The sequence below is a fragment of the Phoenix dactylifera genome, unplaced genomic scaffold, assembly GCF_009389715.1.
Source record: "Phoenix dactylifera cultivar Barhee BC4 unplaced genomic scaffold, palm_55x_up_171113_PBpolish2nd_filt_p 000274F, whole genome shotgun sequence".
Lineage (NCBI taxonomy): Eukaryota > Viridiplantae > Streptophyta > Magnoliopsida > Arecales > Arecaceae > Phoenix > Phoenix dactylifera.
In genome coordinates, this window is record NW_024067759.1 from 91,127 (window position 1) to 152,074 (window position 60,948).

At 41.3% G+C, this 60,948-nt stretch overlaps 2 protein-coding genes and 1 long non-coding RNA gene across 15 annotated transcripts in view; all 3 read left to right on the plus strand.

The window, feature by feature from the left end:
• Positions 1-776, plus strand: part of LOC103695723 (proline dehydrogenase 1, mitochondrial-like) — a 3,552-nt gene extending 2,776 nt beyond the window's left edge. For 2 of the 3 annotated variants that reach the window (XR_001880444.3, XR_001880445.3), the window contains one exon: positions 162-313. Coding sequence is in view for 1 of the 3 variants with exons in the window: in XM_008777114.4 (XP_008775336.1) it covers positions 162-402; positions 506-554 (290 nt within the window). In the remaining 2 variants the exon portion in view is untranslated. Of the gene's footprint in view, positions 1-161; positions 403-505 lie in introns of those variants that run through there. The other variant, XM_008777114.4, reaches the window with a different exon arrangement.
• A 34,174-nt stretch (positions 777-34,950) lies between these two features.
• On the plus strand, positions 34,951-56,947 carry LOC103705521. Of its 11 annotated transcripts, XR_005507746.1 has the most exons (10): positions 34,954-35,246; positions 36,725-36,901; positions 41,480-41,534; positions 44,113-44,308; positions 46,621-46,730; positions 46,872-47,090; positions 48,925-49,086; positions 49,259-49,566; positions 53,113-53,283; positions 56,313-56,947. It is a non-coding gene; the product is annotated as an uncharacterized LOC103705521 (long non-coding RNA). The 11 variants fall into 11 exon arrangements; XR_005507748.1 differs by lacking the exons at positions 46,621-46,730; positions 46,872-47,090 and adding an exon at positions 54,427-55,632 and having other exon boundaries at positions 34,951-35,246; positions 56,310-56,947; XR_003385355.2 differs by lacking the exon at positions 46,872-47,090 and having other exon boundaries at positions 34,956-35,246; positions 46,616-46,730.
• A 1,240-nt stretch (positions 56,948-58,187) lies between these two features.
• Positions 58,188-60,673, plus strand: LOC103705577 (pentatricopeptide repeat-containing protein At5g39350). The gene has a single exon (XM_008789339.4). The coding sequence runs from the start codon at positions 58,426-58,428 to the stop codon at positions 60,460-60,462; it is 2,037 nt and encodes a 678-aa protein (XP_008787561.1). The 5' UTR covers positions 58,188-58,425; the 3' UTR covers positions 60,463-60,673.
• The last annotated feature ends 275 nt before the right edge of the window (positions 60,674-60,948 follow it).

Here is a 60,948-nt window from a genome sequence, read left to right on the forward strand (position 1 = left end):
AAAGATTCTAAACTTTGATTTGCATGGATCATCTTTCCATAATGTTCGAGTAACATAGAGCAATCTTCATGCCAAGGAGTTCTGATTTTTCAAACATCATAACAAGTATGTTATTTTTCAATCTTTGAATTGTCAAAATGATGTTGATGTTGTTGTTCCAGCTAAAATAGCTGCAGGAATGGCAGAGGAGCTAGGGATCAGAAAGGGGAACCAGAACCTACACTTTGCTCAGCTAATGGGGATGGCAGATGGGCTCTCTCTGGGCCTCAGAAATGCAGGGTTCCAAGTGAGCAAGTACCTTCCCTTTGGACCTGTGAACCAAATTATTCCTTACCTTCTTAGGAGAGCAGAGGAGAACAGGGGATTCCTTTCTTCCTCTGCACCTGACAGACAACTCTTGAGGTATGTGGGACTCGGAACAAATCTCTTTTCCTTAATTTACTTAGCTATAACTACCAATTCAGGTTCTAATAGCAATGCATATGTATTCTAATATTTCTCTTAGGATGGAGCTAACAAGGAGATGTAAGACTGCACTAGTGGGAAGAGTTTAAAGGTGTTACGAGGGTGGGGTGGAGAGAAGAGGAAAATAAATGCTTATTTATATGATGATCTTTGGAGCTGTTGCAGACTTACAGGAGGGGAAAAAGGAAAGGAAAAAAAAAAATATTTGTATCAAGAACTTAGAAAAGAAAGATGTTTCTGCCGTTGCAATCATATGTGCATGCGGATATATTAAAATATGAAAAAGAATATATGATTGCAGGGCTTCTTTATTTCTTTGTTGTGTATCACATGCGCCGTCCGTATTTTTTTTATATTTCAGATTTGGGTGATGTATTATGGGCAGCTTTTCCTTGAAAGGGGATTTTATTATTGATACAACTGGACAAAATCGGTCTTGTCTTGAGGTAGGTTTGGCCAAAGGCCAAAATCGGTTCAAGACGTCTTGGCTACGTTGGCCGGGATGGGGAAGCATCATTTTGTTCTTCTCTTTTCCGCTCATTGTCTAGTGTTGGGGGAAAAAAGTTGTGTCCGAGCAGGAGGGGCGCTCGTCCGCTCATTGTCTAGTGTTGGGGGAAAAAAGTTGTGTCCGAGCAGGAGGCGGCCGAGCGCCCCTTCGAGCAAGGGGCGGCCGAATGGATCCTGACTTAGGGGCTTGAAAGTCCCCAAGCGGCTCCTCCAACTAGGAAGCATCCGAGCGGTAGACCGCCATTATCGTGTTCTCCCACGAATCGTGCCCTGTCCTTGCCAACAATCGTACGGCATCCCCAGACATTCAGCTTACGCAACAATTAAAGCGTATGGCCTCTCCAAACGCCTAATTCACTCAGCAATCGAAGCATGTGGCTCATGTGACTCACTCAACAATTAAGGCGCATGGCTCCTGCTGTCTACGAATGTTTAGCTCCACACGGCAAACCTGTTTGGCCATAAACGACAGCATAGTTACGTAGTAATTCAAAGACTTCGGCCTGATCTCCTACGAAGGCAGCATTGATTTACACGATCGAGCATTAACTCCCACTGTACGTCCAACCATACGGCAGTGCCTTCGTCCTGTCTCATCACAGGTAAACCCGTTCCCCCTATAAATTGGAAATTCTTGAAGGGGGAAAGGGAATTTTTCAGACCCTCTGACTCGAGCTCCGCTCTTGCATGTCTTTGGGCCATCTCTCTGACTTAAGCATCGGAGGGCCGGCGCCGGAAAAGCCCGGCCACCGGCTTCTTGCAGGTCTCCCGGAGGACGCCGCACATCACCGAATCGCCGCCGTTCGCCAAGCCCTCCCGGAGCTCCTCCTCCTCAGCCAACGGCCGCCCCCGGGTCTAATTTCCAGCAACAGTTGGCGCTAGAGGAAGGGACCGAGTCGCGACCATGAAACTGAGAAGCAAGGGAGCTTCTAATGCCTCTCGACGTCCTCCGCCTAGCCCTGGACACTCTGTCCAGAACTCACCCCCTTTGGCCGATTCGACTCCCCAAGTTCGGCCGGAACAGTTTGATGCTCTAGTGCAACAGGTTCAGGTCTTGGCCGCTGTTGTCCAAGGCCTGCAGCCTAGGGGCGTCCTGACAACGCCGTTCCCTCAGGCCCCAGTTCAGCCGGTGCCCCCTGTAAGTGGACCGCCCCTCCAAGGCCAAGATCTCCACGCCCAGGCATCCCCCTGGAGAGAACCTCCAGTGAGGGGTCCTGGTGACTGGCCGCAACTGTCAGAAGCCGAGTCAGTCCCAGGGCAACCTGCGCCGGAGCGGACCACCGCGGCGATCCCCCAGAGCGACGAGCTCGACAAGAAGGTCGAGAAGCTGGAGCGCCAGATCGAGGCGCTCCACGGCAGGAGGATGGGACGCGATGGCGACTTCGAGTTTACCACGAGGTCCCCCTTCTCCCAACAAATCGAGGATGAGCCGGTCCCGCCGAGGTTTAAGATGCCCCAGGTGGAGCCTTACAATGGCAGAACTGATCCCCTCGACCACCTGAAAAGCTATCGGGCCTTAATGGCCCTGCAGGGAGCCTCGGAGGCCATGCTTTGCAAAGCCTTCCCAGCAACACTCCGGGAAGCAGCTCGGCTTTGGTTTATCGGGCTGAAGCCTAGTACCGTCTCTTCTTTCGAATAGCTCGGCAGGCAATTCGCCAACAATTTCGCTGTCAGCCGACCCCAGCGGCGGACCTCAGACTCCCTCCTTGATATAAAACAAAAGGAGGGAGAGTCCCTCGGAGAATATTTGGACCGCTTCACCGCCGCAACATGGAAAGTCCGGGAGCTTGACGAGTCAATTGCCATGTCAGCACTGAAGACTGGGGCCCGGTCTTATAGATTTCTCTTCTCCATCGAGAAGAATTTCCCTACTGACCTCACTGAGATGCTGTGATGCAAACCTCAACGAACCTGCCGTGAGACCCAACAACAAAAGTTTGGAAAATCAATTCCCAGATCGTCCAAAAAGGTTAAAAGGAAAGGAATATAGACCCCGTTGCTATAAAGAGCAAGAAACCTATATTATCAAAGGATTAGGAATATTGACCCCGTGACTATAGAGAGTCAGAAACCAATATTATCAAGGGTTGGAGGTTCAAGTGGTTGTACTTGAAACTACCGTAAGTTCTACACAAGAACAATAGAGAGAAAATTCTCACAAAAAGATTATATTTCGGAATTGCTTGATTACAAGTGAAAACACCAAGTATTTATAGGCAAAACAAGCCTTGGGTGCATTGAACCAACTAGAAAAAACATTAAATGAAAGTTGGTGAAGATGAAAGGAATACTACTTAAAGTCTTGGCAGCAATTAATTAACCTTGGGAAGTTGCAGCAAAACTTCCAACCATTTTGACTAGGTTCATCCTTCATTTGCAAGCCTCAAAAATGTCCTTCAGCCTTCCAAAAGCCTATGATTAATGCACCATAAAGAGGAGTCCGAATTTGAAAGGATTAGACTCTTCTTTTCCATGTTTAAATAATTAATTGCGCTGGATATTGTCGAAATGGACTTGCCACATATTAACCATCTTCAAGTCCAAATCTTCATGTGGACTAGAACCTTCTCCTTGGGCTTGAGTTAATAAAGTTTGGACAGCTTCTTGAAGTTTCTTGGCCCGAGCTCTTGTGATTGGCCCAATTGGAATCTCCACATCATCTTGAGCATCTTCTTTGTCCTTGTCAAAGTCCTTGAGCTGGATCATATCATTCCCTCCTTCTTGAAAAGGATTCGTCCTCGAATCAAGATCTGCATAAAAGGGAGAAAGATCAGAAACATTAAAGGTAGAACTAATATCAAACTCACCTTTAAGATCAATCTTGTAAGCATTGTCATTGATCTTTTCCAGTACTTTATAAGGACCATTCCCACGTGGATTGAGCTTTGATTTTCGTTGGCTAGGGAATCTCTCTTTGCGAAAATGTACCCAAACCAAGTCTCCTGGTTGGAAAATGACTTCCTTTCTCCCTTTATTGGCATGGGCAGCAGCTTGCTCATTTCATTTAAGGATATGTTGGCGTGCTTCTTCATGGATTTTCTTCACCTTTTCAGCTTTCTTCTTCCCATCTAAACTGGTAATCTTGTTAACAGGTAAAGGAAGTAAATCCAATGGAGTTAATGGGTTAAAACCATAAACAACTTCAAATGGTGAATAAGAAGTAGAAGAATGCACAGTTCTATTATAAGCAAATTCAATAAAAGGAATGCAATTTTCCCAAGTCTTCAAATTCTTTTTAATTATAGCACGCAACAAAGTACCTAAAGTCCGATTCACAACCTCTGTTTGACCATCTGTTTGAGGGTGACAAGTAGTAGAAAATAACAAAGTTGTTCCCAATTTACCCCACAAAACTCGCCAGAAATGACTAAGGAACTTAACATCCCTATCACTAACAATTGTCTTAGGGAGACCATGAAGACGAACAACTTCCCTAAAAAATAATTCAGCAATATGAACGGCATCATCAGTTTTATGACAAGGGATAAAATGCGCCATTTTAGAAAATCGGTCTACAACAACAAAAATTGAATCTTTTCCCCTTCTAGTTCTAGGTAAACCTAAAACAAAATCCATAGAAACATCAGTCCAAGGGTGACTAGGAATAGGTAAAGCTTTATATAATCCATGAGGCTTCACTCTTGATTTGGCCTTTTTGCAAGTGACACATCTGTTGCAAATTCTGTCAACATCTCTTTTCATGTGAGGCCAAAAGAAATGTTCTTTCAAAATTTCCAGAGTTTTAAAAATACCAAAATGTCCCATTAATCCTCCCTCATGAGACTCCCTGACAAGAAGCTCACGTAAAGAACACTTCGGAACGCAAAGCTTATTTTCCCGAAATAAGTACCCATCTTGCTTGTAAAATTTTTCAAAAGGTTTTGTTTCACAAGCTTCAAAAACTGTTGAAAACTCAGAATCTTGTGGGTACAACTCCTTGATATGTTCAAACCCCAAAAACTTTGCTGAAAGAGTAGATAGAAGAATATACCTTCTTGATAACGCATCAGCAACAATATTATTTTTACCTTGCTTGTATTGGACAACATATGGGAACATCTCAATAAACTCAACCCAACGAGCATGCCTTCGATTAAGCTTACCTTGGCTCTTCAAATGCTTCAAAGATTCATGATCGGTGTGAATAACAAACTCCTTTGACCATAGGTAGTGTTGCCACGTCTCTAATGCTCTCACCAACGCATAGAGTTCTTTGTCATAGGTGGAGTAGTTCAAGGCAGCTCCGCTCAACTTCTCACTAAAGTAAGCCAAGGATCTCTTATCTTGTATTAGGACAGCACCTATACCAATACCAGAAGCATCACATTCGATTTCAAAAGTTTTAGAGAAATCTGGTAAAAGTAATAAAGGGGCAGAACTTAGCTTTTCTTTCAAGGTGTTGAATGCTTTCTCTTGTGCTTCACCCCATTTGAATTCAACACTTTTCTTGATGATTTCTGTCAATGGAGCAGCTATAGTGCTAAAGTTTGGAACAAACCTTCGGTAGAATCCCGCCAAGCCATGGAAGCTCCTAACTTCGGTGATGGTAGTTGGTGTAGGCCAGTCTTTGATTGCCTTTACCTTCTCTTCATCAACTTCTACACCTCTAGTACTTACAACAAAGCCAAGAAATACAACTTTGTCCAAACAAAATGTACACTTCTTAAGGTTAGCATACAATTGCTCTTTTCTTAGCTCAAATAAAACATTCTTTAAATGCCCTAAGTGTTCATGCAAGTTCTTACTGTAAATCAATATGTCATCAAAGTAGACAACCACAAATTTTCCAATAAACTTACGCAAGACATGATTCATTAAGCGCATAAAAGTGCTGGGTGCATTAGTTAATCCAAAGGGCATAACTAACCACTCATAAAGTCCATGTTTTGTTTTAAAAGCAGTTTTCCACTCATCTCCCTCTTTCATTCGAATTTGATGATATCCAGATTTCAAATCAATTTTAGAAAAGATAGTGGAACCATGGAGTTCATCAAGCATGTCATCAAGACGGGGAATAGGATAACGATACTTTACCGTTATTTTGTTGATAGTACGGCAGTCAATGCACATCCTCCAAGTTCCATCTTTCTTGGGAACTAGCAAAACTGGAACAGCACATGGGCTCATGCTCTCTCTAACATGACCTTTGTTCATCAACTCTTCAACTTGTCTTCGCAATTCTTTTGCTTCTTCGGGGCTGCATCTATAAGCTGGTCTATTTGGAATTTGGGCACCCGGAACTAGGTCAATTTGATGTTCAATGCCTCTAATTGGTGGCAATCCTGGTGGCATCTCTTCTGGAAAAACATCTTGAAATTCCTGTAAAAGAGATATGGCAGTACTAGGCAAAGAATCATCAAGGTTAGTTGTTGAGAGATAAGCTTCCTTATACAAGATCAACATCATTGGCTTCTGTGAAACCATAGCTCTCTTAATCTCTCTTTCTTTTGTATAGAAATTCACTTTTTTTTTCTCTTTCTTTTTCTCACTTTTCTTATCAGATTCTTTACTCACAATTTCTTTTGAACTCTCATTTTCATCCTTACTTTGTTTAGCACTGGTTGCTACAGATTTCTTGATTTGATTTTGCTCTTCAAGAACTTGATGAGGGGGTAAAGGAGCCAAAGTGATGTTTCTGCCATTCTTGGTAAAGCTGTACTTATTTTTGTAACCATCATGGAGGGTACGCCTATCAAATTGCCAAGGTCTTCCAAGCAATATGTGACTTGCTTGCATTGGAACCACATCACAGAGGACTTCATCAGAATATCTTCCAATGGAAAAAGATAGAAGTACCTGTTTTGTGACTTTTAATTCTCCACTATCATTAAGCCATTGAAGTCGATATGGATGAGGATGCTTTTGAGTCTTCAACCCTAGCTTGTCCACCATCAGCTTGCTTGCCACATTCACACAACTTCCACCATCATTATCAAACCACAAACTCTTTCTTTGACATGGCAGCGAGTGTAAAAGATATTCTCACGTTGTTGTTCATCATTGTCTGTTTGAGCTTGAACATGGAGGGCTCTAAGAACAACTAAGGCTTGACCAACAACAGCCTGCTCTATATCACTAGCATCTTCAAGTTGTGGCATAGACTCTTTATCATTTTCTTCTTCAGAAACAATATCCCCATTATCTAGCAAGATCATGGTTCTCTTGTTTGGGCATTGAGAAGAAATATGACCAAAGCCTTGACATCGGAAGCATTTAATATCACGATTTTTTTGAGTTTGGTTGGAAGAAGTACCTTTTTCAGATTGTTTGGTCATAGTTTTTTCTTCTTTAGGCCTAGAAGTAGGCTTTTCTTCTTGTTTTGGAGTAGGACTCCATTTGGACTTCCAATTAGATGAACCAGCGGCTTCATGCTTGGATGATGATCTTCCTCCTCTTTTAAGTTGCCTCTCAACTTTCATAGCCATGTGGACCACATCTTCAATTTCCACATAATGTTGTAGTTCCACAACATTCGCAATCTCACGGTTGAGACCACAAATGAATCTAGCCATTGTTGCCTCTCTATCTTCTTCAACATTGGCACGAATCATGGTTATTTCCATCTCCTTATGGTATTCTTCAATAGATTTTGTTCCCTGTTTAAGACTTTGCAACTTCAAATGTAAGTCTCTATAATAGTGTGAAGGAACAAACCTTCTCCTCATGGTAGCTTTCATGTCATCCCAATTATCAATTGGAATCTCTCGGTTTCTTTTTCGACTTAGAACCAATTGGTCCCACCAAACAATTGCATAGTCAGTAAAAGAAACAGCTGCAAGCTTAACTTTCTTTTCCTCCGAATAGTTATGACAATCGAAAACAAGTTCCACTTTTCTTTCCCATTCAATGTAAGCATCAGGATCATTTTTACCTTGAAAAGGTGGGAGAGAAAGTTTAATCGAACCTGTGTTGCGATCGACAACATCTCTATTTTGATGCATGTGCTGGCGATGTCGTCTTGGTCTATGATCTCTTTGTCTTCGTATGGAAGCTAGGGAGGTTTCATCATCAAATTCTTCATTTTCACCTTCATAAGTATCAACATGATCAGCTGGAGGAATGGAGGGACGTCTGTTTTGCCTTCTCCCTCGTGGCATAGTGCCTTGCTGTATTTGATTCACTTGTTGGTCATTATGATCTAATCGTTCTCGGATTTCTTCAAGTTGGGCATTCATCTGCTGGAATTGTTGTTGCAGAGCTTGAATGTTCAATTTGGTGTCTATTGGTGCTTCCTCACTTCCGCCTTGAGACATGTTGTAAAAATGGAAAGAACCTCACCACTCCCTCACGTGTTTCACTCAAATATATTTCACTCAATCACTCGTCTTTGCACACAATGATTTGGCTTTTTCCCTCTGATGATCTCACACACTCTTGCCTTTTACCACTCAATTTTCTCTTAAAAGTTCTTGAGAAAACTAAGGTAAATTTCAAAGCAAAGCAAATGAAAAACCAACACACTTAAAAATACAGATTTTTGAGGGGAGTCAATATGGAAGCAACAAGTGTGAAGAGTTTAGGAACATAAATGATGGGAAGAAATGGATATGAAAAGAAAAGCAAAGAATATGAAAAGAAAGCAAATGGACATGAAAAGTTGAATGATGGATATATAGAGATGAAATATGAGAAATAGATGATAATAAAAGGCAAACTTCTCCTTCTTCTTTTTTCTTTCAAAATATTTAACCTTCTAACTCCTTTTGATCTCCCTTTTTTTTGTCTTTTTTTTTTTCTTTTCTTCTTTTTTTTTTTACAACTTCAGTCTCCTCTTTTTATGTTTTCCTTTCAATAATAGAACCAACAGCAATATCAACAAAGATGAAGAACGAAAAGAAATGGTAGAGAATAGAAATGAAATGGTTATGGATGAAATGATATCAAACGATGCAAAAGGATGAAAAAAATATAAATGAGAGAATATAAAAGCAAATAAGGGATAGGTAACCTGATTGGAAACCTTGGCTCTGATACCAAATGATGCAAACCTCAACGAACCTGCCGTGAGACCCAACAACAAAAGTTTGGAAAATCAATTTCCAGATCGTCCAAAAAGGTTAAAAGGAAAGGAATATAGACCCCGTTGCTATAAAGAGCAAGAAACCTATATTATCAAAGGATTAAGAATATTGACCCCGTGACTATAGAGAGTCAGAAACCAATATTATCAAGGGTTGGAGGTTCAAGTGGTTGTACTTGAAACTACCGTAAGTTCTACACAAGAACAATAGAGAGAAAATTCTCACAAAAAGATTATATTTCGGAATTGCTTGATTACAAGTGAAAACAACAAGTATTTATAGGCAAAACAAGCCTTGGGTGCATTGAACCAACTAGAAAAAACATTAAATGAAAGTTGGTGAAGATGAAAGGAATACTACTTAAAGTCTTGGCAGCAATTAATTAACCTTGGGAAGTTGCAGCAAAACTTCCAACCATTTTGACTAGGTTCATCCTTCATTTGCAAGCCTCAAAAATGTCCTTCAGCCTTCCAAAAGCCTATGATTAATGCACCATAAAGAGGAGTCCGAATTTGAAAGGATTAGACTCTTCTTTTCCATGTTTAAATAATTAATTGCGCTGGATATTGTCGAAATGGACTTGCCACATATTAACCATCTTCAAGTCCAAATCTTCATGTGGACTAGAACCTTCTCCTTGGGCTTGAGTTAATAAAGTTTGGACAGCTTCTTGAAGTTTCTTGGCCCGAGCTCTTGTGATTGGCCCAATTGGAATCTCCACATCATCTTGAGCATCTTCTTTGTCCTTGTCAAAGTCCTTGAGCTGGATCATATCATGCTGGTCCGGGCGCGGAAGTATGCGAAAGCCGAGGAAGCCGTTGCTTCAAGACGGAGCGGGGCTGAGCAGACCTCCAAAAAGCAGAAAAGGCGTCATGAGGAGCGCGGCCGTCCCAAAAGCCCATCTCCGCGCCGTGCCAAGAACCCGCCCCGTCTGAAGAGTCCACCTCGGTTGCAGGGACCGCTTCGACCGAGGTCCCCGCCTCGGCCGAGATCTCCACCGCGGCCCCGCATACCCAACGGGAGGTACGAAAATTACACTCCCCTTACTGCTCCTCGGACTGAGATTCTCATGAAGATCGAGGGTCGGGACTATTTCCGGCCTCCGCCCCCGAGGCGAGATCCCGGAGCCTGGCGCAATCCTCGGAAGTACTGACTCTTTCACCGGGACCACGGCCATGATACGGAAGACTGCTTCCAGCTCCGGAACGAAATCGAGGCACTCATCCGCCGAGGAATGCTCGACCGGTTCGTACGGAACCGGCGTGAAGAAAAAAGGCCAGCGGAGAATACCGCGCAGCCAGAAGATCCAAATGCCAACAGACCCATCGCCGGCACCATTAACACCATCTGAGGCGGAACCTCGGTCGGAGGAGCTACAGAGGAAAGAACCACCCCGAAGCGCCAGCACGCCTCCGAAACTATCTCGTTCTCGGATGAGGACTTGGAGGGAGTTGAAACCCCCCATGACGATGTTGTGGTCATCTCTATGGTTGTAAACAAGTTTGATGTAAAACGTGTCCTGGTTGATAATGGAAGCTCGGCGAATGTTTTGTAGTTTGACACCTATTCTAGAATGGGGATGACAGAGAAGCAATTACCGAGGATGAACGCCCCGCTGGTCGGATTTACTGGGGACTCAGTTCCGGTGGAGGGCGAGATCGATCTCCTGGTCACGGTCGGGCTCGCTTCCCGAAAAAGTACCGTGAGGATGGATTTTCTTGTAGTGCGTTTGCCCTCGGCCTATAATGCCATCCTCGGACGACCAGGACTCAACGCTCTTCGAGCCGTGGTCTCAACCTGCCACCTGCTTATGCGGTTCCCCACCAGCCAAGGAGTCGGCGAAGTCCGTGGAGACTAGGCGGTAGCAAAGCGATGCTACATGGCGACCCACGAGGCAAAGCAACCAGCCAAAGTATCGGTTCCGACACCAGATGGCAAACTTTCGGCCGAAACTTTGGAGGCACGGGTCGGCCCTAAGAAGAAGCGGGTAGAGCCTGGTGAGCTGCTCATCCAAATCCCTTTACGAGAAAACTTTTCCGAGCTAACCGTGCAGGTCGGCTCCGGCCTTGATGCTCGCGAGAGAGATCGCCTTATCAGTTTCCTGCGGAACAACAGGGACGTCTTCGCCTGGTTGTCCGCCGATATGCCGAGGATAGATCCGGAGGTCGCGGTCCACCGACTCCAAGTGAAGCCAACCTGTAAGCCTGTGCGACAGAAGAAGCGAAGTGCTGCTCCAGAGCGACAACGAGCAGCGGCCGAGAAAGTCGACAAGCTCCTCGAGGCTGGCCTCATCCGGAAGATATCTTATCCGGAGTGGCTCGCCAATGTGGTCCTTGTCAGAAAGACTAGCGGAAAATGGCGCATGTGTGTGGACTACACCGACCTGAACAAGGCCTGCCCAAAAGATAGCTTCCCACTTCCTAGTATCGACCAGCTTGTGGATTCCACCTCGGGACACGAACTACTGTCTTTCATGGACGCATTCTCAGGGTACAACCATATCCGGATGGCGCCGGAGGATGAAGAGAAAACAGCCTTCATCACCGACGGGGGCACCTATTGCTACAGAGTTATGCCTTTCGGCCTAAAGAATGCTGGAGCGACTTATCAGCGGCTGGTCAGCCAAATTTTTAAAGATCAAATAGACCGAAACATGGAGGTCTATGTTGATGACATGTTGGTGAAAAGCCGAATGGTGCAAGATCATATGACCGACCTCAACGAGGCATTCTCTACACCCCGAAGGTACCGGATGAAGCTCAATCCTGCCAAATGTGCGTTCGGAGTTACCTCGGGCAAGTTCCTTGGCTTTGTAATTATACAGCGGGAAATCGAGGCCAACCCTGAGAAGATCCGAGCGCTCCAAGAAATGACGCCCACGAGAACAGTCAAAGAAGTGCAACGGTTTACAGGCCGAGTTGCAGCTCTCGGGAGATTCGTCTTTCGATCGACCGAGCGCTGCCTTCCATTCTTTGCGGCTCTCAAGAAGCCAAAGAATTTTTTGTGGTCGGCAGAAGGCCAGCAAGCCTTCGAAGAGCTCAAGTGCCTTCTCACTTCTCCTCCGCTGCTTACGAAGCCTCAGCAGGGCGAACTCCTCTACCTATACTTAGCCGTTTCTCCCGTAGCAGTGAACTCGGTCCTGGTTCGAGAGGAGAGCAAGCTCCAAAAGCCGGTATATTACACCAGCCGAGTTTTGAGGGATGCCAAGATCCGATACTCCAAACTAGAAAAGACCGTCTTCGCCCTAGTGGTCTTAGCTCGAAGGCTCCGGCCTTATTTTCAAGCTCACACGGTGGCCATGCTGACCGACCAGCCAATAAAGCAGATCCTACAACGATCAGATCGCGCTGGTCGAATTACAAAGTGGGCCATCGAGCTCGAGGAGTTCGACCTCGAGTACCGACCCAGACCGGCGATCAAGGCGCAGGCACTCGCCGATTTTATAGTCGAGTGCACTGTGCCAGACGAGGCCGAGCTCGGACCTGCACCAGCAGAGCAGACCCCGAGGTCGACATGGACTCTGCATGTCGACGGTTCTTCGAACTCGGGAGTAGCGGAGCGGGCCTCATCCTCACCAGTCCAGATGGAGTGGTCGCCGAGCAGGCTTTACGCTTCAAGTTTTCCGCCTCTAACAATGTGGCGGAATACGAAGCACTCATAGCCGGGCTTAAGCTGGCTAGAGAGCTGAAGGTCGAGAACCTGAAGGCCTTCAGCGACTCCCAATTGGTTGTAAGCCAAATTTTGGGGGACTTCGAAGCAAGGGAGCCGACAATGCAAAAATATCTCCAGAAGGTGCGACACCTCACCTCGACTTTGGGTTCTTTCCACATCCAACATATTGCCAGGTCGGAGAATCTCAGAGCCGGCCAATTATCAAAATTGACGTCCTCCCGCATGAGCGAGCTTCCAAAAGCGGCGGCACTGGAGTACCTCCAGATCCCCAGCACAGAGGAGCCTGAACCAACTCTTTGTATCGACGTTGAGCCAAGCTAGATGGATGAGCTCGTTAGCTACCTACAGAATGAAGTCCTCCCCAACGATGAGCGTGAGGCTCGTCGAGTCAAGCGCCTAGCCTCAAGATACATACTGTATGAAGGTAAGCTCTACATAAGATCTTTTACTTCTCCCCTGCTCAGGTGTCTTCGCCCGTCGGAGGTGGATTACGCAATGCGTGAAGTCCACGAAGGCATCTGCGGAAACCATTTGGAAAGCCGAGCACTGGCATACAAAATTTTGCGCCAGGGATACTATTGGCCAACACTCCAGAAGGATGCGCTGGATTTTGTTCGGAGATGCGACCGGTGCCAGAGGAACGCCAACATCCAGCGCCGACCCTCAGCCCCTTTGACCTCAATCAGTTCCCCCTGGCCATTCGCTCAATGGGGAATTGATATCCTGGGACCGTTTCCCTTGGCGACTGGGCAAAGGAAATTTCTGATCGTCTCCATTGATTACTTCACAAAGTGGGTCGAAGCCGAGCCAGTGGCCCGGATCACCGAGCAAAAGATGCGGAACTTCGTTTGAAAGATCATAGTCTGTAGATTCGGGCTCCCCCACATCCTCATATCAAATAACGGCCGCCAGTTCGACAACGCTCGTTTTAGAGAGTTCTGCTCGGAGCTCGGCATCGACCACCGTTTCACCTCGGTAGCACATCCTCAGGGGCAAATGGAGAAACCGAGGTAACGAATCGCACTATTTTGCAGGGACTCAAAACCCGGCTCGATCAGTCCAAAGGGCAGTGGGTCGAAGACCTATACAACGTCCTGTGGGCTTATCGGACTACATTCCGCATATCCACCGGCGAAACTCCCTTCAACTTAACATACGAAACGGAGGCCGTCATCCCGTTGGAAATCGGACTCCCTTCTCCGAGAGTAGAACATTATGATGCCGACTTCAGTGCAACGCAGCTCAGGAACAATCTGGACCTCATCGACGAGACGAGGTCAGCCGCCCGGGTCCGCATGGCGAGATACCAGCAGAAGGTGGCGTAATACTACAATGCTAGGGTCAAACTCAAATCCTTCAAAGTGGGAGACCACGTCCTTAGAAGAACTGAAGCCTCCCAGCCGACCGAGCAAGAAAAGTTGGCTCCGAATTGGGAAGGATCCTATCGGGTCGCGCGCGTCCAACGACCCGGAGCGTACAAGCTGGAATCCCTCGAAGGGACCCCCATTCCACGAAGTTGGAGCTCCGAAAATCTCCAGATGTATCATCAATAGGACCCCAAGGGGTTCTCCGTTTTGAGCATAAGTTTTATCTTTTTCATAGTAATTTTTGCTATTCTTCATCTATGATCGCGTTCCTCCTAATAGGAAGTTTCGTGATTTTTAGACAACCTAATATGCGATCCTGCTAGACGACGCTAGACGCCTCGGCCAGAAGTCCGAGATGCATCTATCGAGCTCGGCTCGATCTCCATCAGCTATCGAGTTCGGCTCGATCTCCATCAGCTAATGGAGCTCGGCTCGATCTCCATCAGCTATCGAGCTCGCCTCGATCTCCATCAGCTAATCGAGCTCGGCTCGATCTCCATCATCTATCGAGCTCGACTCAATCTCCATCAGCTATCGAGCTCGGCTCGATCTCCATTAAATACCTCGACTAAGGTCGGGATGTCCCGAGTGTCGACAGTGCGTGCCCAGACCCCTCGATACTCGGAAAGACGGGGTAGTACTTTCGCGGCCCCCTATGGCGCTCAGCACCAACAATGGGGTAGTGCCTTTGCGGCCCCCCGTATGCGCCTCCTTGACCAAGGTCGGGATGCCCCGAGTGTTGACAGTGCGTACCCAGACCCTTCGATCTCGGGATGACGGGATAGTACCTTCGCGGTCCCTCCGAAAATAAATGTTCGTGATCATCCGAAAGTTCGAGATGCAGCCATCGATCTCCATCATCTATCGAGCTCGGCTCGATCTCCCTCATCTGTCGAGCTCGGCTCGATCTCCATCATCTATCGAGCTCGGCTCGATCTTCATGATCTATCGAGCTCGGCTCGATCTCCATCAGCTATCGAGCTCGGCTCGATCTCCATCTATCGAGCTCGGCTCGATCTCCATCATCCACCGAACTCGCCTCGATCTCCATCGACTACCGAAGCTTGGTCCCGATATCAGATACCTCGATCGAGATCTGGGCGCCTTGAGACCTGCGACAGCATGCATGAGCTCAAAGGGTTACGATCCCATGCTTCGGATTATGCTTGAGGTCGTCCTCTACGACAAACTGAGGTACCCCTAAGAACAATTCGCGGCGCGGGGCATATAGCCCCGAGAAGGTACGTTCTGATCGGCACCTGTCTTATTCGATACGCACATTCCATTCATTCTTATGTCGGATATGTAAATGAGAATTCCAGCCAATATCGGGGTCCTCCGCCGAGCCGATTACGAGCTGAAATCTCATTGAACCCGCCCACACAAACCCTAGTCCGGTTTTCTTGCAGCTCAGTGAAATTCAATCCCGAGCTCGGGGGGTTCAATGATTCGAACCAGAAGCTAGTTACCTAATAAGATGATTAGAGCACGATGCCCCGCAGTTGGGGCCCCGAGTTCTATGACCACGAATCTGCGGCTCAAGCTTAGGAGCTTGGCAAGCTCGGGCATTTTTTCGATCCAAAGTGCCCTAGCAGCTCGAGAACCCGAGCAGCAGAGCCTTGGAGAAACGTTCGCTAAAAAGTGAACTATAAAAGAACTGAAAGAACGAAGTTGAAAAGAAATATTTCCATTCAAAAGCCCGGAGGCCAAGTACAAAATTGAGGTTCGGTCGTGCAATAGACAAGAGCCGACCTTTTGTTACAAAAAAGAAAAGAGGAAATACAAAAAGCCTTAAGAGGCGGGTGTCGTGGCACCTTCAGCCGAGATCTCTCGGGGCTCGACTTCGACGACCTCGATGGCTTCGACCGTCGGATCTCCTTCGGCAGTGGCCCTAACCTCGTCGCCTTCGGTGCTCTCGGGCGCGACCTCGGGGATAGCCGCAACACCCTCGGGAGCGGGTCCCCGAGCAGCTTCTTCTGGGGCTACCTCCGGAGCTGCCTCTCCGGCCGTCTCGCCCGACCTCGCCCGAGGCCTTCGACTCCAGCTCCGGGCTGAAGTAAATTGAGATCGAAATCGGGGCAAAGTTGGCGCAGTTGATTACGGAAGTCGTTGAACCCTTGAATAAGGCTGTTCACGGCTTCCTCCTCGAGCAGCTCTTGAAACTCTTTCGATTCTCGGAAGAGCCGGACGGCATCCTGAGCCCGCTCTTGGGCCTCCTTCTCCCGAGCTTCGAGCTGCTCGGCCTTCCGCTCCACTTCCTTTACTCTCTGCTCGCGGATCGCGAGCAGAGATTGCGCCTCCGCTAGGCGAGCCCCAGTGGATCGCAGCTCTGACCTGGTCAAAGCATGGGCGGCCTTCTCTTCCTCAAGCCCCATGGATAGGAGCTTGACTTCGTCCTCGGTGGCCCCCACTCTAAGCAAAAGCTCCTTTTTGTGGAGCTCGAGCTCCGCCAGCTTTCTCTCGGCCTCTTCTAGTGCCCATGAACTCCGACGAGCTCGTTCTTTGTAATCTACCCCGAGCACGATGAGTGTCTCGATCTCGTGGAGGTGCTGTAACCAAGACAGAAATTAGGCCGAGGATAAAATTACGGTATAAAACCTAAAAGCGTAAGGAATAAATAACAGCAAATAATGAAAACCTACCCGAATAGCGGAGAGGCGAGTTGACTCCAAAAAATTATTTAGGCTCATGGCCTGAATTTTTGCCCTATCTGCTGGAAGGAGCGCGACGCGGAAGATCTGCCGCGCCGTCTCAACATTCTCGAGGGCTGAGTCGCCCTCGAACACCGTCCATTCCGGAGCGTAGGGCCGCCTTTCTTGTTGGCCCTCATCCTCCGGTGGGTCGGACGGGCTGGGCCTTGTCGCCTTCGGCGAGGGCGGCCTCACAGCCCCTCGGCTGCTACCCGGCTCGGATGCCGGGCACTCAGGTCAGACGGGCGGCCGAGGGGGGACCTGCGAGATTGGCACCAGGCATGCAAGCGTCGTAGTGGCTCCAGCCGAGCTCCCGAGCTCGGAGCTCGAGCCTCCCCTCCGAGCATCTTTGGAGGACCCAATCCGGAGAGCGCTCTTCTCGGCGGCCCCGTCAACCGAGACCTTTGCCTTCTTTTTGGGCTCAGGCGGTTCTCCTCCGAGCTCGGCAGCCCTCTTTCGAAACCGAGCATACAAGGCTTCGCTCTTGGTCACCATCTTCGCAATATCTGCAAGGACGAGCAAGATAAGTTCGCAAAATATTGTGAAGAAAAAGAAAAAGGAAACCTTTCTATTACTACCCTTACCCTGAGGACGCGCCGAGCTCAGACCGACATTGACTAGAGCGTCCTCGCTCACGAGGCCGCTCAGAAGAATACCATCCTCGAGGCCGCGAACGGCGTTAAGGATCCCCTGCTTGCGTGTAGAAAGCTTGGGGAGTTTGTTGGCGGTTCTGAGCCGGCTCTGCCTCCACCTAGGGTCGAACCCCCACGTCCGCTCGGAACCCAAAAAGAAAAACTTTTTCTTCCAATCATGAATGGACGACGGAGCGCTCTGGAAGAGCGGCCGACCCGCCCGAAGGGCGATATTGAGCCACTCTCCGTCTCCCGGATTGGACTTCAACATGAAGAGCCGCCGGATGATGTTCACGGAAGTCGGAATCCCGTATGCCATGCATAGGGATAAGAACCCGATAATCGTCCTCCATGCGTTCGGAGCAAGTTGCGCCGGGACGAGTTGGTACTCCCCGAGCAACTTGTTCACGAACTCATGGAGGGAAAACCGTAGGCCGGCCCAGAGTGCCTCTAAGTACACTCCAATCCGACCTACCGGGGGGTTCGTTACCCGATCCCCCAACCCAACGGGTTCCAAACGGAACCCTCGCCGAGGAAAAAACCACTCCTCGGCCGTCTCAACCTCTAACTCACTCATCGTGGACCCGATCTCAGTCGGACCAAGACCCATTAGGAAAAAGAAAGAAGAAGGGAGAAAAGAAGGGTTCCGAGCAACGAAAAGAGGGACACCTGTGGGAGTTCGCCGGAGGTAAGGAAAGATCGGCCGCTTCGGACTGGGAAGGAGATGGGAAGAAGATGAAGACAATGGGAGAGAAATCAGAGACGGCCAAGGAGGGGTTTATATATAGACCCCTCCAACGACTCAGATCCGCTCGGCAGAGCGCTCCTCCCTGCCCAGATCACGACACATGTCAACCCAGGGAATTAAGGGGCAGCATTCAATTCGGACGCTTCGAAAAAGGAGACGCCTCGTCGGATCGTGTGGCCCCATCATGAGCTCACGGCGCGGGAATGCTTAGAAAAACAGGAGGTACTAATGATGAGACACTTCGGGAAAGAAGGGACGTCGTCCACCTACTCCCATTAAAGTGTCTCGAAGCGCGCAATAATTCAAAATCCCCCCTAATCCACTTTAAACTACTTTCCGCGCTCGATCCTGCAAGCAGCTCGAGCTCGGTTGTCGGGGGGTAGTGTTGGGGAGAAAAGTTGTGTCCGAGCAGGAGGCGGCCGAGCGTCCCTCCGAGCAGGAGGCGGCCGAACGCCCCTCCGAGCAGGAGGCGGCCGAGCGCCCCTCCGAGCAGGAGGCGACCGAGCGCCCCTCCGAGCAAGGGGCGGCCGAATGGATCCTGACTTAGGGGCTTGAAAGTCTCCAAGCGGCTCCTCCGACTAGGAAGCATCCGAGCGGTAGACCGCCATTATCGTGTTCTCCCACGAATCGTGCCCTGTCCTTGCCAACAATCGTACGGCATCCCCAGACATTCAGCTTACGCAACAATTAAAGCGTATGGCCTCTCCAAACGCCTAGTTCACTCAGCAATCGAAGCATGTGGCTCATGTGACTCACTCAACAATTAAGGCGCATGGCTCCTGCTGTCTACGAATGTTTAGCTCCACACGGCAAACCTGATTGGCCATAAACGACAGCATGGTTCCGTAGTAATTCAAAGACTTCGGCCTGATCTCCTACGAAGGCAGCATTGATTTACACGATCGAGCATTAACTCCCACTGTACGTCCAACCATACGGCAGTGCTTTCGCCCTGTCTCATCACAGGTAAATCAGTTCCCCCTATAAATAGGGAATTCCTGAAGGGGGAAGGGGGATTTTTCAGACCCTCTGACTCGAGCTCCGCTCTTGCATATCTTTGGGCCATCTCTCTGACTAAAGCATCGGAGGGCCGGCGCCGAAAAAGCCCGGCCACCGGCTTCTTGCAGGTCTCCCGGAGGACGCCGTACATCGCCGGATCACCGCCATTCGCCAAGCCCTCCCGGAGCTCCTCCTCCTCAGCCGACGGCCGCCCCCGAGTCCAATTTCCAGCAACACCTAGAATTCTAGAGAGGATGGAAGTAGCAGCTCCATTGCTTTGCCAAATTGATACCCGAATCTCTAGTCTACCTCAACCTCAATTATAGTATAAAGAGTTTTTCAATTTTAATGTGACTCTCGAAAGGGATGTTATGTATTGGATTGTGTTCAGCCTCTGCATGAATGTTGCATCCTTTATAAGTCGATGATTGTTTTGGATGATCTCTCGACTAATTAGCTAATGAAATTGAGACTGTTAGCGTAATTTATTAGGGCCTATTTGGGAAATCTAGCAGGAATAGGCTGAATTTTCTATTGGATTCATGGAGTAGGAAGTCTATTTGAGTAGGCCTGTATCAATCCCAGGGGAGGCCCAAGCCTTAGGCGACCTAGGCGGTCGCCCAAGGCCCCGGCTCGAGAGAAGGCCCCCACGCGACGGTGCGACTGCTACTCTGCCAGTCCTAGGCTCCTAGCCTCCCAGCTCCCGCTCCTAGCTACAGTGTCCGTAGAGCAGAGGTAAGGCCACAGGAGCCAACGGCTACCTCGACAAGATGCGGGTGAGGGTGAGTCGCCGCGACGCCGTCCCGTGAGGCCGTGACTCCCATCCCAATCCCATCGGCCATCAGCCATCATTCCTCTCTTTAAAATCCTCATCGTGCTCCACTCCTCCTCCACTTCTCAATCCTTATCCTCTTCTGTTCTGTTCCATGACTACCTAGGTCGTCTCCTCCGCGGCTCCACGCCTCCGCCAGTCCGCCTCCCCGGGCCTCGGCATCCCGCGACGGTCCCCGCCTCCCCGGCATCCAGGCGGTCCCGCGACCTCCTCGCCTCCCTCCCAGGCCCCCGGCTCCCGTGACCCCGTCGGCTCGTCCGGCTCAATCCAGCGAGCCGGCGAGGTCGTCTCCTCCACCTGAGCACCTCCCCGGCCCCCGCCTCTCCGGCATCTCGGCGACCCTGCGAGGCTACGCCCTTCTTGCCTCCCTCCCAGGCCCCCGGCCCCGGCTCCCGCCTCCCGTGAGGCCGTGACCAGTGAGGCAGTGACCTCCACCTCCTCGCCAGTCGCCTCCCTCCCCGGCCCCGGCTCCCGTGACCCAGTCAGGCCATCACTCCCGTGACCTCCTCCGCTCCTCGCCCCCGGCCCCGACTCCCGTGAGGTCGTGACCTCGTCACCTTCCTCCCCGACCCTAGCTCCCGTGACCTCAGCGGGCCCGACCGTCCCCTCTTATTTGCGGTCAACTACGTCACAAGAAAGATTAAATGGATTAGCTATATTATCGATTGAAAATAGTATTTTAATAAATCTTGAGTACAAAAGTTTGATTAGCAATTTTGCATCTCAAAAAGCTAGACGGATTATTTTTAAATAAATTTTTAATGTATTTTACACTTATTAAAAATTTATTATTATTATTATTATTTTAAAAAATGTCTCATTTAGTGAGTTCGCCCTAGGCCTCCAAATGCATTGGGCCGCCCTTGATCAATCCAATAATTCTCCAGCTTGAAAATCTCATGGAAAAAAAAAAATCTCTCCTACAAGTAGGGCTGGAAATGAGCTTGGGTCAGCCCCGAAGCCATCGAGCCGAGCTTCGGACTAAGCTCGAAAGAGTTTAGATTGGGTTTGGGCTTCAATGTAGAGCCCATTTGTTTTTCGGACCGGGCTTGGATATGTCATTGGCCCGGCCTGGGCCCGGCTCGAGCCCGAATCCGAACAAGGCCTGAAACGGAGCCCGAATTTAGGTCCGAAATAATTTGTTTTTGTATGCTGTTATTTAAAGAGAATAATGAGGAAGAAAGGACAAATTTAAATGGGTTTAGCTTAAAATAATGTATCATGTATCATTTACTTGTGCCATTTTAGTATATTCCACAATTCTACGAAGTCCTTCATCTTGATTCCAAATGTGCTGCTATTTTCACCAATTGTTGATCCATTAAGAGCACCATTTTTTGGAATGGGTAGCTTAGGAAATGGAGAGACCACGTTTGTTAATATGTTCATATTTTATTTCTTCATGTAAAATGCTGAAGATTTATATCTTCATTTTCAAGAATACTAGTTCATGTTGGATTAATTTTTTTCTTATGTTGAGCAGAATTTAGGTCTAGAAAATCTAACATACTTGTTTGACAATTAGGTTTATATTGTTCGAGTTGGATAAGTCTAATATTAATGTCTTATCTAACTTTTATAGTATGTCGTGTTACCCCAGTCCAATTTGATTTAGAACTTGACTCTATATTTTCTAAATAACTTATAACTCGAGATGGTCAACACTAATTGGGTTGGCATATATTAGGCTATTTTATCTTGATTTGGGTATGGATTGAGTCAAATTGGAAGAAATGTGGGTTTCCTTCACTTTGAGGTATGTGGGACTCGGAACAAATCTCTTTTCCTTAATTTACTTAGCTATTGATAAAGAAAGAATCCTAGCTCATAAGAGAGACCAGTTGCAAGATAAGGAAGACCAACCGTACAATGACTTAATACCTAAAATCTCTCACAAAACTTAGTCAATCACTCTCTATATGGGAGACTTCCCAACGGCTCTATTCTTCCCTATTTTAGATCCATCAATCTCTCTCTAATTCCATGTACATAATATTACAACGTGTAATATTGTCTATTTAGGCTAATCAAATGAATGCTCATCTCATCAAGAGAGAAAGCAATTCAAATATTATTTGTCTGTGATATTCTTTATGGTATCAAAGCTATATGGCTCACACCCCTCTCCTTTTTGAAAAGATCCATACCCTAGCTTCTACAAATACTTTCTTCTCTCTTGATTCAACTATGGCCGCCATCACAGTGAATGTGGCCAACTTTGTAATGCTGCACCTTAAGCATGACAACTATCCGCTCTGGTGCGAGCAGGTGTTGGGCTTGGCCGAGAGCCATGACCTCCTTCAGTACATCACCGGTGAAGTAGCAAAACCATCTCAGTTCCTTCCGAAAGCCACTGGTTCAACTGTTGCATCCAGATCAGTAAATCCAGCATTCACTACCTGAAAAAAACATGATGTCCTCCTTCGCGGATGGATTATTGGCACGCTTATAGAAGAAGCTATTGGCCTCGTAGTTGCCCTTGAAACATCCGCTCAAATCTAGCTTGCCCTAAAGGATGCTTATTTTCAGACTTCACAGGAACGTGAGTTCCATCTAATTCAGGAACTGACCACTATGAAGAAGGAATACTCTACTTCCCTCAATGACTATCTCAGACACTTCAAAAGCATCTGCGATAGTCTAGATGCTATCGAGAAACCTATGCCTGACCGGAACAAGGCATTCTCGCTGTTGAACAGTTTGGGTAATAAATATGACAACTTTGCTACATCAATGCTGAAGCCTCCAACTCCTTCGTGTGTTGAGCTTGCTCCACTTCTCCAAGGCTACGAGACTCGGTGTTCTCTCGGCATTGTAATGTGGCTGCCCACGTTGCTTTTCTTGGCCAGAAAAATAAAAATAACAACAACAAGGGCAGAGAAAAAACACCAACTTCAACTCACAAGGTAAAGGTTTTCCTCAACATAATCAAAAATCCAATTCTAATCCTACTGCAGGTCAATCATCACATGACAATAAGCAAATCCATGAGAAAAAGAGTAATGTCCAATGCCAACTCTATGATCGTATGGGCCATGACATATAGGACTGCTGGTTCCACTTCAATCACAAGCCTGTTAACGAGCCAAGCCAAGCCAAGCCCGAGCTTGGGAGGCTCGGGCTTGGCTTGTTTCACAGAAGCTCGGGCTCGGGCTTGGTACCAAGCTTTATATTAGGCTTAAACTCGGGCTTGCTTGGCAAAGCAAAGGCTCGGGCTTGAGCTCGTAAAGCTCGTTTCAATTACGAGCTCAAGCCCGAGCCCAAGCTTAGAGACAGAAGTTCTTCTTTATATTGGGATCAAGCTCGAGCCCGAGCTTACGAGCTCGTTTCAATTCCTATCACGGTACATTGCGAAGAAAGAGGGAAAAAAAAAGAAAAATACATGTTCTTCTTCTTCTTCTTCTGCAATCTCCCCTGCAGGGCCTGCAGCGCCACTCCTGCCATCACTGCTTTCGCCACGACACCCTCCACGTCCCAAAAGACGAACCCACCTCTAATCGCCCCAAACAAAAGGCCGAGGAGGGGCTATTCCCCCATCCACTGTGCGTCTATGCTGAGCTCACAATCGGGTCGGCCACCTTCGTCGCCTTCGGAGCTGCTGCGGTCCAAGCCGCCATCGCTTCTTCTTCCCCATCTCCGACGTCGGATGGTGGTTCGCAGCCGCCCGGCTCCGTGTTCTGCCACTTTCCCTCTTCTTCCCCTCTAGAGTTGTCGCCCTCAGAGCTGCCGCGGTCCAAGCCGTCGTCGCTTCTTCTTCCCCATCTCCGATGTTGGATGGCGGTTCGCAGCCGCCCAGCTCCGTGTTCTGCCACTTTCCCTATTCTTCCCCCTCTCTATTCCCCCCGATATTACACGATTAGGGCTTAGACTCAGAGCGGCTCTCTGCTTTCCTTCGCATATAACAAAATAGAGAAAGAGAGAGAGAGAGAGAATATTGGGGGGCCGGGAGAGAAGAGGGGGGAGACTCAAATATGGTCTCAAGTCACGGGCCCAGACGGGCTCATGAGCTGCTCGGGCTCAAGTTTGAATTTAAATGGTCCTCATTTTGGGCTCGAACTCGAGCTCGTTTGACTAACGAGCCGAGCTCGAGCAGCTCGGCTCATTAACAGGCCTACCTCCAACGAAGGTATGCTCACTAATCTAAAACCATACATGGGTAATGACAGTGTTATGATTGGCAATGGTACATTGTTACGTATCACACATACTAGCACTGCCACTCTAGGTAAAGGTAAGACATGTTTGCACTTAAATGAAGTTCTTTTAGTCCCTGACTTGGAACCCAATTTGCTCTCTGTTGGTATACTTACATTTGATAGTTCTGCCACTCATGAATTCACTCGTGTGGGCCTTTGTATCAAGGACAGGTCAACCAACCAAATAATAATGCAAGGAACTAGAAGGGGCAACCTCTACTCTATCAGTGCCAATCACAAAGCCTTCTTTTCTAACCGTTTTCAATCAACAAATAAGGACCAGCTTGGGCCACCCACATGATGGGGTCTTTTATAATTTAAAGTCTCTTGGACTTATCTCTATTTTTGGTACCTCCACGAAAGCTTTATGTGACAGTTGCCAGTTAGGTAAACTGATTACCCTTTTAACCTGTTTTGGACACGGCACTTGGTTTATTTGAAAAAGTTTGTGTTGATCTTTGGGGCCCTGCGCCCATGGATTCTGTTAATGGGTTCAAATTTTATATTTCAATGGTTGATGACTTTAGTTGGTACATTTGGCTTGTGTCTCTTAGACACAAGTCTGAGTTCTGTCATGTCTTCACTATTTTTCATAAATATGTTGCCACGCAATTTAACAAAAAAATTAAAATCCTTCAAATGGATGGAGGAGGTGAGTTTGTTAATGCTTCACTAACAAAATTCTTACAGGATGAAGGCATCAAGCATCAGATCTTTTGTCCACATACATCCCGGCAAAACGGGGTCGTGGAGCGCCGACATCGCAATATTCGTGAACTTGGACTAACTATGTTATTCCGCAGGCATGCCTAAGCGATTTTGGATTGAAGCTTTCCAAAGTATAGTCTATTTAATAAATTGATTGCCTTTCTCGATACTTGATAATCAATCTCTCTTTTATCACTTACATAGCACACACCCTAATTATCATACTTTGCGTGTATTTGGTTCAAAATGTTATCCTTTTGTTTGGGAATAAATTTGACTATAAGTCGTTGCCCTGCGTATTCATGGGTTACAGTGAAAAACATAAAGGTTATAAGTGTTTCTATCCTCCTACGTGTCGCACCTATATCTCGCAACATGTTGCGTTTGATGAAGATATCTTTCCCTTCAAAAATCCAAGATGCTACATATTGTCCCTGTGCCTCCAATAATCTCGAATTATCACCACTGGCTCTCTCCCCCAGGCTCAGGTAAATCACCTATTACACTTGTTAACTATTGCACTGATTTGCTTGACTCCTCGCAGATTCCCAAGGTGGTATCTCCGATTTAGTCTGAGACACTTCCAGGTGCTGACATCTTATCCCCTGCACTACCATCGAGCACTGAGACCTCAGTCTCTACCTCCGACCATGACCCATCATCCCTACCTTAGACCATGAACCCGTGGTGCACGCCGAACATTCGCAGTCAAATGCAATGCCATCTGATTGTCCAGCGCCTTTAGCTACTCATGCTCTCACCAAGCATCCTATGACTACTAGGTCTAAATTGGGCATCCGCAAGCCCAATCCCAGGTATGCCAATCTCCACCTAGTCTTAGATATTCCACGAGAACCTAAGTCCATTAAATCCACGTTATGTCATGAAGGGTGGAACAAGCCATGCTTGATGAGCTTCGTGCAATTCAAAAAAACAAGATATGGACTTTGGTTCCAAAACACCCTCCATGCATGTAATCGAGAATAAGTGGATTTTTAAACCCAAATTAAATTTAGATGGTTCTTTGGAACATTTAAAGGCTAGGTTGGTTGCTAAGGGATTTCACCAAGTTAATGGTGTTGATTTCTTAGAAACCATCTCTCTAGTCATTAAATCTAGAACCATTAGGATTGTTCTTATGATTGCACTATCTAAAAACTGGCCTATTCATCAGTTAGATGTTAAAAATGCCTTTTTACATGGCAATTTGACTGAATCTGTTTTCATGGTTCAACCACTTGGATTTGTTGATCCCCAGTTTTCTAATCACGTTTGCAAACTCTCCAAAGCCCCCTATGGCCTCGAACAGGCTCCAAGGGCATGGTTTGACAAATTTAGCAAATTTTTGCTTGCTCATGGCTTCTTTTGTAGCCGAACAGACCCCTCCTTATTTATTTGTCACCAACACCATGAAACCCTTGTTTTACTACTTTATGTTGATGACATCATATTCATTGGTTCCAATATTTCCTTACTTAATCATTATATTGCTCTTCTCAATTCCGAGTTTGAAATAAAGGACCTTGGTCCCTTACATTATTTCTTGGGGATCCAACTGACCTCCATTACTAATGGTCTTCTTCCATCCCAAGCTAAATATGTTATAGAAATCCTACAGCGAGCTAACATGGCAAATTGCAAGCCTACATTCACTCCTGTGCATCCAAAGGACAAACCAAATGGAGATGAACCTCTCCTCAAAGATCCCTCCATGTACTGCAGCATTGTGGGGGCATTGCAATATCTCACTATCACAAGACCGGACATCGCTTTTAGTGTAAATTTTGCATCACAATACATGCAACGGCCTTCGGAGGCTCATCTACGCCTTCTTAAGCGCATCGTGCATTATGTCCATGGCACAGTTCATCACGGGCTCACTCTTCAATGGGCCACCTCTCTCAACCTTTATACCTTCTTCGACACTAACTGGATGGGGTGTAAGAAAATACGACGGTCCACCACCGGTTATTGTACCTTTCTTGGGCCGAACTGCATTACTTGGTATGCCAAGAAACAAGCAACAGTTTCTCACTCCAGCACTGAATTAGAATACCGTGCCCTTGATCATACAGCTGTAGAACTTACTTGGTTCATATACATTCTCCATGAACTCCATATTTCCCTACGATACCCACTGGTGATTTTTTGTGACAATCTACGTGCCTTGTACATGGTTGTCAACCCGGTTTTCCATGGACGTAGCAAACACATTGCTATAGATTACCATTACGTTCGTGGACAGGTTGCCATGAGTCAATTGCGAACTCGGCATGTCCCTTCCAGCCAACAAGTTACGGACCTGTTCACAAAGCCTTTGTCTCGGGCTCCTCTCCAGCGGCTTCTCATCAAACTTCGCCTCCACAACCAGCTCAGTTTGAGGGGACATGATAAGAAACGAATCTCACTTCATAATAAAGACCAGCTACAAGATAAGAAAGACCAACTGTACTACAACTCAATACCTAAAATCTCTCGCAAGACTTAGTCAGTCACTTTCTATATGGGAGACTTCTCAACGGCTCTATTCTTCCCTATTTTAGATCCATCAATCTCTCTCTAATTCGATGTACAGAATATTACAATGTGTAATATTATCTATTTAAGCTAGTCAAATGAATGTTCATCTCATCAAGAGAGAAAGCAATTCAAATATTATTTGTCTGCAATATTCTTGAGCTACAACTACCAATTCAGGTTCTAATAGCAATGCATATGTATTCTAATATTTCTCAAGAGGATGGAGCCAACAAGGAGATGCAAGACTGCACTAGTGGAAAGAGTTTAAAGGATTTAAAAAAGAATTTAAGGGGAAGGATGATTGTGTTTTTTTTATTATGAGTGTAAAATGAGGGTGGGGTGGAGAGAAGAGGAAAATAAATGCTTATTTATATTTTGATCTTTGGAGCTGGTGCAGACTTACATGGGGTTGAAAAGGGAAAGGAAAAAGAAAATATTTGTATCAAAAACTTAGAAAAGAAAGATGTTTGTATATATATATTTTCTGCCGTTGCACATCACATGTGTGTGCGGATATATTAAAATATGAAAAGGAATATATGATTGCAGGGCTTCTTTATTTCTTTGTTGTGTATCACATGCGATGTCCGTATTTTTCTTTTATATTTCAGATTTGGGTGATGTATTATTGAAAGGGGTTTCTATTATTGATACGACTGGACTATTCTATTATTTGTCGGCCACATTTGCCAAACGCTGGCAGGTGGGAAAGTCTTGTCATGTCTTGAGACAGGCTTGGCCAACGGCCAAGGTCGGCTCTTGACGTCTTCGCTACGGTGGCCGGGGTGGGGGAGCATCGTTTTGTTCTCTTTTCCGCTCATTGCCTGGAATTCTAGAGAGGATGGGAAGTAGCAGCTCCATTGCTTTGCCAAATTGATGCTGGTATCTCTAGTCTACCTCAACCTCTATTATTGCATAATAAATTTTTTAATGTTAATGTGACTTCTTGTAAAGGTTGTTATGTATTGGATTGTGTTCAGCCTCATGAATGTTGCGTCCTTAATAAGTTGATGGTTGTTTGGATGATCCCTCAACTAATTAGCTACTGGAATTGAGACAGTTAACAAAATTCATTAGGGCCTATTCCAGAAATCTAGTAGGAATGGGCTGGAGTGGGTAGTCTATTTGAGTAGGCCTATATTAATCCAATAATTCTTCAACCCGAAAATCCTATGAGAAGAAAAAAAAAATCTATCCTACAGGTAGAGCTGAAAATGGACTTGGGCCGGCCCGGCCCAAGGCTTGTATCAATCCAATAATTCTCCTGAAAATCCTATGAGAAGAAAAAAGGGGTAATTGATTACCGGTACATTTATTGACCGGCCTTTAACATTTAATCCCTGTTGACTGGTTGTTTAACAATTAGTCCAGCCATATTTCAATACTTTATTATGAGACGAAAATGCCCTCAAAGAATATTTTAATTTCTATTGCTTTATCTTCCATCCCACCGGAGAAGAGAAAAAAAAAGGGTTGGGCCCGCCACGGCCCGACCCTCCCGAGCCTCCTATCGCGGCCACGCCGCCGGAAATACCCCCACCCCAGCCGCCTTCCGAGCCCCCTCGCTTTGCTGCGCCGCTGAGAATACCCCCGCCCTTGCCCCACGGTGGGGAGGCGCCGAAGAAGAGGAAGAAGGGCTGTTGTGGCGTCCTGCGGCTGTCGCCGGCCACGACCTACCCTCTTCCCGCGTCCGCCGTGGCCCGACCCCTTTCCGGCGCTGACGGCCTCGCGGAAGGAGAAGAATTCTCCGTGGGCCATCTACGGCCGCCGTGGCTGCTGCAGGCGCCGCGGCCGCAGCCGCTGGCGGCGATGGCTCGGCCCCTTCTCGTGGCCTCCTCCTATGTCCGCCATGGCCCGGTCCTCTTCCGATGCCGGCAACGTTGCGGGAGGGGAAGAAAGAAGAAAGAAGAAGACGGGAAGAAGAGAAGAAAAAAAAAAGAAAAAGAAAAGAAAAAAGAAGAAAAGGAAAAAAGAAAAATAGAAAAGAAGAAAAAAAAGAAAGAAAGGGAAATAAATAAATAAATACATGCATATATATATATATATATATATATATATATATATATATATATGAATGAACTAAAGGAAAAAAAAGAAAAGAAGGAAAGAAAAAAGAAGAGAAGGAAAGAAAAAGAAGAAAAGAAAAAAAAGAAGAAAAAGGAAAGAAAAGGAAGAAAAAGGAAAGAAAAAGGAAGAAAAGGAAAGAAAAAGAAGAAAAAGGAAAGGAAAAGATAAAAAAAGAGGAGAAGAAAAAGGAAAGAAAAAGAAGAGAAAGAAAGAAAAAGAAGGAAAAAAAAAGAAAAAAGGAAAGAAAAGAAGAAAAAGATAAAAAAAGAAGAAAAAGGAAAGAGAAAGGAAGAAAAAGAAAGAAAAAGGAAAGAAAAAGGAAGGAAAAAAAAGAAAAAAAGGAAAGAAAAAGAAAAAAAAGAAAAGAAAAAAGGAGAAGAAAAAGGAAAGAAAAAGAAGAGAAGGAAAGAAAAAGAAGAAAAGGAAAGGAAAGAAAAGGAAGAGAAAGAAAGAAAAATAAGAAAAAAAAAGAAGAAAAAGGAAGAAAAAGGGAAGAAAAGGAAAGAAAAAGAAGAAAAAGGAAAGAAAAAGGAAAGAAAAAGAAAAAAAGAAAAGAAAAAAAGGAGAAGAAAAAGGAAAGAAAAAGAAGAGAAGGAAAGAAAAAGAAAAAAAAGGAAAGAAAAAGAAGAAACGAAAAGAAGAAAAAAAAGAAAATAATGAGTAAGTGGTAGTTAGGTTAGTAAGCTTGGTACACAAGTAATATAGTATAGCACACATTTAAGTAAGCTTGGCACACAATTAATCAATGTTTTAACACTTAATATAGCCTGGCACTGTTTTCTATTTTGTGTACACAGTTTACTGTTCCCTGCACATAGATATAGTTTTTGTACACATAGTTTAGTTAAGCTATCCGATTTTGGTAAAATATTTCGAATGAGTTACAACGACATGGTAGGCACTTAATATAGGTTGCTCTTGCGAGTCAAGACTTATCCTAGCATGGCGCATAGTCGATTAAGCTTGAAACACATTTAATTAACTAATACACACACTTAATTAACCCAAAAACATAATTTTCTGTTTTGTGCACACAGTTTACCGTTTCCTGCACACAGGTATGGTTTCTCTGCACATAGTTAAGTTAAACAATTTGATTTTTGTAGAATGTTTCGAATCAATTGCAATGATGTGATAGACACTTAATATAGGTTTTTCTTGTGAGCCAAGACTTATCCTAGCATGGCGCATAGTCGATTAAGCTTGAAACACACTTAATTAACTAACACACATACTTAATTAACCCCAAAATATAATTTTCTGTTTTGTGCACACAGTTTACCGTTTCCTGCACACAGGTATGGTTTCTCTGCACATAGTTAAGTTAAACAATTTGATTTTGTAGAATGTTTCGAATCAATTGCAATGATGTGATACACACTTAATATAGGTTTTTCTTATGAGCCAAGACTTATCCTAGCATGGCGCATAGTCGATTAAGCTTGAAACACACTTAATTAACTAATACACACACTTAATTAACCCCAAAATATAATTTTCTGTTCTGTGCACACAGTTTACCGTTTCCTGCACACAGGTATGGTTTCTCTGCACACAGTTAAGTTAAACAATTTGATTTTTGTAGAATGTTTCGAATCAATTACAATGATGTGGTAGACACTTAATATAGGTTGTTCTTGTGATCCAAATCTTACCTTAGCATGGCGCATAGTCGATTAAGCTTGAAACACACTTAATTAACTAATACACACACTTAATTAACCCTAAAATATAATTTTCTGTTCTGTGCACATAGTTTACCGTTTCCTGCACACAGGTATGGTTTCTCTGCACATAGTTAAGTTAAACAATTTGATTTTTGTAGAATGTTTCGAATCAATTACAATGATGTGGTAGACACTTAATATAGGTTGTCTTGTGAGCCAAATCTTACTTTAGCATGGCGCATAGTCGATTAAACTTGAAACACACTTAACTAATAATGGTACATACTTAATTAACCTCGAAATACAGTTTTCTGTTCCGTGCACACAGTTTACTATTTCCTACACATAGGTATTGTTTCTCTGCACATAGTTAAGTTAACCATGCTATATTACTTGTATACCAAGCTTACTAACCTAACTGTCACTCACTCATTATTTTCTTTTTTTCTTTTTTCTTTCTTTTTCTTTTCTTCTCTTCTTTTTCTTTCCTTCTCTTTTTTTTCTTTTCTTTTTATTCCTTTTCTTTCCTTTTTTTTCTTTTCTTTTCTTGATATTGATAGATACAGTGGAAGAAAAGACAAAAAAAAAGAAAAAAAAAGAAAAAGAAGAAAAAAAAGAAGAAAAGGAAAGAAAAAGAAGAAAAAGGAAAGAAAAAGAAGAAAAGGAAAGAAAAAGAAGAAAATAAAAGAAAAGGAAGAAAAGGAAAGAAAATGAAGAGAAGGAAAGAAAAAGAAAGAAAAGAAAAGAAAAAGAAGAGAAGGAAAGAAAAAGAAGAAAAGAAAAGAAAAGAAAAAAAAGGAAAGAAAAAAGAAGGCAATTAAGTATTCTATGTGCACAATTAAGTCTTCTCTGCACACAGACTTAATTGTATACATAGAATACTTAACTGCATACAGATAGCACTTAACCGTGTGCATCACACCGTTAAGTATTCTCTGTACATAATTAAATCTTTTCTGCACATAATTAAGTGTTCTCTACATCACACAATTAAGTGTGTATAGAGAATATTTAACTGTGTGCATCACACAGTTAGGTGTTCTCTATACACAATTAAATCTTCTCTGCACACACTTAAATCTTATTTGTACATAGTTACGTGTTCTCTGCATCACACAATTAAGTGTGTGCAGAGAAGACTTAATTGTATACAGAGAACATTTAATTATGTGCATCACACAGTTAGGTATTCTCTATACACAATTAAATCTTCTCTGCACATATTTAAATTTTCTCTGCGCACAGTTAAGTGTTTTATACATCACACAGTTAAGTTAAATATTCTTTGTACACAATTAAGTCTTCTCTGCACACACACTTATATTTTCTCTGCACACAGTTAACTGTTCTATGCATCACACAGTTAAGTATTTTTTTCCTTTCCTTTTTCTTCTTCTTTTTTTCTTTTCTTTTTTTCTTTTTTTTCCTTTTCTTCTTTTTCTTTCCTTCTCTTCTTTTTCTTTCCTTCTCTTCTTTTTCTTTCTTTTCTTTTTCTTTCATTTTCTTCTTCTTTTTTCTTTTCTTTTTTTTTTCCTTTTCTTCTTTTTCGTTCCTTTTTTTCTTTTTCTTTCCTTCTATTCTTTTTTTCCTTTTCTTCTTTTTCTTTCCTTTTTTTCTTTTTCTTTCCTTCTCTTTTTTTCTTTATTTTTCTTTTTCTTTCCTTTTTCTTCTTCTTTTTTCTTTTCTTTTTTTAATTTCCTTTTCTTCCTTTTCGTTCCTTTTTTTTCTTTTTCTTTCCTTCTCTTCTTTTTCTTTCCTTTTCTTTTTCTTTCCTTCTCTGCACAGAGTTAAGTATTCTCTGGATCATACAGTTAAGTATGTACAGAAAAGACTTAATTATATCCAGAGAATACTAAATTGTATGCATCATACAGTTAAGTGTTCTCTGCACACAATTAAGCCTTCTCTACACACACTTAAATCTTTTTTTTTCTTTTTTTTTTGTTTTTTTCCTTTTTTTTTTCTTTTTTTCTACTTTCTCCTCTCGTAAGGCCGACGACGCCAAAAGGGGGCTGTGCCATGGTGGCAGCGAGAGGGGGCCCGACCGCAGCCACTTTATTTATTTATTTATTATTTTATTACAATATATTATTTATTTATTTATTTATTCGTTCATCACATATATATATGTATTTATTTATTTATGGATTTATTTATTTATTTTCCTTTTCTTTCTTTCTTTCTTTTTATTTTTTAATTTTTTTCTTTTTCTTTTCTTTTCTTCTTTTTTTTTCCTTTTCTTCTTTTTTCTTTCTTTTCTTCTATTTTCTCCTCCCATGAGGCCGGTGGCGCCAGAAGGAGGCCGGGCTGTGGCGGCCGCGGGAGGGGTTCCAGCCGCAGCAGCTTTATTTATTTATAATTATTTTATTTCATTAAAATATATTATTTATTTATTTATTTATTTGTTCATTCATATATATATATTGATGCATTTATTTATTTTTTTTTATTTTTCTTTCTTTCTTTTTTCTTTTTTCTTTTCTTTTCTTATTTTTATTTCCTTTTCTTCTTTTTTTTTCCTTTTCTTTTTTTTCCTTCTCTTCTTCCCTTCTTCTTCTTTCTTCTCCTCCCGCGAGCCGGCGGCGCCGGAAGGGGGGCCGAGCCGCGGCAGCTGCAGGAGGGGGCCGCGGGAGGCGGGGCTGCCGGCGGCGGCAGCCGCGGCTGGCAGCGGAGAACACCTCTCCTCCCGCTAGGCCGGCGGCTCTGGAAAAGGGCCGTGCTGTGGCGGACGTGAGAGGAGGGCGGTTTGTGGCCGGCGACGGCTGCAGAAGAGGGCTCATGAGGGGGCAGGGGCGGGGCCAATCCTAGCGGCGCGGCCGCGGGAGAGGGCTTGGGAGGGGGCGGGGCCGCAGGAGGAAGCTCGGGGGGGGCGTGCCGGGGCCGGCGGCAGCCGCAGGAAGGAGCTCGAGCGGGGGCGGGGTCGCGGGAGGGAGCTCGGGAGGAGGCGAACCGGGGCCGGCGGCAGCCGCAGGAGGGAGCTCGGGCGGGGGCAGGCCATGGTCGGCGGAGGGGGGTTTCTTTTTCTTCTCCTTCTGAGAATGGGAGATGAGGAGGGTAGGGGCATTTTCGGCCTTTTAAAAAAAAATAAAAGGGGCTCAAGGACCGGAAGTTAAACTTGGTAAATATATTGGACGGAAGATTTTAAGAAACATAGAGAAACTCAAAAAAGAGAAAATATTAAAAAGAAATATAGCTCCATGTTTCCACCGTTATTTAGTTTACAAAAATTTCAATTTGATTCTTAAGAGAACATCGTGTTAAAATGCTATTATAGGCCTATGTTTTCATCAATATCTTTGCAATTTTGATGCTTAATTAATATATAATATTATTTTTTAATTTTATGACGTTAGTATCGAATCTAATACCAGTTAGTACTATATCGATAGCGTATGGTACAGAATCTTTTTGACATATAAAACATCGATATCTCGGTTTCTCGTACCATCAAATTTGGATGGATATAAGGAACTATAATTATTTTAATATAATATTTAAAATTTAAATAATATAATTAATTTAATATATAAATAGTTAAAATTATAAATATACAAGCTAAGCACAAACAATGTTAATGATTAATTTAAAAAAAGCATATTGCGGTAGCAGCAAAGATAAATCAAAACTTTTTAGTTAAATATTAGGTGACATATATATAAATATATATATATAAATAATGTTAATAAATTGATTGAAAGTAACAAAAGTAATAACTGTTCAGTTCGTTTTTAGCTTTTGATGATAATAATTATTGGCTACAAGAGGACAAAGTTATAATTACTGGAGTTTGAAAAGCAGTTGAAAATAATTAATGGATTTGTGAAAAGAAGAAGAGAATGAACCGTTCTTTGTCGTCTTCTTTGTCTATGCAGCACCCAAGTGTCCGTAGTTTCGCTGAGAGCACCGGGGTTATCGTTATATTTTCCTCGCGAGAGCGCGGCGCGCAACCCTAAGCCGCCGTTGCCGATCAACCCCGCCGGACGTGCTCCGACGCCCCGCTGCCGCTATCATCTCTCCTCTCTCTTTCTCTCGCTGGGGCTGATGAGAAAGGTGGCCCAAAATTGAAGTGAAGATCGATTTTATCATTTCCCCTTAAGAAATTGAAGGCGTTATCGTCTATTGTGACCTAGAAACAGCTAATTTTTGATAATTTTGGTAAGGAACAAGTTGTAATCTTTCCCTCTCTTATCTCCTCTCTTTATATACCGTCTTTCATTAAAGATTAGAGGCCAATGCTGATTAAGCAGTTATTTATATTCTATAGGTGTTCGATTTGATCGATGCTAATTCTCTTGCTTTTTTTTGCTTTAGTAAAAAGTGTATAGGGTTTTGGGAGTCTTGATCTTTTGGGGGATTTGTGGTATATGGTTGTGGGAGTGGATATTTTTAGGGGATTTGTGGTCTGCTTGGGTCAATAAAAATAATCCTTAACTTTGTTAACATGTTACTAGAATGCAAATCCTGATTCTTTCTTATTTCTACAATCTTTCATGGATTGCTCGAGCAAGGAAACCATATACCTACTTACCTAGTTACCTCTGCGACATATTAATTTGAGAATAGTGTTGTTTATTTTCGATCTTATTTAGTGGTTTTATAGTGTCTGCTTAATTTATTTGTGGTGTTGATTTTTTCTTGATATTAGCGATTACTTGCTCCCATAATATTCTTGGTCAGTGGTTTTGCTTATTTATTTTTTGTTTTATCTGTCCTTTGCTAGAAGCAGTTCCTCCAGTGTTTCGTCTGGTTGTATATCTTGACTCCTTTCTAGTGTCCAAAATACCTTTTGCTGCCCATAGTTTCATAATTACATGCATTTCATATTGTTAATACCTTCAATTAATATCATCAAGCATTGTTATAAAAAGAAAATTTTTCAAATATTTCCAAACGTGAACACTTTTCAACTCACTGTTTAGACTGGTCCCTGTCGTAAACATAAGGTTAGGTCTTTTTCATCTTTCAATGATGCGAATACTGGTAGTGCCAACATTTACACATTCTGCAATAAATATCCAGATCAGAAAATCTTGGTGTTTTTTTATGGCAATGTTATAAAAATATCGATTTTCTTGAAGTGATCCACCTAATACTTCGCTTCCTTCTTCCGATTAACAAATACTTATGAAATTCGTTTATTTGGACTTGATAAGAATGTGAATGTATTCATTTGGTATTGTAGATTAGCAAGTTTCCATAATATATATAACTCCAATTAGTAAGGTTAAATATTGTTGGCTTGCAAACACTATTCATTATTGATTGTCCAATTCTTTAAAAGGATTTCTTCAATCACCCTGCAATTTTCCTCAAAAAACTCTTCTAAGGGAAACATTTATTGTCTATAGTGCCCTTTTTTCTCTTTTGAACTATAATGTCCGTTTTCCACCTACATGCTTTCATAAGAAAATGGAAAAATATCTTTACTGCTATACCTCACACATCAAGAAGGAATATTTAAATTGACAGGCATACCCTATTTTGGTAATAATTTTCCAAACTGGTTAGTGAAGCAGAGGTCAATTTTTTTTGTTATTTAACTTTACTGATGCATACGAAGAAGCAATTGAACTGCAAGTTAAATTTAATTTTAACTTTTCCATTACTTTCACCTGTTACCCTTTTATGTTCAGATTGAAACATTATGCATCAAGAATGCTTAAAAGCATGTACTCCTACCAAGAAATTATATAATAGTTGGAGGCTTGGGTTACACAAAGGCAAACCTCCAGATTTTTCTGTTGGCTTTATCTTGAGTGGCAATAAATATGAGAACCAGGGTTCGATCCTAACCTATCTCCATTGGAAAGGTAAGCTTTTAGTCTTAATTTTATTTGTTAGTGAAGATGTATGTGTATCATTTATATGAGTGCGATGCTATCTAGGACATTGTAATTATTATTTCAGTCTAATGATAGATTGAAATCTACCTTACGTTTGACTCAATTAAGTCTCAGTGGTGAGCCAATTTTCAGATTCTTATAAAAAATTCCTTACATTGCATAGCTATTAATCTAGGTTAACAAATCTTATATTTTAACTAAGTTATTAACTTATAAAGTTTTAAAATGCGAAACTCAATCCGGCAGGAATTCTGATCTTGTCGAGCCTTAGATTTGATCATGTTAGACTACTCCATAAATTTAAATTGATTAGGATTTTGTTATGCATTATTTTGTGTTGCTATATGGATGGTGAAACCTTTTGATTGAGAGCCCCCGCCATTATCTCTTTATGGAATAAAAGCAGACATGCTTGTTTGTCCCTGTAGCTGGATTTTGATTTTTATCCTCTAAAAGAGAAGTTGTAAAAGTTCTTTGTGCGAATTGCCACCTATTGTGGCATTGCTCTTGCTATATTTATTATCTTGTTGTTAATCCATAGATCCAAGCGTATCATGTACAATCTAATAATAAAATTTATTTGCACATAAATATTCCATATTTTGTATGTAATATTATTTGATGTAGATCTATTGGCTCATACAAATTGCACATAGTAGATCACTTGGGTTGACTAGTGATTCATGATTAATGTTAGTCTTATATGAAGGCATATCAGAGTTATGTGACTATTTTCATTAATGGTTATGAAAATAGGGTATGATTATGATCCTCCATGTTAAATTTGAAAAGAAAAGTAATAGTTCATGGGGTCATGATTGGTCGGGATTTTCTTAAATTTGACTTTACCCACTAGATCTTGAAGCCTCAAAATCTCCTCGCCCCATATTGGTGCATTGACCATGTACAATACATTGTTTCTGAGCGGACTAAAGGAATCCCAAGCAAGAGTAGATGCACAACCACAAGCTTAGTCTTGTAGATGATAATGGCTGCTTAAACTACTATTCGGTGGTGTACGGTCAGTTAGATTTTGGAACCAGCAATGTTCCCTTACCAAAATAGAAGGGGAACTTGGTTCGACCCTTTAAGTGCTACAAGTGATGCCTCTGCAAAATTTCTTATTGATGGATGAAGAAATCTCCTCATCATCTAGAAAGTATTGTTTTATAATTTTGAGTTTAAAGAGTTTGTTTATGTTATGAAGTGAATATGAAGACTATGTTGTTGTTGGTTCTTTTTTTGTTTGTTGAGTAGACAATACAATTACTAGATAAATGATCAAAATTAAAGGAAGGTTCTTTGGTTCTTTTTCTTTTGTTGCTTAGACTTTGAAAAAGTGATTTTGTTGTATATCAAAAAAAGCCAACCATTAGTTAAGATTTTTCGAGGTGATTTTTGTTCATGTTTAAAATCACGAAGCCATGGGAATATTGAATATTTCATTAATGATCAAAATTAAAATTCTTTGATTTAATTTAATCTATGTTCAATTCGAGTAATAAATGATTTCTTTTGTTAATTGTTTCTTCAATCTATAGCGTGTAATTTTTGAAAGAGGATGAGAACTATATCTCATAGACAAGGTTTGCTGAATCGGTACCAAGGGTTGTATTAGTTGGTGACTAGTTAGGTACGGTATAGGTCTGTACTGTGCCATTCTAGGGCATATTGAAACATGGAGGGGAAGGGGGAGAGGGAAAAGGAGAGAGAGGGAAGAGAGGGAGAGGGACGGGGAGGGAAGAAGGGGGAAATAGATTTGGACATTCTTTGGCCGACGACTCTTGGCAAAACATGTGTCTCCGGTGAAGCTCGGGATGAGGAGAGAGAAATCAAGAATGCCATGGAAACCCTAGATCGGTGATGTAGCTCCATGGATAGGGGGCAGGATTTTATAAATAAGCGGCTAAACTATCCCAGACCGGCGTCGATATGGTTTGGTATGGGCTGAACCCCATTGTTCGGGTTGGTTCAACAATCACTACCTTATACTATTTATTGTGCGAAAGGCTTTGATTGGGGCTGCATGTGAACCAACTTAGAAGCTTGAAGTCTCCTAATATCAATTGCATGCCTGACACTACAACAAGGAGCACAATTTCTTTATTTCTTCTATTTCTTCCATCTTCTATTACTTTATCTACATATGGGGCTGTAATGCTTCGTCGGAGTAATAGATCTCACCTCTTTTTGGTTTATTTCTTAATTTCCTTATATCAACCTTAGCGTACTTAAGGTTGTTAAATGATGATGTATTTATAATGGTGTTCTCCTAGAGATAGAATTACAACCTAAGCTCTTCCCTTGTTTGAATTTAAATAAAAATATAATTACCATCTTCTCCGTTCTCACATGCACCACACATGCCATGCTAAGATTAATATAATTTGGTTAATGTGGCCTAGGACCGTCTGAAGATGACTTGAACTAGGACTTGAGGGAGGAACAAGAGCTAGAAGTGCGGGGTCCAAGTAAAGAGAGCCCTTGCAATATCATGAGAGAGATAAGGGGGATAGGGGAGAGTGACATAACGGAGAAAGGAAGAAGAGGCGATTTGATCGATGAGGTTATGCTTCGAAGATCAACACACATTTAGAAGAAAATTGGATTGAAGAATCCTACATTTGATGAAAGAAATTCTCTCAAAAAAAAATCCTTCATTTGATGAAAGAAATTCTCTCTCTCAAAAAAAATTATTAATATCTTAAAGGCTGCTCGTTAAAATGTATTATGCCCATATTTTTAGGACATGATACTCTATCCCTAATTTGAGCATTTAAACCCGATACAGAATTATACTCGAAATGGGACTCAACAATAAGAAAATATACTAAAATTATTTTATTACAAATATGGACACTTGGCTAAAATTTGATACAATCCCTAATGAAAAATTTATAAGAAAATTTGTCTAAAACCTCTGAATCCTGTTCGCTCAAATGCTTCCTTACTACAGTCTTCACCCGCGAATCCGCTGCCTTCTCTGAGGTCTAGTTGGTTATAGTATCTATTGGTTGTACTCTGAGTTGCATCAGAGAGAGAGAGAGAGGTGGGCCAGGGATGGTGCATTGGGGGTTTCAGGCTGAAGCTAAGAAAATCTATCCGATATTAACTGTGTAAGCTTTTTTTTCCTTTTCTCTCTTCCTTTTGGGTTTAAAGGTCAAAAATTATAACAAAATCCTATGTAGGTAGGTATTAAAACATTAGACAAGCATCATCACTTCACATCATATTATATGGTTTGATTTGAACTATTTATTTTTAAATCATCACTTTTAAAGTGTTTAAACAAACTCATAACATTTTTTTTGTGACTCTCTTGAAGGAAAGACATGTTTAGCTATTATTGTCTTCTATTACAATGTCTTCCTTTTATATTACCAGTTAAAGTGCATATACGTATGCATATGCATGTCCATCCAATGAATAAATCATTAAGAAATTACTCTGCTATATACGAAAGGCATCTTGCCATTTGATTAGTTTAATGACATAAGTGCACTTCTATAGTTAGTGCATTATATTGACATGCTGGAACAACGCCTTATTTGATGCAAGAAGCATAGTGGACTAGTAAGTTCATTTCTTAATGTCAAGTTTTATTGTTAAACAACTATTTAACATTTTACGTAATGCTTTAAGAATAGATTAGTCATCAAGAAGTGTGTGTGCTTCTCATCAAGTTGTCTTCTAGGTTTTTGCAAGAATTGCACTTATGGTTTCATAATCATTGCATTTGTTGATAAGCAATATAATATTATATTCTCATCAGGCTTGACTTTGCAGTCATTTGATGATTGCTTCCCTAGGCTAACTAGAACATGCACAATCAACCCAATCAACAATCCATGTTATACACCATATATGTTGCAAGCTTGTGTGAATTTCTTGGCTCCTTTTGCAAACACATGTAGATTCATACACTGTTTATGAATGAAAGCTAGATGGGTCTTTGCCCAGCTTTCTCTCTCTCTGAAAAAATAAAGCTGGGCCACAACGTTAGAAAAAAGGTTTAGGGACAAATTGATAAAATTCTCTTTAGTAGTCACATTAATAATAAACAAAAAGAAATGATCCAAAATTTGGATATACTTTTGGTCAAGTTAGCTAGACTTGGAGATGATGACAATGGAAGCACTTGACAACATGTTATACATTTAAGCATCAAGCAATCAGTAATTGTAGGGTTCTATTGTCAATGTTAATGGACACGAGAAAGGAGCTAGCACATGATCTGGAAGCAGGTCTGTGCTGATTGCATCAGCTAACTTGCTTTCTTTCTAGTACTACATTACTACACCATCGAACACCTTGGTCTATTGCAATTGCATGCAACATAGGCTTTAGTGATGCTAGATCATTTTGATAAATGTTATATATCATCAAGCACCGGTGCAAAGCGAGTAAAGTTGCTGTTTTATAAAGTGTGTACATCATGTATATAATGAACAAATAAACATGTTTGTTTGTTGTTTATATATATGTATATATGCTTTTGATCCTCATAACTTGTGATATATTTCTCTCTTATGTTGTGATTTCCAGGCACAATCATATATACATGCTTCTAATGGAACATCACTTCAAACGTGTAAAAGAGGTGGTAACCATGTTCAATGTAATTGTTGTCCTAGAGTTTATCATAGAGGTGTATGCTTTGACTTCATAAGAAAATCTTATATACATGTACATGCTTACACACGCATATAGGATAGACTCCAAACTAAAATGTTAAATGATTGACTAAAGATGTAAAGATTCAAAAACTAATGATGGACCATCCAAATTGGAGATCCAAGTAGTTGATTTAATCTACATATCCAAAAATGCTTGGAATACAAAATCAAATGTTTTGGAGTGGTGGTATTAAAGGCAGCTGCATAGGCGCCTAGGCGGCTACCAAAAGTGCTTAATTTGGTTGAGCTGCCTAGTGCAAGGCTGCTTAAACCCTATGTATTTAAGAGTTTCATTTTCTATTTTCTTTCCTTATTGGACTCCCATATGAGATATGTGGGAGGGCAATGGATGGTATCACCAACCTAATAGCAGCTATTAGGTTGATCAACGGCAATTGACATGTGATCTGACAGTGACAATTGGAAATGATGCCTCAATGGCCATCACTAGTGCCAAGTTTGTGTATATTTCTTTCTTTCTTTCCTTTAAGGTATGCCATCTCGGTACCGGGCCCCGTATTGATACCGTCTTGTGACTATGTCGGTACGCCCGATACGAGGGCCGGTTCGGCATACCGAGTATCGGTACGTTTCCTATATCGCGTACCAGTTCAGTACCAGTATAGTATCGTACGTTCCATACCATCTGGTTTGATATGGTATTTCATACCTTGGCATTCCTTCTTTCTTTCTTTTTCGTCTTCTCCACCTCGTCCTCCGTCACCTTCTTTCTATAATTTTTTTTCTTCGTTTTCTTTTACTCCTACCACTAACCATTTTTCTGCTTGTTCCCCTTTTATTCTGCTTTCCTCCCCCATGATGGTTGTTGGCTGTGGCCCCGCAATCTGTTGGTTGTTGCTTCCTTCCCTCCCGCTTTTTGCTAAGTGCTAGTTGTTGTGGTGGCAACACTATTGTTGCTCTCCTCCTAGATTTTGTTCTTGGACTTTTTAATTGTGAATAATAGGCTTGATGCCACATATGGTGAAAAAAAGAGTGCATATATGATAAATGCACATGCTTATTTATCATAAGACTAGAGGTCTATATACTAAATCTTAAAGGGACTTCCTTCCTGGGTAGTCACCTAAGTGCCTAGGCAGTTCCTTAGGATGTATAAGGGGTCTGTGGCCTTGCCTAGGCAGTTTGAGAAGCTTGCTTTGGAGAATTATGACCTAAGCATCAAGTGGATATGAAAATGAATTGTGCTAGTATGTTGATATACATGATAAATTGAAAATTCACTTCATTGATCATGATCTACATATTATATACCATTACTAAAGGAACATATTTCAATGATTAGATATAGCGAAACATAATAACATGATATTACAATTGTAATTTTGCCCTTTAGTAATGGGCAAACTGGACGGTTTCGCCCGTTTCGAGCCATACTGGTGGCTCACCGGTACGATTCCGACTTTAAAAATGGCTCGCTGCTGGAGCTAGAGAAGAAGAAGAGAAAGAGAGAGCGAGCGGGGGAGGGAGGGAGGAGCGGCGGTGAACGTCGGCGGAGGGCCGGCGGAGGCCGCGGCCACGGCTAAAAAATTTTAAAATTTTTAAGTGAAGTGGGCAAACTGCTTGTCGACTTCACTTAAAATTTTTTAAATTTTTTAGCCGCGGCCTCCGCTGGCCTTCCGCCGGCGTCCGCCACCGCTCCCTCCCTCCCTCCCCCGCTCTCTCTCTTTCTCTTCTTCTCTGGCTTTGGCTCTAACAGGTTTTTTCTCTCGGTACGGGCCCGGTACGGAGACTCGTTCTGCCAGAGAATCAGTACAGTATCTGGTACCGGTTCCTCCGACACTGATCTTGGATTTTTGGAAAATGATGAAATGCATGCATTAGTCATTCTAATTTTCAGGATTTTTCTTTCACTCTCTGAAATGTGAATCCTTTTATGAAAGATTTAACATTAGTGCATAATCCTCTCCCCTTTATATATATATATGCATCTTTTTTGCCAAATTATTCGATAATGCGCTTCATTATCATTAGTGTAGTATGTCACTATGTTATGGCTATATAAATGGGATGTTTAGGAAATTTAAATGCATGCATTACTAGTGCTATGAGAACTAGTTAAACCATGTAGGTTGACCCGCTCAACTTGTCACTGCTAACTTTTGCATGTTCAGCCAGATCTAAGCCTAGAAAATTCCAAAACTTGATAATCTAATGACTCGAATTGTTTAACCCAAGATTTGCCACATCGCTGCATACCGCCCCGTACCAGACATTTCTTACTATACTGGTACTAATCTAAACTCGGTACAAGATGCGTACCTTGTCTCGGTATGCTGAACCAACCCCATATCGAGCGTACTGACACTATACCAGCATAATATGGGTATGGGGTCCGGTATCGAGAGGACAAACCTTGGTTCAACCGTTTGAACCACTTGTTCAAACTAATTTCAACCCATCCAAGTTGATAATGAATAGAAAAATCATTTTCCAACAATGCAAAATAATTCGCCTATTAATGCATATGTTGCCATGTTGCAGTGGCTTATGGCATGATTTGAGTCAGTACTGGAGGTGGAGCATGACGTGACCAAGAAAGAAGGTGACATGGTGGATCTTACTGCAAGATGATGGTTTTGACAGGAATGGAGGCGAGGCATTAGATCTCATGCAACAGATGATTAGCCTAATCTCGTTGAATCAGAGCAAGATGGATGGATCTGCTATGGCCTTAAAGGTAATGTAGCTGCCTAATCTTATGGTCTTCGAGGTGAAGCGGCTTAGATCTGGTGAAATATGGCAATCTCGCTGCCCATCTCCTAGTTTTAGGTGGTATGCTAGGGGAGGGATGGTGGGATGAGTGGTTCGATGTTAAAATGATGGGGGTAAAAAGATGATTCAGGTCACTCCACTGTTTTGGAGTTAGCAAAGAAAATATAAAGCATGGGCAGGGGCATTGAACCTTTCCTTTTTAAGTTCACTAGTTGACCTGCAGTCGAACCAGAAACCCTTAACCCAGATAACCCAGTGGTTTTGTCTAGGTTGCCAAGTTCAGAATATTTGCATTATTTATTCTAATTTAAGGTTCTTTTTTTTTTTTGCATTTGCACCCTTTGGAACTATAATATCTACTTGTTTATCCTTATGCATATTTGCACATTGGCACCATTAATTACTTGAATTGGTGCATAATCACTGTTAGAATTAAGAACTGTGTGCCAAAAGGGAATATCCATAAATATAATCTCGCAGACAATTATCTCCAGATAATTTTACCTACTATTACCATTTCATTCAACGAAAAAATATTATTATTTTTCGTACTAAAGATCTCGAAAGGAGGAAGATGCTTGAAGAAACTGTTGGAAGGAGAAAAAGATGCATGTAAAAGGCATCATATAGGGAAGAGGAAAGGCTTGGTCAACTTACCTTAGTCACGGAGTTAATTGGAGGGAGAATAGGTCATTCATTTCTTCAGTTAAGTCCTAACCTAGAGACTTGTTATGTTTATATGAAAGATGGTTGATGGAAGGGCCTATATGCACAGTTTACCATATTTACATGGTTTGATATACAAACATGGGTATGAATAATCTAGATATTCTAGAGGCACTCATAAATTTGTCAATGTGCTCATGCAAAATTGAATATACCTGCTACGAATTGTTTATTTTGGAAACTTGAATTAGATGCATGCTAAGATAGATGATGTCTGATTGGCGGCTATGATACACTGGTATGTGCAATGACTAACATCCTTTTGGATTGATATAGGTTGTGTTTATTAGGTAAACACAAATTTATGAAATGCATAAGTTGATATGGATTATATATAATCAGTGTCTTTGGCAAACTACATTAACAAGGACAAGAAATTTCCTTTTGCATAGCTATGCGCTCTATATTTTACAATTGATTGGATATAGATCTACCATGGCTAATGTCCTTATCCATATACATATTTATTCAGCAGATACAAATTTAGTTATGGATTTCGATCAGATACTAAAATTTGTATCCATATTTATTATAATCGGATTAGATATGAATTAGATACAAATTATCCATATTTGATTAAAGGAAACTGCTATGTGATTCCCAAAGGTACTTGAAAAGGCTGTAAACTCCATCGTTTGGGAAATCATCCAAGGCAAACTTGGTATTTTGAAACAAAAAATGGATAGAATCTAGACTTTAGTAATATTGTTATTGGTTCAAAGACATCCGGACATGAATTGGACAGTGGTGAGAAGAAAACAGAAGAATTTAACTAAGCTTCTAGTCTATATTGCTTTTTTTCGCGAAATATAGTTTAGAATTGAAATGGTTTATATATAAGAAAATTTGGAGAAGAATTTAAACACAAAAATCAGTTGCAATATCAGATATTTGTGTCAACAAATCATGCAAGTTTTAAAATACAAATTTGGTAAATTTTATAAAATCAAAATTAATTAATGACTACGGTTTGCTGTCATATATAATAAGAAATGAATTTAACTCATGATTTTGTGTGTGTTAAAGCAATGCATAGATGATTCATATCATCAACTGCTAAAACAACAAAAGTTGCTGTTTATGTTGTCATGCGGTCGAAAGCAAAGTGTTCTCATTGGAGCAATATGCGATGCATGAGGACTTTGGCATTTTTGCATTATTAGATATTTGTATAATCAAATTATTCATGTTTAAAAAGTAAATTTGGTGACTTTTGTGCAATCAAACTTAATGAAGTTTTGAGTATGAGCTATGGTTTGCTGTCGTATATAACAAGAAATTAATTTAAGGCATGGTCACGTACGTTAAAGCAACACAGATGATAGCAAATTGTCCACTGCATACCAAAGGTGTGGTTTATATTCGTTATGCAGTGTACCTCCAAAAAAAGTTTGGTATGTAGAGGAAAATAAAGTATTTTCATTGTAGGATTATGCGATGCATGAGGCCTCTGGAGTTTGTATTTATAATTGATCTCATTTGCCGTCCCACAATATCTTTCTTGCATCCATCCCATTTGAACATGGAGACAATGTTTTCGGTGCAGCACAGGTCTAAGTCATGCCTAACCACAAAACATCAAGTTTGATGAAGGCCTCTAGGAAACCCAGCAGAATTCACTCATTCTACTAGTCCACTCCAGTTTTAGAGGACCAAAAACTGTAAGTGCTATGAATGCAACCTCTTTTTTGCCCTTCCTTTTGAAATTTCATTCTTGTTGCCCTTATTTGCAAAATGAGGCTCAACTTTCCTCTTCATTATTTCTTGTTCCTTACTTTTGAGTCCAATCCTTGCTTGGTAAGGGCAACTGAGCCCAACAACCAAGATCCAGTTTCAGGGCTGAGCAAACCCCACTTGTGATGAGGCGCCTCTGCTCTCTCAAGGCTGAGTGAACCCCGCTTGTGCTCTGGCATGGTGCAAGGCTTTCTTGAATAAGTGTTTCCTTTCCCCATAATGAGCTAGGAAAGAAACTGACGAGTGGACTTCACTTGTGCTCCAGCATGTTCCTTGAGAAGAATGAGGTAGTTGGCCTTCTATTCTTTGGATTGCAGATCAAAGTGGAACTCGACCCTTAACATTTGATGCTGAAGGCTTTGGATGGATGGTGGAGATGCATAGATAGAAGTTTCATGGAAGCCAAGGAGGAACCTAGGGCAAAAGTTAGAAATTAGGAAAAGAAAGTGGAAATAGGTTGGAATTGGCTTGTTTGATATTTTTTGTTATCTGGAATTAGATTCCTCAAGGAATCTCTGAATCATGATGTGTCGAAATTTGAGAATATTTCAAGGTTTTCTTTTTTGAGATCCATACCATATTTTAGATGGATATAGATATAGATCTGGATTTGTTCAGACTTTATCTGACCCGTTTTCAGCCTTAATGCATGATAGTTAATTATGCACTGTGACATGGATATGGGATACTGATATAATGCATTATACATAAATGAATATAACAAATGTTGAAAAAGTAGGAAATGTTACAGCTAAGATATCACATTCTGTAGTTATCATTATCATTTGCATGTGTGAAACAACATCCATAAAGCATGGTGGGTCATCAAAATATTATGTTATGTACTTTATACAATTATTTGAACATCCACAAGATCTATCATTTAATCATCATTCAAATCCATAGAGTATATCCATAAATTAGGCCATAATTTTAGTGAAGCAAACTCCAAAATTTATTATTCGTCATTATGAGGTAAGCATTTATCAAAAAGGAAAAAATGAAGTAAATAAATTGTCGCCCCCCATTATTGGAGATATTGTGGAGATATATCTGGCGTATTCAATGTGTATCTGAAATCTTTGTCTTAATTTTGAAAAATAGGTTGCATAGAAGTATTTAACAAATATTGATATCTGATACCTTATTCGATATGGAAATGACATGCAATTGAAGTTTTCATGCTTCCTAAACTGTTAGCAGCTATTGAAATTTAGATACATGAGGATGCCGAATTTTCTTTTGAGCCTTCCTTTTTGTATATCTTTAATAACCATATATTATCAAGGGGCATACCTGTTATCTTATTCTGTAAAGTTGGTTGCTTAGGGAGATCCAAAGATGACAATTTTTATTGCCTATCTATAATGATGTGTAAGAATCCAAGGAGAATGAATCATTCTATTAGAAGTGACTCTTTGTACCACCATTAAAGGAACATTAATCCCAAAGAAGGAAAATGGATAATGTAAAGTTGAGAAAAAAACTTGTACTTATTCTTTTCATTTGTGGGCGATTTCTTAGTTGTGGCACCTAGTCTCAATCGCATCTAGTCTAGATGGTTATGTATGTATAAGTTTTGTATATCTGACTCGCTCGACTTTCTTCAAAACCCTTGACATTAGATGCTTCATGGAATTATTGTTGAACAGGAATCATAATTTTGGGGATACTTGGGGCTAAACCCCATCATAGGTGTTATGACTCCTGAAGATAAAGAGGAAGAATGCTTGATATCCCTTTGTTAACTTCAGATGACTCTCAGGATCTTTGACTGCCAATATAGAAGCTCTAAAGGAGTAACTGAACATTTTTGCCTCCATAGAAGTTTCTTGATATCATGGTCCTTGTTGAGTTCGTATCAGTGAATCTACCTGGAGGCATTAGTTGGCAAGGCTGTCTAATTGCCATGGCAAAGTTGATTCAAGCTAGACATTTTATTTTAACACAAATATCAGCATTACTTCTAATAAGAAAGATAAAACTTGCACTATCTTATGCAGTCTGCTAAAAAGATTCTACAAACTTCACCTCTATTCTGTCAGTCACTTGCAATGTTTACATATTCATAAAAAAAGTTTCATGTTTTTACTTATGGGATACATTTTTTAATTTGTCTAGAGCCGTCTCAAAATACTCTGCTCGACTGGCTCCTATATGTTGACTGATAATGGAGGATCTTGCAGCAAGAGAAGTGGTTTAAGCATCTCTCTTTCTAGTCCTAATGGTCATGTGCTTGGTGGTGGTGTTGGTGGATTGCTCATGGCTGCAACCCCTGTACAGGTAACTAGTTTGGACCTCTTGTTATATTTTATGCAACTGAGTTCTGATATGCTATTGCACTTTGGGCATGTGTAGTTTTGATAATACTTTGAATCTCATCTTGTGTCAATTTTCCCCATTTTTTCGTATTTGGACTTTTGTGGAGGTATTGAGTATCATTGTTTATTTGTAGGTGATAGTGGGAAGTTTCATGTAGAGTGGATGAACAGGGAAGGACAAAACCAAGACCAGCCAAGAATCAAATGTTGAACCTGAGAATCCAATGGAGTATAAAAAGAACACACCATCCGGTGCGCCGCCCAACTAAAATCTCACCTCCTCTGTCCTGGGAGGATGGCCTGGTTTGAGGCTAAGGGACATGTGGAATGCTCACATTGATATTGAGTTGAAGCTCATGCTGGTTATTTGTACCTAGACAGGTGGTGTGTATATGTGGCACTTGTAGGATGATGGGGAGCCTTAGGAAAGTAGCAACATTATGTGAGTCTTACCGATCTTGCATCTTGTTCCTTTATAATCTCATTTTTACTAATTTCATTTTGCAGAAGATGCCAACCATGTTGTTGCCTTGTGGTGTGAATTTTTTTGGTTATCTCTATTGTCATATTTAGCATTAGATGAGGTTATGTATTGCTTGTACATTATTGCTATGCTGTCTTCTACTTGAGATACTCTCATGAAATTAATCATGCAGGAATTCAGTTTCTTCCCTGTTGTCTCAGGCAGCAGTAAATTTTCACGATATCAACATGTGATGACAAAGCCTTTTTCAGTTTTAGTGTTGCCTGTAACCCATTTGAGTGCTTATCCTATCAAATTTTTAGTCAAGTCTTACATGTGCAATATTCGCACGTTATTGCAAATTTACTTTTGGTCATTTTCACCAGATCTAGTGGTATGCTCAGAGATGTGGTTCATTTGGTTTGTCATCATAATGTTGTCAGACTACTTGAATCTGGCCTATAATTTCAGATTTTTATGGCAGGCTTTTGTTGGTCCAAATTAAATTTCTATGTGGTATATATCCACTTAGATCTAGTTAGATCATGATTGGACATTGGGGGTCTAAAAACGATGACTGAAACCGTTGGATATGATCTACCACCTCTAAACTGCTTATACACCAAAATCTTGTGACTTAGAGACCCCTAGCCTATATACCAAGTGGTAAAAATACATTTATTATTTCGTATTTATTTAAACTGTCCAATTTTTAACCACTTGATGCATAGGCTAAGGATCTCCAAATCACAGTATTTTGGGTGTGTAAGCAATTTGGAGAAAGTAGATCACATCCAACAGCTAGGATCATCGATTTGGACCTCCATCATCCAACCATGACTAGACTGGATCTAAGTGGAGACCCACTTGACCAGGACCTTGTCTACCTAACCAGATCATTGATGTTGGACCCTTCTTTATTACAATTTGCAAATAAAGACATCCACTTTAATATTTGCACATCACATGTATATTTCTGCATCATTTGATGCATGTTATACATGGAAATCTAACATGGATGAAGGAATTTGCATATGTGCGATAAAATCCATAAAGCTTAGTGAGTCATCAAAATAACACAGTACATACTTTATACAATAGTATGTACATTCACAAACCCTATCACTTGGTCATCATTCAAATCCATCAACTATAATCCATTCTTTATATTACAAAATTAGTGACAAACTTCAAAATTTATTATTCATCATTATAAGGTCAACATTCATCTAAAAGAAACTGATGTAAATAAATCCTTGCTCCTCATTATTGGAAATATTTAGGGAGGCATCTGAGGTGTATTTAGGAAGCATCTAAAACCTTCTTTTAACATTGAAAAGTAAAATACTTAAAATAAGTATGTGGCATGGATCCTTGAAGTGTCCGACAAATACTCATATATGATACCTGCTGATATGGATGTTATGCAAATTGGAGTATCTATGCTTCCTAAACTTTCAGCAGCTATTGAATATTAGATACATGAGGATGCACAATTTTCTTTTGCATTGTTTTGTATGTCTTTTGATAACCATATTATTATTGAGGGGCATATATTTCTATTTTATGCTGTAAAGTTAGTTGCTTAGGGATATGCAAAAATAACAATTTTCTATTCCAATATATTTATATTTTTTAATGATATTAAAAAATCCAAATGATTGGCTCTACAATATTGCGTGATCTAAAATTTTTCTATTTTGACCCAAAGATGAAGGCAAAATGTGGTTTTACAAAATAATTCTTTTAGGATGAAAGAACATACAAGGAGAAGGAATCATTGTATTGGAAGTGACTCCTCAAGCCTCCATTAGAGGAGCATTAACCCCAAAGACGGAAGACAGATTATATAAGGTTGAGCAGGAAAATAGGGAAACTAATAGCGTTGTTAATTGGGTGATTGCTAACGTGGCTAGTTACATAAGGGCTATGCTGTGGGACTTTGCTGCCGTTGATAACCCCAGCTTCTGGATCTTCTGTATGCTGACTCTCGTGGATGTATTTATCCAAGGAGTATATAATACACTGTCCTGCAGAGAGAGAGAGAGAGAGAGAAACTTGAACTTAAACTAATGTTTGTCAAAATTCTACTACATTGTTTTGCCCTTTTTGTTACCCTAAACTATAATGACTCTGGAGTATAGATTCTAGGGAACTTATTCGTAATTCTACGACTTGGATTAGAAGTTGTCAAGTAAGTCAACAGATTAAAAAAATGAGGAAGAGAGGTATATGGCGTGCAAGGATGGTTATACTTTCATTATTTTCTTGCTCCCCCTTCCTCTATCTCTCATTGGTTTGTCCTTCTTTTAGGCCCCTAAAACACTCATCTGCAGCCCTCATAGATGATGTATGAGTATGGAGGTTAGGTGCTCTGTAATATCTCTTCAAATTTAAGTTGGGACTACTATAGCTGCCAATCTTCCTTACCTGCCTTGGATAAGTTATGAATTCCCCACAACTTAAAAGAGGGACTAACATGGAAAAAAGGGACCATAAATGACACTAAAACTCAACCATTGGTCAATTATACACTGTAAAACTTACAATAACGCTTCTTAAAACACAAAATGGCCAAAAATAGATCACTTATGTCTCAAAATCATCTCCCTAAGACTTAAAAAAAAAAAGGTCATAAAACAAGCTTATAAAATAAGCTAAATCAGTCTACACCAAACCTGAACCTTATATGCCATAAGGTGAAAATGAAGGTTTGAAATGCATGTACAATTATTTAGTTATGATGGACTGTTACCACAGTCGCATTATTCTTTATTAGGATTTCAATATTTCCTGGTAAGCCAAAACTTTTGTTACTATCTTTTTTTCCGAAGCAGTCTACTGAGTTCTTCTCAACGGTTTGCTCAAACCTTTCCCTATCATGGCTCTTTCGGAATGCGCCAAATTTTCTAAGCAACGTGGAAAAGTGCAGGGATTTGGTTCTTTGCATATCTTCATGTACTGATAGGAGGGATTGTCATTCCCTGTGAAACATAGTATATTACACATATTGAAAGCCTTTTATTGTCTTTTTGTTAATACCAACCTTATGAAACAAAATCTTTCAGAAATGTGTCTTTTCCATTGTTCTAGTATGTTTCTTTCTTTCCTTCAAGAGTGATTCCTTTATTGGGTGTGTTAAGGTCTTTTTATTTTATATGGTAAACTTCCATTTATAAACTATTCCAAGGACATTCATTTTGGCATTTACTTCTGTCCATAGTATGCTACTTTTGGAATCTTCCAAAAGAAGTTTAATTAGAATATCCTCAATTTTACCCAACTAACCCAGCTTGTCATGTTACTATTTCATATCATCACTGTCTATTATAGTATTCATATTGCATGAATCACAGAATCAATTTTTATATCATATATCTTGATGATACATTTTTACCACTTTACAATAATCTTAAATTTCATCACATGTTTGTGCTTGGGATTGATGTGGAGGACTAATTTGAGATATTACATATCTAGTTTCTTTTTTCTTTCTGACTAAACTTATAGCTACTTCATTTTCAGGATTTCAATTGAAATGGTATGTATTAGTATGTAAAATCTGGCACATTGCTGTGCATACCATCAAAAATTCAAGGGCTAATATATGCAAAGGCAATTTTATTGCTGGCACCATCTCAAACAAGAGCAGATTAGAGACTCAGAGTTCGATCTTACTCACCTCCACCTGCGAAGGTAACATGTGACAATTAACGTATCAAGCTTTTAATTTAGTGTATCTTTAAGAAATGGAAAGTTTTTGCTAGCTTGGCATGTTTGAATATAATTTCAGTTTGTTGGTAAACATGCACGTAATTAATTTTGACTTGGTGTGGGAGCAATGTTGGTCACTTTGATCAAATCTGTCTCAACTTATGAGTTTAGCTGTATGCCTCAATTAAATTCAATTCATGATCATTCAATTAAATTTTGATCATTCAATAAATTCAGACAATTTATGTTGGAACTTGTGATTCAGTTCTATAAATTTATCTAAATGATTATGACTTGAAAAGTTTGCATCATGTTAAAACATTTTTTGGGGTTTGCTAGCAAATGAGGACATGCTTCACCTTTGTAGGCTTGCAGTACTTTTATTTTTAGTTGATAAACCTTTTCTTGTATTTGTTCTTTTGTGGGGATATCTATGTGATTTTCTAGTCCTGGTTTTAATTTTATACTTTGTTCTATTTCCTTTGTACATTATTTGACCAATTGTTACACCATCCTATATTTATAATAAAAGTCTCATTTCTGTGTGGAAATCAGATAAATACATAGGACTCTATAATCATAGGTAGGAAATAGTATTGCAAATATTGGAATGTATTATGGTCCTCATCTTAGATACCCTTTTCTGGGTTCATATTAATGCTTATTCAGTGAAAGTTCTGATTATATGCAATCTTCATGTGTGCATTTTTTGTAACGGCATTATGCTGCATGACTTATTTAAATGCATTTATTATAAATTTGTAGCTTAACAGAATTCTCAAAAGGACATATTTGAATCAATGGCAATGGTTTGATTTGATTCATTGATATGAAATTACTAATACAAAATTGGAGTTTAATTTTTGTTTTACCAAAGGCTGTACAATTGTTTGTCATGTATGTTATTAAGGTTCATTGTCAGATGCAAGTTCTCTATATTAAATATATAAGAAATGCTTAAAATCCCAATATTTATTACAAGTGACTTAGATTATGTTTTGCTATTTGCATGTGTTTTTGGTTATAGTTAGATGAATTTAACTAATTGCAGATGTATGTGAGTTGTGTTACGAAAGTAGCTTTATTGAATTAATATGTTTGATGAAGGTTTATGTTACCTGACAGCTGATTTAATGGCAACGGTGCCACAATCATTTTCTGCAATTCAAGGATTTATATGTTTACCAATAAGACTGGTTGTCGAGACATAGATTCATGTTAAGGTAACAAAACTTGCTCATTTTACAGTCAAAGAGGGCAATAACCTCTACCTCTAGTGTGAATGATGGTATGTGACAGATTTGATAGGCAGCCAGAAAGAATCTTGATGAGATTTTTCATTTTCAATTTAAACCAACGTCTACAGGGAATTGGGTGCAGGCAATAATTGCTTAGTTAATACAAATTTTCCTTGTACCTTGGTTGTGGAATTTGTCACTACTAAAGGTTGTAAATGATTCATGGTCATTTTATTTTCCATAGAAATTTCCTGAGCTCACCTTTACCTAATGTATGATATTTGGATTCTAAGCCTTCCTCAAATAGGATCCAAAACTAGTTTTCGCATTAGCTCTAAACAAATGGTGAATGCAAGAAAATATAGACTTTGTTACCAACTTCTAGATGTGAAAATAATGAGCTGAAATTAGTACTAAGCACCTCTGTCTTGGCTCATCATTTGAAAGGGTTATCTGAGCTGAAGTCAAGCTTGACAATATACGTTTGGCCTTGGTTCATTTGTTAAACAAACTGTGCTTGAATGAGCCGGTTATTGAGCTGAACTGAGCTTTTATTTACTTTTGCAAGTCCAATGTGTTCTGGCTCATTCAGCCATTAGTTTAATTTTTAAAAGAAACATGGTGCTTAATAAAATATAGATGAACCAAAAAAAAATCGAAAAAGGAAAATAACTAAATCTAAGCCTATTCTGATACCTATCTATATTTGAATTTCTCAACAAGATGCTCATATTGGTCTGTTGCAATAATAAACTAATGAGTATTGAAGGATCAGAATTTCCACTGGAAGATGGTTTTGCAGTTAAGACTTGGTCCACATTACGATTAAAGGTAAGCCTACTTGAGATGATGAAAGTTGGAAAAATAATCACATTAAGTAACACTACCATATTGGGATCCCTAAAAACCAAGCCATGTTTAACGTTGTTTTCTCCTTTCAATCTGAAGCAAATGGTGGTTTATTGTTTGTAGAGATTGTTAAAGGGAGGTATGCCTTTGGCTGATGAATAAAGGAATCCAGCATTATTAAGACTTGCCACTAGAAGAATGCAGCTATATGATCATGTATATCATGGCCATCATATAATGCCATGTAGGTGATTGTTCTGCTTTTCGTCGTTGCTATAAATAGTTTCCTTGGGCTATTGGTTCTTGATGATGATGATCCTTTCCCATAGTCCTAACAATGAGCTGACAATTTAATTTATCATTCTTCCATGACCATAAAATGAGTTTCATACTATTATGCTGAACCATCAACATTCACTTTTATGTTATCATCCAAATGTTATTAATCGGATTGTTAGTTTGACAAAGCTGAGAATATTTGTTTTTAGCACGGTTTGTGAGTCCATGTTTCCGTTTTATTCATGAAATTTATTAACTTGTCACTTGTTTTGTTTTGCAAATATTTTGAGCGGCACTTGCATCTGTAAAAGTTGTTCCATTTATACTTATAGCCATACATTTTAAATGCAGGGCATGCTACCATGATTAAAGTCGCCAAACCCAAATATCATGATGCCTTGACATAGAGCATTGAGAATCCACAATGCCTATAATGAGGAGCATTGCTGTCCAGTGCTTATTTTAATTTATGTAAATGTTATCATAAGTTAGCCAATCATGAACATTAGGATTGTAGTTTATGCTACTTATTTCTTTTTTTAACTATATAATATACATTTTGGATTTAATATATATTACATTTATCTTTTGTTTAAGAAATTTTCATTTGTTAATACTAAATAAATTTTTCAACCCCAAAAGCAGGGGAGCTTTTGGCAGGAGAAGTATTCACCAAACTCCTTGATGGAGGACTGTTGGCAGTCAAGGCTTTCTGCGAGGGACCCTACACGAGGACAACTAAAAGGTCGGATTTTCACCATGGATGTGCTAAGATGACATGCTGATGAAGCTTGCCATGGTACTTATGGGAGAGACAAAAAAGTTCGAGAAGGTAAAAAATTGCAGCTGCAATGTTGTTGACATATGCATATGGTACTTGTGGAAAGGAATATTGGGAAGTATTGTCACCTTTAGGAAAGACCCATGATCTTAAAAAATTGGCACAGCAATTTTGATGTATACATATGATACTTGTGGGGAGGCTGGTCACAATGCAGTCATCAGAAGAAGATCCAAAAATGTAAAAGATTGCTGCAATATCTGTTGTGCGTGTCTAATGGTACTCGTGGAGATGACTCCTGAGAAGTATAGTCGGCCCCTCTTAGGGGATACAAGAATGTGAGATTTTTACTGCAATGTTTGTTGCCATTTATCTTTTTTTTGTATGTGTGTTTTCTTTTCAATTTCTGTACTTACGATGGAATTTGATGTTACAATATTGTTTATCTGTTCTCTAGCTTGAGACCTAATTAGTAATCAAATCATTTTACTCGCCAGCAGACTTCAGCAGCACCTCGTCCCTATTTAACTACCACTCATGCTTTTCAATCTCCTTTTTGCTTGTTGTAAATTGAATATGCTTTACTATGCATTTTGTTGCCATTGAGTTGTTGCAGCCGTTGCTGTGTGCCTGAGTTTGTTGGATCATCTGATCTCATGCACTAAGTTCACGACCTCTGCTTATTGACAATCTATTATTAGACCATGGGGCCCCAGTTTCTAATGCATTTGAAAGCCTGTTGAAGTTTCCTGGTTAAATTTCATCATAGCAACATTGCAGGAAACAAATGCCACATTAAATCACGAGGTGTCATGCTCAGAACTGCTTCCTTGCACCTGTTCGGTGTGTAGTTTATCGGCCGATCAATGCTCTTAGTTTGGCAGATCTTGCACTAATCTCATGCTGAAACATGTCTGATACCTATATGTTTTGATTGCAATGGCATAACACTAATCTTAGTAACACTACTTTTTATCCATATGTGATTTAAGAAAGAATAAACTTTTTCAATGGTGTACATGAACGAAGTTACCATCATACTAATATGCCTCGCTTTTGGTTCAATTAGATTACAATTACACACACAAAAAGAATGAAACAAAGCAGGATTCTTCTTAGGAGGGCCCAAAATGGGCAAGAAAGGGCGAACAAGGAGGCTGGTTGCCTTCCTCCCACCGCAAGCCTCCGCCGTCCTTTCTTCTGCGGCAACCCCACCAGCCATTGCCGACCACTGCCCTCTGCTATGTCCCTCTCTCTCAAGCATTTTCACGTTAGGCACTGCCAGCCTCATCATGATCATGCCATCATCTCTTTCTCTAACACTATATATAATAAGAAATAGAGAAATATTACATCTAGAAGATGCTTAAACACAATATAGCTAATCATTAGTGGTTGTGCTTTCATTTTTAAATAATATTGTAAGCATATAAATATAATACAAATTATTTTATAAAATATTAATATAATCTAATGATCTGCGCAGCTATACTTAGGGTACAGTACTAATAAGAAATATTTTTTATTAATATCAGCCTACATTAAGCAAATATAATTATTAATAATATCATTAATTTTTATATTAATTTAGATACTATGGAAAAATTATTTATTTAATATGGTTTAATAAACTAATAAGCTTTTTATTAATGAAAGAGTTCTATTTATAAAGTTATTAATATGACCAACCATATGGTGGGTTATGCACAAACAGAGCTATCATTTTAGTGTGTGTGTGTGTGTGTGTGTGTGTGTGTGTGTGTGTGTGTGTGTGTGTCAGATTAGATGGAGACCTAGGCAATTGTACTCCTCCTTCCCCTCCAAAGTTTTTCAAAGTTTGCAAATTATACATCTAAATTTTGGATTTTAAAGCTTGATTTTAGTATAATAGTAACATGGCCTCTCAGGCGACAACCAATTCGGTCAGATACTCGGCCAAACCCAAAAAAAAAAGAACCTGGGCTCCGTAGCTCATGAATGTATGGCCCTTCTTGCACCCTTTCCAAACTTTCTCCTCCCTCTGTCCCTCGCACGCCAACACAATGCCTCTCCCTCCTCCGATCCCTCACTCGCTCCAAAGCCCTCCTCCCCGGAAAACAACTCCATGCTCTCCTCATCTCCTCCGGCCTCCTCCTCAACTCCTCCACTTCTCTCCCCCTCCTCTCCAAACTCGCCACTTTCTACTCCCTCTGCGGCCACACCGTCCACGCCCGCCTCCTGTTCGACAAAACTCCCACGAAGATGAAGACCCCCTTCCTCTATAACGCCCTCATCCGAGGCCACGTCCAATGCGGCGTCCACAGCGACGCCCTTCACCTCTTTGCCCACATGGTCTCCTCCGGCCACCGCCCCGATAACTTCTCCTATCCTTTCGCTCTCAAGGCTTGTAGCGATCTCTCGCTGCTTCATATGGGGAGTGTAATCCATTGCAAGGCACTGGTTTCCGGGTTTGGTTCGGACGAGTATGTTCAGAATTCTCTGATGGCTATGTACATGAATTGTGGGGATAAGGAGGCGGCGACAATGCTGTTTGATGGAATGACCAACAGGACTGTTGTTTCTTGGAACACCATGATCGCAGGATACGTGCAAAATGGGTGCGATGAGGAGGCAGTTTTGATCTTCGATTGGTCAGTGGGTTCTGGTGTGGAGATTGATCGGGCCACGGTGGTGTCGGTGCTACCGGCTTGTGCTCATTTGAAGGACTTACGGAGGGGTCGACAGGTCCATGAGTTGGTGAAGGAGAAGGGATTCGGAGGGTATGTTCCAGTGAGGAACTCTTTAATTGATATGTATGCAAAGTGTGGGAGCTTGGAGGAGGCAAGAAGTGTCTTCGATAATGGAATGTGTGAGAGGGATGTTGTCTCATGGACTGCGATGATAGGAGGATATGCTCTAAATGGAAGGGAGAGAGAAGCCCTTGCTCTTTCTTGCCAGATGCAGTTGATGGGAGTCGCACCCAATTCAGTAACGATGGCTTCTTTGCTCTCAGCTTGCAGTACATTGGCATCTATAGAGCATGGCAAATGCATTCATGGGCTGTGCATTAGGCTGAGGCTTGAATTGGATATCATTGTGGAGACTGCTCTTATTGACATGTATGTCAAATGCAATAGCATGAAACTGAGCTTGCTGGTGTTTGCCAGGGGGTCGAAAAGAGCAGGGACATGGAATGCAGTTATTTCGGGGTATGCCCGACATGGGCGGGCAGGAGATGCTATAAAACAATTCAAACTAATGCTAGCAGAAGCAATACGACCTGATTTCGCTACGATTGCAAGCCTCCTTCCAGCTTATGCAGAATCTGCAGACTTGCAGCAAGCCAAGAATATACATTGTTACTTATATAGGATGGGCTTCACTCGGAGTTTTGAGGCAAGCACTGGTTTGGTTGATATCTATGCCAAGGCTGGGAACTTGGACATGGCTTGGGAGCTCTTTGATAAGCTACCAGTAAAGGACTTAGTGTCCTGGAGTGCGATGATAGCTGGGTACGGAATGCATGGGCATGCAAAGACTGCGATTTGGCTTTTTGATCGGATGGTGGAGTCTGGAGTAGAGCCTAATGAGGTCACCTGTACTTCTGTGCTGTATTCTTGCAGCCATGCTGGTTTGGTGGATGAGGGCCTGGGCTTGTTTGACAGAATGCTAAAGGTGCATGGCATGAAACCGAATGTTGATCATTATGCGTGCATTGTAGATCTACTAGGTCGTGCAGGTCGGCTCAAGGAAGCGTATGAACTGATCAGAGGGATGCCTTTTGAGCCAAACCATGCAGTGTGGGGTGCTCTTCTTGGTGCTTGTGTGATCCATGAGAATGTGGACTTTGGAAAATTAGCTGCAGAGCGCTTGTTTGAGATCGAGCCAGAGAACACAGGGAATTATGTGTTACTGGGGAATATCTATGCTGCACTTGGGAGATGGGAAGATGTGGAATCTGTGAGGAGAATGATGGTGGAAAGAGGGTTGAGGAAAGAGCCAGGGTGTAGTTTAATTGAGGTCAGGAATGTATAGCCATGATGATGCTAGTAAAAATTGTCAAATTAGATTGTCGAGTGGCTTTGGTAATTATTTTGTTCTCTAAATGCTTGTTACGGCAAACAAGGTTGTAGATTATTCAGCAAGGGTATTATTTCTGATGTTTCATTATTTTCTACAGCCTTGGTTTCTGTATAGTTCCATGTTTCCAAATTATTATTACTTTGACAAAGTTATTATCGTCAAATTATTGATGGTTTGTGGAAGACATTGGCAGTGAATATTTCGGTGAATTACAAAGAACATCGTTCTTTGATGTTGATGTTGCCGGCAAGATGTTTCAGATACACTATATGATATATGATATATGCAATTATGGATGAGCGGTACACGATGCCTTTATTTTGAAGGATATAGCCTTAACAGCTTGCCTGGATCAGCAGGGCTCCTCTACATCCCACAGATATTTGATCTCTTCTTGTGTTTTATTGAAGGGACAGGAAGCCTTAGAAAACCCCAAGA

Bases quoted from the DNA above. Each gene is read 5' to 3' on its own strand.
- LOC103705577 (XM_008789339.4), top strand. From the start codon at position 58,426: ATGTATGGCCCTTCTTGCACCCTTTCCAAACTTTCTCCTCCCTCTGTC.